The sequence below is a fragment of the Meles meles genome, chromosome 14 (assembly GCF_922984935.1).
Source record: "Meles meles chromosome 14, mMelMel3.1 paternal haplotype, whole genome shotgun sequence".
NCBI lineage: Eukaryota > Metazoa > Chordata > Mammalia > Carnivora > Mustelidae > Meles > Meles meles.
Window position 1 is genome coordinate 32,616,149 of NC_060079.1, and position 71,576 is coordinate 32,687,724.

Here is a 71,576-nt window from a genome sequence, read left to right on the forward strand (position 1 = left end):
GAATGTATTTACTTTTGTCATTTATTTGAGGTGGTGGTGGAAGGAGGTTTTGACATCAGAAGGATGAAGTTTTTTTTTGTTGTTGTTTTTTTTAAAGATTTTATTTATTTATTTGACAGAGAGAGAGAAATCACAAGTAGGCAGAGAGGCAGGCAGAGAGAGAGGAGGAAGCAGGCTCCCTGCGGAACAGAGAACCCGATGCGGGGCTCAATCCCAGGACCCTGAGATCATGACCTGAGCCGAAGGCAGCGGCTTAATCCACTGAGCCACCCAGGCGCCCCAAGGATGAAGTTTTGACAAGTTTTTAAAATTGCAGTGGACATATGTTGGCATATTTTGGTGAAATATGCTAATGTAACATAGAAGGAAACTACTGGAACCCAGCATGACCATTCCTCATTTTCTTTGTGCATATGTAGCAGCAGCTATTACATCTAAGGCCATAGTAGTCCTTTCAGTCTGAGTCAAATGAGGACTTTGAAAATTAACCTGTGATGTCCATAGGATTGGTTTACAACATTGCTGAAAATTAAATGAGTACCCGTAAAATAATAAAATATCACATATCATTTATATAATATATACATACACAGTGTACACACAGAGTTAAGATTCAGCACAGGAGGGGCGCCTGGGTGGCTCAGGTCATGACTCAGGGTGGTGGGATTGAGCCCCGCGTCAGGCTCTCTGCTCAGAAGGGAGCCTGCTTTCCCCTCTCTCTCTACGTACCTCTCTGCCTACTTGTCATCTCTCTCTCTGTCAAATAAATAAAATCTTAAAAAAAAAAAAAAAGATTCAGCACAGCAAACTAGGCTACATTTGCAACTTTTAGATTGGCCTGGTTAAAGGTAATCTGGGGATTAGTACCAGTGTGTGAAAAGTTTATATTCTGGTGTGTCTTCTTTTACTAACTGTTCTTCCTTTGTACACTTCATTCTCCTCCTTCGAAGTAGGCCTTTCATTTTCTTTGAGTCTGTCATTTCTACCCTTAATCAGCCTTGAATCTCCCCTGTGTCCTTAAAACATGAATATTTTTTTTCTATTAAGTTGACTTCCTTGGGTATTTTGTGATTTTTCATAAGACAACATAACTCTATTATTAATTATGAAGTAGACTATTCACTTCCCATATTTCTTCTGTTTAATTATGGTACTCTGAAAAGAAGGGAGTACCTTTCCAAGAGACAGCCTTCCTACGCAAGACATGCTTTTGCTCCTTACTAAGTCTGGCACCTGCTCCATTCTCAAGGAAAGCTACCAAGGTTGGTCCATCTCAAAATGGAGACCTAACCAGCTCCCTCTGTGCCAGCAACCTTTCTTCTATCTACATTTCCATCTTAATATGTTCTTCCTCAACCAGAATGCTTGTTTGCCTGATTATATCGTGCACCTTCATACCTCTGACTTTACTGAACTCCTTTCTCTGCCTAGAATGCCCTTCCTCTGTCACCTTTACCCAGCAACTCCTACTCATCCTTGAAGACCTAGCAAAGGCATTTTCTTCCTCCAAGAAGCCCAGTGCTCCCATCCTTGCCAAGGCTTTTTGTGACTGTGAGTCCTGCTTATCTCGGTCTCTCCTGAGACCACAAGATCTTGTGGCCTGGGATCACTGAGTCTGTGGTGGTTCGGTTTTTTTTTCACTTTTTGTTTAGTTCTAGAATCAAGTACCTGTTGCTGGACAGTGAGGTTGGAGATGATAGGCAGAACCATTGACACACATTTGCTTAGTTAATAAAGTAACAACCGTTTTTAAAGACTAAACATGTAAAATTCCCATCTATGCCAAAAGTCGCTGCTGCCTGAGAACGGTGTGACCATTGGACGTATAATTCTGCATGTGTCTTTCCTTCATATCTTTTTCATGTAGAGACCTAACTTAACTGTATATTCCATTAAATGCAGACATACGAATGATGATCTGATAACCAGGTTGAAGAAACTGTTAAGATTTTACCAACTTAAATTGGCAAACTAGACCTACAGTAATACGGTTTATTTAGAATATGGGACTGGAGTGAGTCATGGTATCAAGATCTTTCTGTCATCTCTCTAAGTCATTGTATTTAGAAAACTTTTATTTTCCTTAAGAAAGTTCTTTGTCTCTCAAACTGAGATTCAAAACTAAAATGTAAAAAATACAAAATACCTGCCCATTTACCTGATCTGAAATTTCAGTTTCTAAAGACAGTCTTTGTTCCTAAGAGCCTTTCTGTCACTATAAATAAATAAGCCATTCCTCTCGGCCAGATCTGCCAGGCAGCACTGTCAGCCCTATCATTATGAGAGTACATCACCAGCCTGATTTGTACTAAGAAGGTAGATACCACTCTGCTTCATGCCCAGTGAGCACTGAACAGATTGAAAAGGGTGTGAAGACCTGCTTTTCAGAATGTTAGTGAAAGTCCTTCTGCACAAGTCAGATTTATCTTCATTTTCCCTCTTTATCCTAATGCTCTTTTCCATGGGGTGACTTCTGACATAGGGCAGCCCCCTGTGAATCACATGCCTGTACGAACTATAAATTACAGATCTCCTGTGAGCTCCACCTTAAAATTGATACTGCTTGCTTTCAGGTAAATTCCATTATAAGTCCCGTTTTACTCTTGTTTGTATTTTTATGTGGGAACTTGGGAGCACATTTGCAAGACTGGGAAGAACAATAAAGGTTAAGAACAATGGAGGAATTCTGTATAAATAACAACCAAAAACAATTACTTCAGTGACTTGATTAAAAAGAACTCAAGGGTACAACTGAGATCTTTACGTTGTAAGTGATTTTTCATGTTTATTTCAAAGTAGCTTGGGAAGTTAGTCTTATTAAGTAGGCCTATTCGCAAAGCAAAGCAGATAAAAACAGCAAGTAATAAAAAAAATTGTTATGACATTTTAAACTACCCTTTCAGTACATTTGCACATTCTGGATAAAGTTCTGTAAAATAATTGAGAGCTTCTGGGAAAGGCATCTTGAGCAACATTGCTCAAATTGAGTATGAAATACTTTGTGGTCCCCTCAGCATCAAGATGCCTCATACTCTTGTCTCTTGAGTTTTTATGATACAAGCCCCAGGTACATGAAGTGATTTCACACCATGCCCAAGATGCGGGCCACCCACCAACTACATGGCATGACAACTCTGCAGGCCGAACGGCAACCTTGATAATTATAAGGCCATGGGTAGTAGCCCCCCAGGGGCTCACAGATCTTCTGACAATGAGTGTAGCTCCGTCTACATTCTATACAGCAGATTCCTTCATGATCCAGTCTAGGGTCAAATGTCATGCCTTCCTCCTCCTGCTGCTGTGAAATAAAAGGTAATTATTTGTTTCCTTCATAATAAAAATTTTGTAGCATGCACATTATTCTAAAATAAGATCCTGAATGTTTCATTGGTATAAGAAATCAGCATAATTTTCTGTAAGAGGTTTTCAATCTTATTAGACCCTTAAAATTCAGAATTCCTTCTAAAATATCAAGGAACCTCCATCTGTCACTGGCAAGAAGGTTGCTTTTTTTGTTTTTAATATTACAAAGTTTCTCCATGCCTTTAATGAGCCATGATTCCCACTCAGTAGTGACTCAGCTTGTTTTAAGTTAGCCAAACGAAAAGGAGACATTGAAAAGTAGCTTTTCTGGGGTGCCTGGGTGGCTCGGTGAGTTAAAGCCTCTGCTTTTGGCTCAGGTCATGATCTCAGGGTCCTGGGATCGAGCCCCACATCGGGCTCTCTGCTCAGCAGGGAGCCTGCTTCCTCCTCTCTCTTTGCCTGCCTCTCTCCCTACTTGTGATCTCTCTCTGTCAAATAAATAAATAAAATCTTAAAAAAAAAATAGCATTTCTGCAACTACTGACTAAGTTAGTGGAACACTGATGCCATTTTGTACTGATGGCTTCCAGGTCTCGGAGCACCTTTTGAAATTCATCGATGGAGGCTAATAGATTGCTGTTACAATTGCAGTGGCTGAGAATGCTGGCATCATTTAGATTCTGCCTTCATTTCAACCTTAAGGGTTCTATAACACTCAGAAAAGGCACCATATAATGTCTAAAAATTCAAGACCTTAAACTTTATTTTCTAGTTTCTATGTGCCATTATTATTACCTAAATAAAACTATGGATACAGTAAAAATCACCTACACAATCCCCATTTTCACTGCTGGAGATAGCACAGAACTGGAAGGAAGCTGACCTCTGCCAAATCTGTGTATCTGGTTTTCCTTTTCATAGGTTCCTAGGGGTTTAGATTCTGAATTCTCTGTTATTGAGTTACATTGCCAAGAAGCCCTTACTGTGTATTCTTAATTCACTTGAAATCTCTCCTTGAGGGACTCGAACCTGCAGCACCAAACGCAGATTAGTCTTGAGCAAAGTGAACCTTGGAACGCTATCGCCTTTTCTGGTATACCAACAAGTCTTACCTTGTTGGGGGGGGGGGCTTTTTATTATTGGGAATATCAAACATACTGGAAAGGGGAAAAAACTGTGAACTGAACATCTAGTTTTGACAGTTCCACTAACCTTTTGTCAAAATTGCTTGATCTTTTCTGAAGTATTTTAAATTTTGAAGTGACTTTAAAGAGAATTGAAGGTATTGTGACATTTCACACATACACACATTAGGGTGTGCCTCTAAAACAATATTTGCCTACATAACTACGATGCCATTATCACACCTAACAAAACTGACAATTCCTTAACACCATCTGATAGAACTTATGTTCAAATTTAATCGTCAAAATATTTGCCTTACTCTTAAACCATTTTTTTCTTTATTCTTCAGACTCTTTACATTTTCCCCCTCCTTATCTCTTGAACTAGGTTCATCTGGGACGGCAAAAAGAAAGCCACCTCATTAGTTGATTATAGCTGATTTTTCCAGGGTAGGGGAAGTCAAAAGCCTGTCAGTTGAGGCATTTCCTCATCTGAGGGTTCAACAAAGTTTTGTTAGGATTTGAAAGCTGGGAGGAAATCTCAGGTTGTTGCCCCAGGATATCTCCTGAAAAGAACATGTGAAGGACTGAGCTCCTAGGGAGATGTTTCTTCTTAAAGCTTAGCACGAAATAAAGGAAAAACTGATAAAGAATTGGAGTTTTTCAAGGAAAATGGATCACCCAAGTCTGGAAGCAAGACAGGCAAAGTCACATCCTGCGCCTGCAAAGGGGCTGATGCCCTCTCCCTTGAGCCAGATTTACCTAGCTCAGCTACCTGGAGATTAAACTATATTAAATTTTCTATTTGCCTATTCAGATATATTTCTCTCTTTTTACTATTTGAGCTTTAGGGAATCAAGTACTCTGGTGGTCCTGAATTTTCCAATAAGTTTGGGTCATTTAAGAAATACTTTTTGTTCTAAATCTTTCTAAAATATGCTAGTCTAAAACTAGAAAATAAATTTGCAACACATGAAACACTATAAAACTGAAGAAGCTACACAGGAAAAAATAGATGAATTGGCCTATGAAAAGATGCTCAACCTTACACATAATTAAAGACCGGCAAGATGAAACAATGGGAAGATGCAATTTTACATCCAAGAGACTGGTAAAGATATATTTTTTTTGAAGTTTGATAATAAATGAGCTCCGTTCATTACAATTGAAGACATGAAGCTGGTGTAATTCCTTAGGAGACAATTTGGCGTCCTCCATTAAATAATGTAAAATTACCATCTCCTTTGACTCAGTAGACCCATACATCTGTATCTATGCTAAAAAAAAAAAATTCCCACACATGTACAAGAAATACATATATAATAAGACTAATAATTAAACTGAGCAAGGTGATGCCTACGGTGTGCCAAGCACTGTCTAAGAGCTTTGCCTGCATTACCTCACTTACTCCTTCCCGTGACCATGTGGGGCATATACAATGTTGTGTACTGTTAACGGTATTTTCTAAGAGCAAAAGATAGGGTGATAATTTACATGTCCACGAAAGTAATACTAGTTAAATTTCTGTACATCTATCCACACAATGGAATATGATGTGGCCATTAAAATGAATGAGGTATATGTATGTAGGAGACAGCGCAATCTCCAAAATACTGTGACTGGAAAGAAAGCAAGGTATAGAAGTTTGTATGCTCTATGGTGTTAAAAATGTGTTAGTGTGGTACACTCTTGTGCAAAGAAAACTGGGCTGTGGGAAAGGTGTCTGAGATGGAATGGTAACACATTTTTTTTTTACTCTTTTATAAACTTTTTTAAAAAATGCATGTATTATTTTTTCATTTAAAATACTAATTACAAAAATTTACTATTCTTTTGCTCCCTTCACTTACGGCAAATAAATTTTTTTGAAGATTTGTGAAGTCTTTAGCACATTAGTGCCATCCTTATAAATAGCAGTGCCCAGCGTTTCAGTCTGAAGTGTTTTATCTGTGTGTATGAGTCTGTCCCCCACCTGGACTGAGAGCCCCTGAGGGCAGAAGTTAACTCCTCTCTGCATGCACAGGGCCTGGAAAAGAGCAGGTTCTCAGCAAATGTCTGCTGAGTGGATGAATAAAGTGGATATAAGGGGCGGGCGGGGAGAGAATACTTTCATTCCATGTGTTGTCCCCAAGGCACATTCTTGGAAATATTTTTTGAATAATCAAATTCCTGGTACGAATTTGTCTTTACGGATTTGCCTAGGACTCAATAAAGGGGAGAGCACAGAAAAAACTTTGAATCAGGGTTACAACAAAACTGGATTTCACACCAGAGAGACCATGCTTAAGTGTCTTACCCTCATTTTATAAACTCTGTGACAAATTCATATGTATTTTTTTAAATAATTGAATAAAAATCCAAGTTGAATATTAAGTGCTCATTTGAAACCTCAAGTAGAAATAACCACCACTTCAATGTTCTGTTCAAGGGATATGTCTGAGCAGTCATGAAAACAGCAGTACATACGTGGTAAGGGTTGTCTGGGTTGAAGAGTTCTGAATCCTCTTGAACACTAGGTCTGGTTCCGTTACTTGGCCCTCCAGGGCCTGGGTTGCCCTGTGGTCTGCTGTGTGGTCTTCTTGTAGTAGTTGTAACAATTTTTCGTACCAATTCTCTTCTTTCTCTCTGGATTTCTTAAAAAAAAAAACAACGTTTTTTCTGCTGAAAGTTAATTCATTTATTTGGATAACTGAGGAAGTATGTTTATCAAGGTAAAAACATAAAGGGGTATCAAAACACATTCTTGTCTCATTATTGAAATTTGTATTGAAGAATTTTTAATAGTTTCAGAGTCTTAGGTTAATACTTAACGATACAGATAACCAAGATGTGGTTTTATAGTCCTAACTGAGGGAGATATTGTGAGACAGCTGACAAAAATCCATTCTCAATTCTCTGATTCCTTACCTGCTTCTACTATAGGGACTGAGGAAGTAAAATACTACTTGTTTCCCCAGCCTCCCTTCCAATTAAGAGAGACCAGTTGGAACATTCTAGCCAGTGAGATGTAAGCAGAATATATTGGTGCAGTTTCTGAGAAAGCTTTTGATTTCTTGATAAAAGAGGACTGAAACAGCTTTCTCTGTCTTGTCTTCTTGAACATAGATATATCTCGGTTATGACAGCCAATCCGTGACCAGAAGAGGTAGGCGCAAGGATGATAAACCTATATGCTGTGGGTAGCAAACGGTAAGCTAGGAAAGAGCCTTGGTGATATCGCCGAGTAGCTGCTAATGTCAGAAACTGACCTCCAGACTTCTGACTAAACCCTGTATTTATCGAAACCACCAATGATCAGGTATTCTGTTACTTGCAGTCCTGAGCATTCTCTTTCACTGTTGTTTTTTAGTAGGCTCCACACCCAACATGGGGCTTGAACTCACAATCCTGAGATCAAGAGTCACATGTTTTACCAGCTGAGCCAATGAGGTACCCCAGCCCTGTGCATTCTTAGTAGATTGACTGTATGTGTATGAAGCTTTATGGTTTTCAGGAGATTTATCTTGGCTGATTTTTTTTTTTTAATCTTGCAGGAGGATAGAAAAAGCAGATACTTTTATACAAGAGGGTATCAAGGCTCAGAAAGACCAAGACACTTGGCCAAGATCACAGAATGGGTGACAGAAACAGGAGCCAAACGTGAACTTCTCTGGCTCCCAGCCCAGTGCTCTAGTTCCTCCCACCACCACAGGGGGCCTGCTGCGCGACCCATGGCTGACGAATGACACGTGGGAAGTCACGCACAGCTTTGGCCTTGGTGTCTGAGTCTTTCTTCATCTGTAGAATGGGGATAATGTATCCAGTTCACAGAGTAGTGATAGAGAATAGAGCTGTGTCTACGGGTTTTAGCAAAGCATTTGGCATATAAGTACTCAACTGTTAGGTGGTGATGACTACATAATGCTGTGTTATTTCTGAGAACTTGGATGGGCTTTATAGCCACGTGAGCTTCCACAGATAGCTTCTAGGTTTCTGAGTTCATGGTTGGAGAATCATCACGGAGCCCTGGATTCAAATCTCAACGCTACTTTTAACTAACTGAATGACTTCAGGCAGATTACTAAATCTCCGTGAACCTTGGTTTCTTCATCTATAAAATGGGGATATTTGTAATTACCTGGACAGTTGTTGGTAAAGAATGACGGAGGACAAAGCCTTGAGCCGTAGCACAGTGACTGGCAGTTGGCCCCCAGCCAGAGCTCAGCGGCCGCCAGTGCTCAGCCTTCCCCCTGAGCGTGTCCAGCCGCCACTGTCTCTGAAAACACAGCCGTGTGATGCTGATGACCTGCCTGCTTAAGGATCCAAGGCAGGGGTTGCTGGACCTTGGAGTTGGGGAGCTTTTATTAGAATTAGGTGTTAGGGACCAGGCATCCTCAGAGCGGGTTTCATTTCCTTGATTTTATTGTTAAATGTGACTGCATTTATGAAAGACTGGGAAAAAAATATCCTCCATCTTTAATGTGTGTAATATTCCGCCCTCTAGCGACCCCAACAGTTATTTACCCCTTTCCATTTAGGTGGTTTCCACTTTTCTGGTGTTGGACCTAACGTGTAGTTCTGGGGTGGGTGTTGTGAGGACTGAATGCTTTGGGCGGTGAGGGGCCAAGCTACATCTCAGAAGTACGGAGCTTGCTTTGCCGAAGGGTGAAGGTTCTCATCCCATCAGTCACACTAGCTCCGTAGTCACATCCCCACCCCCCAATACCCTGCTCTGTTATTTTTCCATAGTGCTGCATAGGCTGCCATATGATTTTCTTATTTTAATTTAGTGTTTGTTTACTGTCTCCCCTTGCTACAGCGTGAACTCCCTGAGGGCAGGGATTCTTGTCTGTTCTGCACCTGTGCCTCCAAACTACAACCTTGAGCTAGTAAATGGCGCAGAGTAAGCCTTCAGAAAAGTGTGTGCGGAGCAAATGAATGAGCTCCTGGGTAAGAGGCATGTCCTCAAACAGAAAGTGATTAGAGCTCTACATACTAGCAGAGTCGGAGGCTTTTGTCCTTGACTGGACAAGGGACAGGTATTGGAGTAGTTCCTGGGAGGTGGAAAGCAAGGCGGCCTGTTGCGTGTGGGGGCAGGTGAGGAATCAAAAGCCAGCACTTGGCAAAAGGCCATAGTATTGTGAGTTGTGAGCGCCCACCGGAGCAAGAGCAGGGACAGCAAAAGTGACTCGGTTTGGCAGCCCTCTCCAGTCCCTCCGGTGGGGACAGCCACTGCTCATGCCACTCCTGACTGAGCCTGCATGTGGCCTCAGGATCCTTCTCAACTCACTCTTCCAGGAAGCCACTGCTAGTGGCTTATAAATTGGATCCTGTTGGCTTTGCCTGGGCCAGAAAGTAACCATCTTATCTAAGCTTTAGGACATGAGACTTGTGACCTGTAGGAATAAATTAGGGGTGACAGAATCAGAAGCCTGGACTCTCTAAGCCTAGTTAGGGTTTTTTGTTTGTCTGGTTTTGCTTTTGGTTTTTTTTTTTTAAATTGGGGTAAAATAGAAAATAGAAAATTTACTATTTTAACCATTTTTAGTTGTACAGTTGAGGGGTGCTACGTTCATTCACATTACTGTGCAGCCGTCCATAACTTCTTTCACCTTGTGAAACTGTAACTGTTCCCTTTCAATAATCACTGCCCCTTGTCCCTTCTAAGCTTGGTGGTTTTAGTGCCTGTATTTTATTACCATGCTGCTCTCTCTGTATCCCATAAAATATTTCAGAAGACAGAGTATATCTCAGCTGTGCCGGGAGAAAGGCCTTTCTTCTACTCTTGAGCCACAGCTCCAAAATAGGCCTTTGGGGTGGGGTGGGGGGCAGTGGGGTGACTGGTGGTGAAGAGTGAAAGGACCCTGGGTACAGAGATATTCATGACAGAGTTGGCCCTCGGGGCTCACCTGGCCTTCACCACCCACAGAGAGCTCGAAGGTATGTTCCAAGCTAGCTCTGAACCCCAGGGGCCCTTCGTTACTTTTCAAGGGACTTGGAAGCTGATGCTCGAGCCTTGAACTTGAAGAATCTCAGACTATACCCACAGCAGCTTTTGGCTGTCCCATAATTCTAGGTTTGAACATAATAAAGATTCAGCAGTATGACGGCTTCTTAGTCCCTTGATTCCCTGCCATAGGAATAAAAAAATGTAAAATTGGAAAGCGCAAACAACTTAGATTAAGGGGCAGAGCAGAAAAAGGGGGGGAGTGTCATAAATAAAAATGGCAGATAATGCAGTGGTATTCTGTCTCCGTGAGCCTCTTCCTGTTAACCCTGCTGCTCAGTCCCTTCCCTAAAACATTCATGGCTGTCACCTTCCTTCTCTTTGATCTTCCTTGCCAATTACTGAGACACCCGTGGCTCGCATCCTGATGTATCTTCCTTGTTACAGGCTCAGGCCTGTGGAAGGCTCACAGGAAACTCACCCAAACAGGGAAATTCCCGGCAGCATTAAGAGAATTTAAAATGTTACCTTTTGGATATGTTGGCTTAAGCCAGAAAATAGGAAGGTCGCCACAGAGTTCTAAGACCTTAGAGCTCAAGAAGCTGTTGTCCTTCACAGGCTGGTCTACAGCCACCCATATAAGAGAATTTTCTTCATATTTAACTGGCATGATCTTGCCTTCCTGCAAGTAAGTAAAAATGAAATGCATTGAGCAAAAGGACAATGAAGGCTGCTGTGTATTTAGAGTCACGTGCTGGTAGATTATTTCACCTAATAAAAACTTAATGAGAAGTGCATGTGTGTGTGGGACGGCAGGGAGTTGTGTATGTGTATGGGGTATGTAGAGTGTGGTGGTGTGTATATGTAGGGGATATGTGTGGGGTTGGGTGTGTGTGTGTGTGTGGTCTGTAGTATGTGTGGGCATTTGTGTATGTGGGGGGATATGTAGGATTGTGTGGTGGGTTTGGGGGTATGTATGTGTACAGGGTGTATGTGGGATTGTGGGGTGTGTATGTGGTGTGTGTGTGTATGGTGTGGGGATGTGTGTGTGTGGTGTGTGGAGATTTGGGGTATGTGGTGTGAGGTGTGTGTGTGGTGTAAATGGGGGCATAGGGTTTGTGGGATGGGTGTGGGGGTGTGTATGTGTAGGGGTATGTGTGGGGTGGTGGGGTGTGTATGTGGTATGTGTGTGGTGAGTGTGGGGATTTGGGATGTGTGGTGTATATGGGGGATATGTAGGGTGTGTAGGGTGGCTGTAGGGGGTATGTGTGGGGTTGTGGGGGTATATATGTGGTGTGTAGGGGGTCGGGGTGTGGTGTGGTATGTGTCTTGTCTTTGTAACTCTCTGCACAATATTGTCTTTGCCCCTCTTGTCACCCTGCCTTTGGATAACTGAAATGTGTGAATACTGAGTGTCCTGAGTGGAAGTGAAAATTACTTGATACCAACTTTGAGACTTAGGTTAATCTGATGTTTTTGATCAAAGTTTTTTGAGGAAAAGCAATTGAATGAACTCTGAAATCCTATAAAGGATAGAGGAGCCCTTCATTTGAAGTGAAAATCCTTTGGGGTTTTGTTCTGCAGCTTCTGAACAACAATGGAAAAAAGCAAGTGATTGGTTCTTTAATGTCTTCAGTTCAAAGTATTATTTAACATAAACCATTTCTACATTTCCCAGCTATAACAAAACATATTTCAGGTGTCCCTCGCATCAACCACACCACTGAGATTTCAAAGCTAAACCCCAGATTTTCTTCTACAGCGAGTTGCTGAGAACCATCTGATAACCCAGAAGACAAATTTATTTTGCCAGGTTGTTCCTTTCATGTATTTATTAGTTTGCAATAGGTTGGAGAAATTAAAATGTTTTCTCCATATTTTTAGCTAAAAGCAGCACTTCATTTATACTTTCTCCCCTAGGCTTATGGTTGCATTAAAACAACTTAAAGTTATTGGAGGAGGCTAACACTCAGGTAATCCACTTATTCACCTTAAATTAAATGGCTGCATCCAGGAAATAAATGCTCTTTGGGTATAGCAGCCTTTTAAAGTTATACAAAACTGATGAAAAATTTATAAGACCAAGTGGTGCATAAATCTACCCCATCATAAGCTAAAGTGTGTGGGGAACGCGAGGGATGCTTGCAACCGTGCAGACCTAGGCATCTTACAAGCTGGCGATGTGCGATCAGCTTGCAGCACATAGTCTCAGCTGCCCACCTCGCCTCGCCTCTCCCTGCCCCCGCCACACAGCCCTGCTTTTGTGTGAGGCAGCAGTGTCCCCGCCCCCAGGAGAGACGCTGTCTGCTCCCTTGCTCAGATCCTCCAGTGGCTAGGGCTGCCCGTGTGACCAGTTCTAGACCCTGCAGTTCACACTGAAGTATGCTGGGGAGGGCTGAGAAGCCTTCTACTGTTCCTGATGAAAGGGAAGTCACGGTTGGCATTGCTCAACCTCTTCCTGACTTCCTTCCTTGATGCGCGGTTGATGGTTGGAGCCGGGAAGGAAAGCCCAAAAACATCAGCAATGCTGGCCCCCTCCGAACATTGCCTACTATGGAGAAAAACAAGTCCTTTTGTGTTTCAGTCACTCTGAGTGTAGTTTTTTTTTTTTTTTAAGATTTATTTATTTATTTATTTGACAGAGAGAGAGATCACGAGTAACCAGAGAGGCAGGCAGAGAGAGAGGAGGAAGCAGGCTCCCCGCTGAGCAGAGAGCCTGATGTGGGACTCGATCCCAGGGCCCTGAGATCATGACCTGAGCTGAAGGCAGAGGCTTAACCCACTGAGCCACCCAGGCGCCCTGAGTGTAGTTTTCTGCTACTGACAGCTGGACACATTCCCAATTCACACAAACATGTTGCCTGAATTTGGCTTTGTCCACCAGAGGACCCACCAAGCACAATAGAAACAACACAGGAAAAATAATTCGCCTCTATAGTCTAAAGAAAAGAATCAGATGCAGACAAAGCTTGAAAATGCCAAACTGTTCATCACCATGAATTATTTCTATATTCAAATAATTATTTTGAATTGCTATTTGAAATAGTGAAAAACTGAAGATGCTGAAGTATTCAAGAACAAAAGGCTTAAATTGTAACCATTTGATGACATATAATATATCCATTATAATCTGCATTTAGAACTAAAGAATGTAAGAACGCAGAGCAACATAACTTTAATCATGAAGAGTATCACACACACCCACACACACATGAAAATAATTCACCAAAACATTAACATTAGTATTAACACGAACATCTGTGGATTAAGCAATTGTGGGTGACTTTCTTCTCTATTCTTTTATGTATTTCCCAAATTTTCTGTAATGACCAAGTATTGTTTTTAAAAAATCAGAAAAAAGGGGGCACCTGGGTGGCTCGGTCAGTTAAGCGTCTGCCTGCATCTCAGGTCATGATCCCGGGGTCCTGGATCGAGCCGCACCTGGGGCTCCCTCCTCAGCCGGGAGCCTGCTTCTCCCTGTCTCTCTGCCCCTTCCCTGCTTGTGCTCTTCCTTTCTCTCAAAGAAATAAATGAAATCCTTAAAATATAAAAATTAAAGGGCGCCCGGGTGGCTCAATGGGTTAAAGCCTCTGCCTTCGGCTCAGGTCATGATCCCAGGGTGCTGGGATCGAGTCCCGCATCGGGCTCTCTGCTCAGCAGGGAGCCTGCTTCTCTCTCCCTCTCTCTGCCTGCCTCTCTATCTACTTGTGATCTCTCTCTGTCAAATAAATAAATAAAATCTTTAAAAATAAATAAATAAAAATTAAAATTAAAAAAATACTACTTGTTTTTAAAAAGCCCGGGAAATGTACTGCACACTTAGGATTAGATCTCGGTCGGCTGTGGCTGGAGAGCTGGCCCTTTTGGAAGCCAGGAGAGGAGAACTGCTTCAATGGCCGTTTACCGAGAACATGAAAGGGATTCCGTGCTACAGAAATGGAGTGCTAGGACTGTTAACAAAATGGTAATGTGATAAGAGAAGCTTAAGGCTCAGAACAAAGGAGGTCTGGGTGTCGTTTTTATAGTACTGTACTCTTCGGGCCAGCTTAAAAAACTCACGGTTTGTTGTAGCTTTTGTTTTGTTTGGAGACACCTGCCGCTGCTCCTATGACAGCAAACAATTAGGCAGTTTCCAGGCACCTCTGCTTACCCTTATTTTTCTTCCTTTGCCTTAAGGGAGCTGATGCTGGCTTTACCTCCCTCTCAGGGATATAGGGAGGCCCAAAGCTGATCATAATGGAATTAGTAATTTATAGCAGCAGCTGTGTAGTCATTATCCAGTAGGTTCTAAGGCCCTGGGGACAGGAGGCAGACCCTTAGTTTGTAGGTGACAAAACTGAGGTTCAAAGAATTGAAGCCACATCCATAGTGTCCGAGCTGGGACTTGAACCCACATTTTTCGATTTTCGGTTTTCTTCCCACCATACCCGGCCACAACTTAAATAGAGGGCGATGATGCGTGTGGCCACGTTGTAAGCCCTATAGCATCGAATAAATGTAAGGTAGTAGATGTGTCTTTAGAATTCTGTGCAATTCTTAAATTTTTATAAAATCAAGCTCAAACGCAAGTTGTTAATGATAAATGGGAGAATTATGCTTTAAAAATCTCACGAGTCTGACACATAGGAAAGGAATTAATGTTAAGGAGCTTCATTGGGCTGAACTCAAGCCAAGGAGAAGAAACTATAGGGGGAAGCAGCTCGGCTCAGAATACGTACAATGGTTTAATCACACCCTCCCCCCCAAAGTTGCCTGGTGCTGAGGGAAGGGAGCCCTGTCGCTGCTTTCTAGCACAGGCGTGGTGATTGGCTGCTAGAGATTTCCAGGAGGAATTCCCACACTGAGTGGAACTGAGGCTAGAAAGCTCCCAAGGCCCCTTTAATGAAGATTCTGTCATGAGAAGTCCTTTACATTGTTTTCATCACTAATCAGTTCCCTCCCCAACATTAGGCAAACAAGGGCCATGTGAAGACCAAGCCCCTTTGTCTGTCAAAGCCTGCCACCGGTACCCACCAGCTCAGAAGCGGTGCTCTGTTTGGTCGCGGTGCCCACCTCAGGAATGCGAGCCTTCACCTGTGCTTTGATGTAGCACTTTTCTCCTCCAGCAAAACGGATTCCCGTGAGGCCCTAGGAAAGAAAAGTTTGTCCATCCCGCTATGCATTCATTTGCTCATTCAATGTATTTACCGCGAGATGCGCCCTGTTCCAGGCACTGGGCATAGGGATGAACAGAACGGACAGAATGTCTGCACTCATGGAGCTTACCTTGTTGCGTTATTTACCAAAAATAAAAAGCAGAGGAGAAGTCAGGTGGCAGCAAGTACCACAGAGAGTACAGCCGAGGGTGAGGCAGACAGGACTGAGGATGGTACTTTGGACAGTGTGGTCAGGGAGACCCCTGCCGGGGGCTGAGACAGAGTGTGTTAGTTGCTCCGTCAACACTGGCAGGCTCAGAAGAAACACTGCCTTGTCCCGGCAGCTTTCTCTGGTCTTCCCAGGTGTGGCGGGCTCCTCCTCCTCTGCCTTCCACAAGCCTTCCTTCCCCTGCATGTGGCGCTTAGATCTCCGTGCCACTCCTTGTCAAGGTTCTGTCCCAACTCAGTTATAAGCCTCTTGACATTAGTATCTGAACTTTTTCTTTTTGGTGATCCCACAAAGGTTCTCCAAAGATGTGCGCCCAATTCATGAATTCCAGGAATTCAGATTTTGCTAAGTCACCGAGGCAGGGATATAGCAAAGCTCCCTACACCACCAGGAGCTGACCTTTGTTCCCAGACCTTACTGGAGGACTTGGATGCTTTGTTTCTGTCCCCTGTGAGACACAAGCAGTGTCTCCTGCTTGTCACACTAGGGACCAGCCTCCGGGGCCACATCAGCCGCAGGACTCCAGGTTCACCTCATGGCTCAGGCCCAATGCTACGGCAGGTGCACGAAGCCTGGCAGTACGTTCTGTCCCAAGGGTGTTTACTTCAACCCTGGTGGAGAACCTGTGGCTTTCATGATGAGTGAGTGGCCAAAAACAGAGGTAAACGCCTACACATTTTATGCCCTAACAACAGACATCCACAGAAAGCCAAACATCTCAACTTGTTAATCTTCTGTTCAGTTGAGATGAATGTCAAGAAGATCTAGGACTTGTTCCAGCATCAATGCTGCAGGGGGTGGAGGGGTGAGGACGAGGGGAAGAAAAGTACTCAGAAATCTCTCGGGGTTTTGACTCAGGACTCAGCCCTCTTCCACAAAGAACAGTGGACATTGACGGCCAGTTCTCCTGTATGTATTCTGAGAGCCAGCAGCCCTACGGCTGAGGGGCGACTTGCCGGAGCACAGAGAAAGAAAGGCTCCTCCTCCTAAAGTCCCTCGTGCTCCGCCTTGTGGCCTCATGGGCCCTGTTCTCACACATGACACTGAAGTCCTAGCATCAACTCTCACCCAGAGAGGGGGTAGCAATATCCTTGCCCTCTCCAGGAGGAGGGACTCCCTGCACCAAAACCACCTGGAGAGATTTAAAAACCGTCGATGCCTGGGGCTCTCCACAGAGATTCCCACTTAACTGGCCTGGACCAGTGCCCCTCAGCAAGCTCCAAGCTTCCAAGCTCGCCACATGGTTAGAAGGTGTAGCCAGGGTGGGCACCTGGGTGGCTCAGTGGGTTAAGCCACTGCCTTCAGCTCAGGTCATAATCTCAGGGTCCTGGGATCGAGTCCCGCATCCGGCTCTCTGCTTAGCGGGGAGCCTGCTTCCCTCTCTCTCTCTCTCTGCCTGCCTCTCTGCCTACTTGTGATCTCTCTCTGTCAAATAAATAAATAAAATCTTAAAAAAAAAAAAAAGAAGAAGAAGAAGGTGTAGCCAGGGTGACAGAGCACCAGTTCAGGGAGAAAAGAACTTACTCCGGATAACAAAGTTGGTAAAAGACTGAAATAGCCTACTATACACGGAATGTTTCTGTCCCCTCACCCAGATTCCTATGTTGAAACCTCCCCACAGTGGGATGGATTTGGAGGGAGGGCCTTTGGGTGGTGATGGTGTCCTCGAGGCAGCGCCCTTGAGAATGGGATCAGTGCCCTCCTGAAAGGGACCCCGGAGAGCTCCCTCATGCCTTCTGCCCTGCGAGGACACAGTAAGAAGATGAGCCAACTACGAACCAGCAAGCAGGCCCCCAAGAGATGCTCACCTGCCGGTGTCTTAATCTGGCATTGCCCGGCCTCCAGAACAGGGAGCAATTTCTGGGGTTCAGAAATCCCCCAGGCTCCGGGAGTTTGTTACAGCAGCTTGAACGGGCTAAGACACAGCCTTCGAATCCAAGTTTCTTCTATACCAGCGGCTCACAAATTGCCCCTCGCATCAAATTCACCCGGAAGACCGGATCAATAAAAACCGCGTTGGGCCCCACCCCCGGAGTCTCTGACCCGGTAGGTCTGAATGGGGGCCACGCTTTGCTCTTCGGTGCTGCTGCCGCTGGTGGCCTGGAGAACACCTTTGAGAACCACTGCTCCCTGCTCTCTCCTTGAAGGCCTGCTGCTCTTATTCTGTATGTGAATCTAGGGCTCACAGTTTGAAAAACAGAAGGCGGTGGTTGGGGGGGGTGTGGTGACTGCCGCCTTCATGCGATATGTTCCCTCCACCCGCAACCCCCACAGTCTCTGAAGGTGAGTCGTAAGGGAGGAAACACCATATCGCCACGACCATATCCCCAAAGGACGGGGCTGAGTCTATTTAAAGATTAGCAGCCCCGAATGTGAATCTAGTATTGAGCTAGTTCTGACAGTCTACACGCTGCAAAGAGAACTGAAACCTCACAGGGATGGGTCCTGTGGGAAGGAATTCACACATATCAACCAACTTGTCTGGCTACAAATCCATATCCAGCAGCCAGATATATTAAGAGATTAAACAGAGGGAATGGGAAAGCACAGGAAAGCCAAGCAAACCCCTGTTTCTGCAAACAAACAAGGCCTTAGAAGCTGGTGCTAATGAAGAAATTTGCTAGCAAAGATAATGAGGGCAGAGTCCAATGCTCTAGCCTTTTTTTAAAATAAGAGTCAGCGATCTCACTTTAGCTGTCCGTTTTTTTTGTTTGTTTGTCTGTTTGTTTTTCTGTCTAGAGGATCTTATGGATTTCTGTGGGTTAAACTAGAAGTTTCCAAGAAGGGGTCCTTCCCCCAAGAGGGCACTTTAGAAATCTTACAGGGAGTTTTTGGTTGTCACAAAGACAGGGTGGTGGGGGGCTCTCCTGGCCTCCCGTGGGTAGGGTCCAGGGGGGACGGGTCCCACAGAGCCCAGGGAAGTCCTGCAGAACTGAGCACCCCGGGGCCTGGCTGGAAAACCTGGTTGGAAGGATCTGTGCCTAGAATCTAACATGCTTTTACATATCAACACAACATGACTTCTGGCACAGTCTCAATGCGCGAGGACATTCTGAGGAATGCAATTACCACGAAAACGGACAGAAAATGGTGGTTTGTTCACTGTTTGAGAAAATAACCTGTATTTAATTTGCCAACACACACTTAAGTCAGTCTGTATTTTCGGCTGTGGCACAAGTGCGTGACATAATGATGTTTCTCAGTGCATCAGGCTGAGCGTTTGCATACGGAAGTTCCAGTTATAGTATGAATTGCTTTTGTCTTATGTTTCTTTGGTGTTATAGTTGGGGCCATATTGATTTTTGTAAACTTTTTTTTTCAATATAGTTGACAATGTTACCTTAGTGTCAGGCATGCAAGATAGTGATTCAACAAGTCTTTATGTGGTGCTGTGCTCACGAGTGTAGCTGCCATCCGTCACCGTACAACCTATTACGTGCACAATATATGCCCTGTGCTGTGCCTTTCACCTCTGCGATTTATTCATTCCATAACTGGAAGCCGGTATCTCCCTCTCTCCTTCAACCATTTTGCCCATCCCCTCATCCCTCTCCCCTTTGGCAACCATCAGTTTCTTCTTTGTATTTATAGGTCTGATTCTGCTTTTTGGGTTTTTGTTGTTGTTGTTGTTGTTTGTTTATTCATTTGTTTTTTAGATTCTACATGTAAGTGGAATCATATGGTATTTATCTTTCTCTGACTTATTTCACTTAGCATCAATCTGTCTAGGTCCATCTACATTGCTGCAAATAGCAATATCTCATCTTTTTTATGGCTGAGTAGTATTCCTATAGATAGATAGATAGATACCATATCTTCTTTATTCAACTATTTATGGACACTTGGGTTGCTTCCATATCTTGGCTATTGTAAAAAATGTTGCAATAAACATAGGGGTGTATATATCTTTTTGAATTAATGTTTTCATATTCTTTAGGTAAATACCTGGTACTAGAATTATTGCACCAAATGATATTTCCATTTTTAATTTTTTGAGGAAGGGTTATATTGATTTTTTAAATTACTAACCTACCCACCTACCAGGTAGGTTATGCTATTCTTTTTTCTTTCCTCCAGCTTTTTAAATTCAAATGTTCAAATATACACAAAGTTAAAAGAATTGGGGAGTGAACACGTGTATATACCCACTAGCTGATTCTATCTTAATTTCTAACCAGGGTTTACGTTATATAAATGAGTCATTAGGCCAGAAAGGGTTGGCTTAAGCCAACAGCAGTGACGCTTCTGAGGGTAAAATGCTTTAGAATGTAACTCATACACTCTGAACAAACCCCTCTTTGTATTCCTTGGGGGTACTGACAAAGACCCTCCTTGACTTACCTCGAGTCAGTTTATTCCAGTTTGAGCAAGAATCCAGCTGACTTGGCCTAGATCTGACCACCCTTGATAACTGATCACCCTGGCTTGCCTTTAGCAACAATCCTGTTGGTTCAGTTTAGTAAAAAACTACTCCATAGCTTAGTAAATTTCTATCCACCAATACTCGTACCCTACTCCTTGGCTATAAACCCTCACTTTTCCTTATCGTATTCAGAGTTGAACACAATCTCTCTCTCCCCTACTGTAAAACCCCACTGTAATAGCTTCCTTTGAATATGGCCTGCCTTCTCCTTTTTAACAAGTGGCCTGGATAATTTTTTCTTTCACAATATACAGCCTAGAGCCCTTTGTTCAGGGCTATTCTCTTTCGTGAGGCCTTTTCCCCCCACTGGCTCTACGAAAACCTAGGTGGGGTCCTAGCTTAGCAGGGGAGACTGTTCACTGTTCACAATTGGAGCCTTTCCTAATCTGGCCCTTCCCCTCTGCTCCCCTACCCCTCTGCTCCCCTTCCCCACCTTCCACCACACGGGGCTCCTTAGAACTCAAGAGTGGGCCTGTGCATTTGTATGCGGGACTCCTCCCTGGGTCTGGAAAGCCCTGCCCCTACTTCTTTGCTGGTGGAAATCCTCATCATTCTTCAAGACCTGATGCAGCTGTCATCACCCCTATAAAACCTCAGCTCCAAGTTGCCAACAAGTTGTCCCCCGCCCACCTCACCCCCCACCGCTGGTATGTTCCATTCTGTTCATAGCTCTGTCATAGCATATTTCCCAGGTGGCCTGAAGTCACTTCTGCGTGGCATGTCTGCCTCCTGGCCTAGACTGCAAGGTCCTTGAGGGAGGGACCAAGTGTCAGAGCATCCCTCATGCTTATCACTGTCCCTTGCACACAGTAGGCCTTGATAAACACCTTTTGAATCTGATGGATGGTTTAAAACAGAGGAGACAGTAGTAGTGCAGGTGCCATAGTGGCTAATTCCTGTGTTTTCAAAAGTCCAGGCTTGTTTAAACCCCTAACAGGTTCCATCCATCAAAAAAATGGACCTCACCAGTTCTGACTTAGAGAAATGTGGAAGCTATCAAAGAGAATTGATCAGTTTATAAAATATTTGTGGTCCTGTTGGCCTACGAGAACAAAACACAATCAATACCATTATTAGAACCGAAGGATTATAAAACAGAAATATAGGTTTGGGATTAAAATATTTTGAAAGTGTATTCCTGATTCAGGCACGTTTGAGAGACGTAGATCTTTTCTTATTCATCCGTGTAGCTCCCTTTGCGTATCTTGATCTTGTGACACACCATAGGTATTCAGTTCTGTTCTGGATTGAATGATGTGTGGGAGGGAGCTACATTTTGTCATCTTTCATTGAGCAGTACAAAGAAAAAATGCTTTTACCTTGTCCTGGGTCTAGCAGTAAAAGCCTTTAATACGTCCAGAGAAATTATCTTTGTGCACTGACCAGAACCATTCGCAAAGCTCTGACTAAATGGTCACATGCAGGGCTGCAAAGCCCACCCCTCCCTCCGACCCCCAGCCAGAGCCTACTCTGAACATAGCCAGTCCTTGTCACAGCAAGGACTACCTAACATCACCCATCCCCCGGGCTCCAAGGTTAGCATCTGTTTGGTATTCAACGGGACTTGTGAAATGCCTTTTGGCATCAGCAAGGGGAGTTCTTTCATTCAAATGAAAAGCATCTCTAGTTTTTCTCATCAATTGGAGCAAGGCAGGTCGATGAGATGTTCCTACGTAGACCAATAAACTATCAGAAGAGACATTATTTTCAAGTGCCTTTTTTCATTATCAAGTCTCACCTACTCCATCTACAGATTTAACAGGAGAACACAAACAGTGATGCCTTTTCCTCATCTTTGAACATGAAAAGAATAAAATATTTACGTGGGCCAAGAGGAGAGAGGGCCCCGAGGGCCGCTGTGTTGAGGTCCTACACTGAAGCACGGCCGCGGAGCTTGATGTCTCAAATTGCCTGTAAATTGAACTTATGAAAACAAACGTGTTTGCCCCTTTCAAAGGAGACTCGAATGTTTTATCTGTAATTGGCCATGGTCAGAAAACATAGGATTATGGTAGGGGAATTTCTCCATGCTAATTTTCTGGATTAAATGGGAAATCTGAAGAATGGAGAGAAGCATGTAAGTAGGTCCCACCTGTAGCTGATGAGATTGCCGGGTCATTACAATCTCCCTCCTCTCTGCAGGCTCCCATTTCAGGCCTCGGGACATTCTGGGGGTGCTCTGAGCATTTTATTCACTGTGTTACAGAAAGCTGCTCGGAAAGAAATAGCTCTTTCGAGTCCTTCTGCCAAGACTTTTATATAGTTCCAAGTACCTGTTCTTTTCAGTGCCAAGGTGTTGTTTTTTCATTTAGAAAATATAAAGGACAAAGAGCGGTCCTTTCTCTGAGAGAATATGCCGCCTAATGTATGTGAATTAGTGGCGCCACGACTGCCATAAAGAACAGTTACTGTTTGGTTGTGTGTGAGAGATGTTGCTTCTGCCTGGATTAGGAGAGCCTTGCAGGCTTGCCTGGTTAAACTCTCTAAATGCATGAAATATACTTACATTCTGGAAATCATTAACTTCAATTGCTTCTTCGGCTCCACTTCCCATTTTAAAGGTCTCCAGGTTGTTCCCAGTATCTATTTCCATTGACCCATCTTGTAATTTCCCATTGATACTCATGGTATAATGGACATTGTAAATCTGGAAGGGAACACAGAAGTCAGTGATGCTTCCTTTTTAGAGCAATTCAGGGCTTATCTTTAGACCTGCAGTATAGGAGGTGGCTTTCCCATCTGTTAAAGATATACCGAATCATCATTAATATAGTTACATATAAGGGCTTCATCTGTACACCCAACCACTTAATACAATGATTTCTTTAAAAATGCCTTAAAGCCGAAAGCTCTGGTAGTCTCGGATACTTATTCAAATAGCGCAGTCATCTGCGATCTTGCTGCGCCCTACAGGTATCCGGGTAGAAGTTCCAGCTACCGCGCATGCGTGTCCTGCCTGGACGAGTCGAATCAGACCCTGTGGGGATGGGGCTTGGACGTAGATCTTTCTTTTTTTAGGTCAGATCTACTTTGCAGTCAAAGTTGAGAGCCATCGATGATAAATGGCTAACTGGGCTGTTAACTGAAGAAGTCTGCAGTGGCACCTCAGTTTGAAAGGTTTTTACAACATCCTCTGGTATAGAGTGAGGAGTACAGGCAGGGCAGGGACACGCCGGATGTAGAGCCGCGCTTGTGGAGATCAAGGTCAATGTGCACATCTGTTTCAGCTCAAAGTGGGAGTTAGTCATTTTAATGACTATGGGACAGGCATATGGTGTTGTAGGGCATCGGAGAAGAGCAGCGGTCCACGAATCAGAAAAACGAGGGGCCGCACCACTTATCCCTGGGTCTCGGGAGGTGCCTTGGCTGTAAAACGAAGAAGCTGGGCCTCGTAGATGGTGTTCATTTCTGTCCTTCGAGCTGGGAGGCTTCACAGAGATGGTCCAGAGGTGACGGTGGCAGACCAGATGGGGCTGTGACGGTCGTCCTTTCTCTCCTGTCCACCTACAATTTAGCTAGAGTAGCTCTGCTTGCTATCTGTGTTATGTATTGGATTTCTGAGTAAAATCTTAAGAAAAGTAACTCCATGAAATATTTTTTCGTTTACCACTAAATTAAATCACCCAAAGGGCTCTCTTAGTTCAGACATCGTGTAAGTACACTAACAAAGTAACTCACACATTGCTCCTACTCAGTGTGTGGCTACCCTGCGTGAACTTTCTCTGTGTTGTGGGGTAATAGGTGCGTCTTACCTTCCCTCTCTTCCCTCGCCTTCCCTCTTTCTTTTTCTGACTTAGAAGCAAATGTATGTGTGTGTATCTCTATATATCTTATATAACATAGAAGATAAAATCTTTAGAGAGGAAGGATCAAGAACTGATAAGAGGCACTTGCTACTTAGTGTCAGGTCAGGAGGTCAGAACTGCAAATAGCTCAGATTCAATTCAAGTCTGATTTTCTCCCTCATTATGAAGAAAGACTGCTACAGACCCTGGAAGAAGTATCTGTTATTACCAGATCATTACTCGTAGAAAACTCATTATCACGAGACCCACAGAGCACAGTTTTATTTCACCAGCAGAGATGTAGAAATGGCTTTGTAAAGCAGTCCCCTTCTGGGCAACGGCCTTTATTCCGCAGCACAGAAAATCCTGGCACGCAATTTCAGCCGAACGTCTCTCCTGTGCCCTTCCTTCCGCCCTACACTGGGATCCCTGCGGTATGCTGTCCCCCACGCTTGCCCAGTCACAAGAACCACTTCCAGTGGTTCTGATTTACCAGAATCTAGAGCAGAGCCCACCAGTCTGTTTGCCTTTGCATCTCAGGGGGTCCTCATGATCAGCCCAGTTTGGGAAACCTGTTTTCTTTGGCTGAGCCGGTGCTTTCTGCATGTTAAGCTTTAGAAAGCAGGCTCTGTTCTGTCCCTGGGCTCTCTGAGCAGCCACCACTCACACGGGCTAAGCATAACCATCAGAGGGAGTATGGCAGACCACGTGTGTGTGAGTTCTTGCTGCAACAAGTGTCCTTCACTTATACAATAAGAGACTGTGTGTGTGTGTGTGTGTGTGTGTGTGTGTGTGTTTGAGAAAACATTGCACATAAGCTTTTACTTGTAAGACAATGCAAAATTTCACAAATGAACCATTTCCAAGTTCTTAGCAGGTCTTAAGGAGACAAAATTAGAATACTAGAAGAGTGGTTTGTGGTCCTAATTTTCCTTTCCCCCACTCCCACCTCCTTTGCCCAGAAAGAAGCTCCCTGACCGGGCAGAGGACCCTCATCATTTGTAACGTAGCTTAGCCGGTCCTACAGAAGGAGCGCACTGTGCACGGGTCCCTGTGGGAGGCCTGTGCCCTGGTGAAGTGAATGGTGGGAGGGTCCACAGTCCAAAGCTCTTTCCAAAGTCCTGGGCCCTGAGCTCAGGAGGCTGGGCTGGTGGGGCAGTGGTCACATTGTCTGCGGAGCCCACAGAGCCGCTGGCACCTCAGGAGATTCTCTGAATGCAAGGGAGTTTATTATTTGCCCGAATTCTGCTCCATACAGTGCTTTTTGCGGCCAGGAATATTTGCTAATGAGTTTCTTTCTTTCTTTCTTTCTTTCTTTTTTTTAAGAATTTATTTATTTATTTATTTGACACAGGGAGAGAGATCACAAGTAGGCAGAGAGAAAGGGGGAAGCAGGCTCCCCGTCGAGCAGAGTTCCCCACGTGGGGCTCAATCCCAGGACCCTGAGACCACGACCCGAACCAAAGGCAGGGGCTCAGCCCACCGAGCCACCAAGGCACCCCTGCTAATGAGTTTCTAATGAAGCCTGGGTTCTATAAGATTCATGACATCATGTTTGGGACACTCTCTAGAAACATCAGTCTAAGACTAAAGGTCTCAAGCACTGATCTCATCCCCTCCTCCCACAGAGCAGGGTTGCTGGCTCTCTCTTCTTGGTGGGAGTTTCCTCATATTTCAATGCCTGTTCCATGTATAGTCACATGGATGAGACGTGGCCTCAATATTTGAGCCCAGGCACTTGTCCCCTAATTGTGAGCACTCTCATGCTTCCTAGTCCTCCAGCTGACTTCCCATAAACCTGTCCTGAGGGTATTTGCCCATATGAAAGGGAGAGGAGGGGAATGACAGCTGGTTCTCCTCTGTAAACTAATATAGAGGGGCGCCTGTGTGGCTCAGTGGGTTAAAGCCTCTGCCTTCCGCTCCGGTCATGATCCCGGCATCCTGGGATCGAGCCCCACATTGAGCCCCACATTGAGCCCCACATTGAGCCCCACATTGAGCCCCACATCGGGCTCCCTGCTCCGTGGGGAGCCTGCTTCCTCCTCTCTCTCTGCCTGCCTCTTTGTCTACTTGTGATCTCTGTCTGTCAAATAAATAAATAAAGTCTTAAAAAAAAACTAATATAGAAAAGCAGAGCGTGGATCCTTCCTGAAGAGTGAGGAAGTCCATTTAGTGGGGGATGTCTTTTGTCTGATGGAGACTTACCTTTTTGGATTTATGTTTTGTTTGGGCTATTTATACTTGTCTTCAAGGAAAGCACACCTGAGCGCATGCTCCACAGAGAGGGTGCCAAAAGGACCCTATTTCATGTTTTGTGATTTGTTTTTCAGACTTAAGTAATCTAGAGCAGCACCAAATATTTTGGGAGTAAAACAAAACAAAACATGATTTTCTGCATTCTTCTGCCTGTACAGGAAATAGAAATAACTTTGATTGTTGGCAATAAAATGTGATTCACTATTCCTCTGTAGTCTTAGAATTTAATACCGCTCTCTTGAACCAGACTCTTGTGGTAAAGTACGAGATGAAAAGACGGAGCCTCACTTAGGATGATCATTCAGTCTCTCTTTTTAGAAGCTTGTCAGTTAGTTGTATTTGCCTTGAATAATTAAATGCCAAATAGTATTCATCTGAATATACAGCATGTCTAAAATCCTATCCCCCCCCCCCAAAAGCAAAGCTATTTTTATCTCCAAATGACCTATACCACTGAGGCTTTGTCATCTAAAAGATAGCATTTATAGTGGAATACCATACAATTTCCCAAGGGATGAAAATCTCAACCCTGCTATTAATGGAGATGGAGATCTTGAAATCGTTCTCCTGTTTGGATTTGCTGCTTTCAAACATGAGAATCTGGCCTAAGTTCTATATTTAAAATACAAATACATTAAGGCACTTTTCAAATATACACAAAATACTGTGCAGTTCTGATCTTACAAATCGATGCTCGTAAATTTGATATAGTCTCTCAAACAGACTCAGTGCTAAATGGCATGATTATCTACAGTAGGCATCTGAGTTAAAAATACAAATTATGCAGTGACTGCAGAAGATGTGATGTGTAAAATTGTTGAATTGCTTTCAGCACCATTTTCTCTAAGTACTGGAATTCGTTCATGCTTTGAATTTCATGGTGGGAGAGAGGGGTGGGGTGACAAACAGCAGTCACAGATCCTCTGAGGGTAGTGATTAAGAAAAAGCCCTTTGTGTGCATCCTGGAGATGGAATTCTTTTCCATTAGTGGAAATAAGCTTATACCAGGCCTGGCAATGGTCATCAAGATAAAATGCCCCTCCCCCCTTTAGAGCGGTGAACAAAATTCAGAGTACTTTGAGAACACCCTGGAATTCTGCCCAGTCATGTTAGAAGCGCTTTGTATATGCTTTGAGAGCCAATGGAGCTTTAAAATAAATAGTTACATTCAAAGAAAGTAGGACAGCAGTTAGTGAAACATTTACCATTAAATCACACGTGACTAGGCCAGAATGGATTTTTAAAGAGATTTGCCACCTTTAACGAAGTTAGCCCATTTCTCTTCCTCAGGGCAAGAGAGAAGGGAGCATTCATGGACAGGTCACAGGCAGTGAAAGAAACAAAAACTCTTGAAAGGTCAAGTTCATCCCTGCTACTGGGTCTGACTATTCTCCAGGCCCATCTTTGTCCTAGGCTCTTAAATTCGTAGCCTTTCTCTGCTGGGAAGGGCCTTGGAGATGATTTAGCTCCATTTCTTCCCCAAGGCCGAGGCCAGACAGGTGAGGGGCCTCACCGACAGTCTCGGGGCCGCTGGCGGCAAGCGCCAGGCTGAGATCGGCAGGAAAGGGCCTTCCTGCAACTGTCCCCTGCGTTCTCCCGCTACTCTATGTTTTAATATTCCCCCTTAAAACTCCGACTTGCTTCTCAACGAAGTTGCCGAGAGCGGAAAACAGCGTGGTGGAATTGGATGAAGAAGGGAGAAGGTGCCCAGGGGGACCTGGAGAAAAGCGCGGGCAGGGGCGAGAGGGCCCGCGGGCAGCGGCGGGCGGCCCCCCGCGGCCCAGCGCTCTGGCTCCACCTAGGGGGGGACATGCGGGTGACAGTGAGGACGCCGCCGCCCCGCGCGCCTCCCCGCCCCGCGCACCCAGACTCGGGTCCGCACCCCGCGCGCCGCCCTCAGGACTTACGTGATTGTCGCTCCCCTTCCAGAAGTAGAAGGCCCCGATGGCCCCGAAGAGCAGCAGCACCGCCCCCGAAATGAGGACCACAGCTCCGACCTTGAGCAGCCGCGCGGGTCTGGAGGGCTTCACGGTCACCGTGGCGTATGCCTGCGGGCCGGGGCAGGGGAGGTCGGGGAGGGGGGACCGGTCACGTCGGCGCCGCCCGCACCCCCGCACCCCGCACCTCCCGTGGAGGTGGGAAACGGCGAGTCCCCTTTCGCCGCGCTCCGTCCCGAAGGTCCCTTGTACTCAGGCGTGGATGTGCGATCAGCAAACTTTTGCCCGACGAGGGCCAGGGCCCCTCGGCTGTGCACGCTCCGCCCGCCACAGGACGCCCGCTCCTGCGTCCGGTCCCACCCTCCCCTTCACCGCCGTCTGGGGTCCCGAGAACCCTGCACACGCGCGGGTTTGGGCACCAGCCTCCCAGATTCGGTGGCGCAAATCCCTGACTCCGGGCAGTGGATCCGGACCCCCGTGCAAAAGCCGGGCCCTGCGTGTCCACTGACCCGGCAGTGGGACTGGGAATCCCGAGCCCTACTCACCGGGGGACTGCAAAACTCGACGTCGTCAGGCCCCACCAGGGCGATGGGAACTTTGTCAGAGTTTTCTGTCATGGCTGTGGCCGGAGGAGCGAGACCCTGGCAGCCTCCGCGCGCGCCCTGGGCTCTGTCCCGCTGCCCCGACGTGCCGGGCATTTCAACGGGGCGCACACACAGTGCCCTATCCCGCCCCGGCCAGCCCAGCGGTCCCCACCCCTTCCAGAGCCTCACCTCTCTTCTCTCTCCTCCCTTCCCTCTCCCGCCCCAGCCTCTGTGTGAGCTCCTTCTGCATTCCGGACCCTCTCCTGTCTCCTACTTCCCACCCTACCCCGCCCGCCCCAGCGCCCTGAGTGTGTCACGGTGAGGATGGAGATGGGGAGGGTTGGGTAGACCGAGGATGCCGAGTCCTGCGATCCCCAAAATGTGACAATGCCAGGACTCTTTCTACCACCCAAAGATCTCTTTCAATGTCAGAGGACCCTGCAGTGGCAGGGTGCGGGAGGCGCTTTTCCTGACTTTGTGTGTGGGTTGGAAGCTGGTAGAACAGGACAGAGTGGAGAGGAGAGTCTGGCCCTGCTGGAGGGCCCCTGGGGCTAGAGCACGGAGCAGGGTTGGGACATGGCCCTGGTCACCTGTGTCTCTAGAAGGTCTAGGAGGAGGGTAGAGCGCTAGCAAAAGCGAAAGCCAAGCAGAGGGGGCTGGAGGGAAGGAGCTGGGGAGACCAGAATGACAGTGCATTGTTTGGTCGACTTCGTGAGTTAAACAAACAAATCAGCAATAGCAACACATGCACCTCGAAAACATTATGTCCAAAGGAATACCTAAAACATATTTTTTTTAAAAGCAGAACAGTGAAAGTAATTTTCCCTTTTGGAAATGCCATCTGCCAGTATTAGGATGACAGAGCACCTCATTTCGGAGCCAAGCTTCATTAATTCATACTGAGTTCTAGCTTCCTGCGGAAGCCTCTGCTGGCTGAGTCACCAGGTGCAAGGGTCCAGGAGAGGAACCCAGGTGTCCTGACCGAAGGGAGATTGGACGGGCAGGGCAGCAGCAGGAGGAAGTGTTCCATTCTGGGATGCTGCAGAGGGAGGACCTGTGACAAGCAGAGTGCCGTGGGGCCAGGAAAGGAGGCAAGAATGGAACAGGCGCCCACAGACGATATCTGCAGGACTTGGCAGCTGTTGGGCTGGAGAGACGGAGGGCTCCCATCTATTGTTGTGGGTGGGTGAACTGGTACGACCCTTATGGAAAATAATTTAATTCCAAATGCAAAATACAAATCTCATTTCTGTGGATTCATCCCACAGACACACTCACAAGGGTGGAAAAATCCTATATATGCAAAGATATTCATTGCCGCGTCTTCATTAGAACAAAGGATTGGAAACATCTTGGGTGTCCACGGTGGAGAATTTATGGTACATCCTTACAGAGGGTTCTTGGCAGCAATTTGAAAGAAGGGAGCAGTTTTGGACTTCCTGATGTAGAACACTTCCTAACATATTTTACGTGAAAAAAGACAAGGGTTGGAAATGTGCATGAATTCCTTTTTTCGTATCAAAAAAATGCAAACAAGATTACATGTACGTATATGTTCTCTGAAAAGATACACACGATACTGACAGCAGGGGTTGCCCCTGAGGACAGCTGGGTGGCTTGGGGACACCATGGAAGGAAGCTACTTCACCGTGTGTCTTCTGGAATGTTCACATTTTGTATTAAGAACCCTTACGAACTTCAAAAAATGAGTGAATAAAATAATAAATAACGGCGAGGTGGGGAGGAAGTGCACGCAACACACGAAGACAGTTCTTTCTAGAACTTTGGCATTGAGGGGAAAAAAAAGTAAGGAGGCTAGCTCGAGGGAGTTGGAGGATAGGGGTGCCTGGGTGACTCAGTTGTTAAGCATCTGCCTTCAGCTCAGGTCATGATCCCAGGGTCCTGGGATCAAGCCTCTTGTGGGGCTCCCTGCTCAGCGAGAAGCCTGCTTCTTCTCCCTCTCCCACTCCCCCAGCTTGTGTTCCCTCTCTCTCTCTGTCAAATAAGTAAATAAATAAATCTTTAAAAAAAGGGGGAGTTGGAGGATCAAGAAAGTTCTCCCTGACCCACTCCCACACCCCCACTGGTCCCCCGAAGCTGGAAAGACCTTTGAAGGCCACAGGGAAAGAGATGACAAAAAGGGAAGGAGGGGGTGAAGCCAAAGCAACAGGAAGATAAAGCTTGAGGAGAGAGGGCCTGGTAGGAGTAAGCGATGGCAGGGATGTTCTGGGGACACATGGGCTCTTTACAGAGGCACACTGAGGGAAGGGTGAGGGGTGGGGGAGAAATGCAGGTATCTTTTTTTTTAATGAGCCCCCCCTTTTGTATTAACTATAATGTATTATTTGCTTCAGGGGTACAGATCTGTGAGTCGTCAGTCTCACATAATTCACAGCACGTACCATAGCATATACCCTCCCCAATGTCCATCACCCAGCCACCCTATCCCTACCCCCAAACACCCCAGCAATCCTCAGTTTGCTTCCAGAGATTAAGAGTCTCTTATGGTTTGTCTCCCTCCTGATCCCATCTTGTTTCATTTTTTTCCCTCCCTTCCCTCTACAACCCACCTACCCTCCCCCGCTCTGCCTCTCAAATTCCTCATATCAGAGAGATCATATGATGATTGTCTTTCTCTGATTAACTTATTTTGCTTAGCATAATACCCTCTAGTTCCATCCACGTCATTGCAAATGGCAAGATTTTGTTTTTTTTGAAATCTAACTTGATTAGATTTTAGTCCTTTTATTTCTCCAGGAAAGGATTTTATTTCTCCAGAAAAAGACTTTTGGTATCTTCCACGCTTTTTTCAAGCCCAGCTAGCACCTTAATAATTGTCATTCTGAACTCTAGTTCTGACGTTCTACCAATGTCCGGATTGGTGAGGTCCCCGGCCGTCGGTACTGCTCTTGTTCTCTTTTTGTGTGGTGAATTTTTCCACCTTGTTATTTTGTCCAGATAAGAATAGATGAATGAGAGAAAATACTAAAAGTGTAGCAACGACCCCAGAAAAATAGACACTAACCAAATCTGAAGAGACTGAAACTGGGGGACAAGAAAGGAGGGGGGGGGAAATATATGTGTGTGTGTGTGTGTGTGTGTGTGTGTATTAGAATGGTGAATAGAACAGAGCCACACACTTGATTTTGGGTGTATTTTGGTCTATTAGTAGAAACTACCTCCCAAAATTTTAAAAGAAAGAAAAACATCATATATATATATATATATATATATATATATGCACCCACACACACAAAATAAAGGTAAACATGATGAATGGTTGGAATATGACTGAAAAGATGAAAATTAAAAAGGATTTCAGAAAAGAAATTGGTAAGGTAAGAAGTTGGTTGAAAAAAGACAGGAAAAAAAAAAGGAGGGAAGAATGTGATCGGGCTGGAGACTAGAACAAAACCATCCACTAGATTTAGGGTATATTTTGATCTATTAGAAGAAACTGTATCCCAACACTTTGAAGAAAGAAAAACCTATCTGTATACAAAAAATAAAGTTAAATACAATGAAGGGATAGAATATGACTATAACAATGAAAATTTTAAAAGATTTCTAAAAACGTATTGATAAGATAAAATAGTTTAAAAAACATTAAAATAGGAATGAGGAAAGACTAAAAAAGAATAGGATAAGAAAAGAATAAAATTTTAAAAATTTAACTTTGAAAGTCTAAAGAACCATGGGGAAAAAGTCATGAATTCTACGTGTTGTTTTCCCTTAACACTGGCGTTCTGCAGTTCTTGTTCATCGGTGAGCTTGGTCTTGGCTGGATGGTCTTGCTGATCTTCTGGGGGAGGGGCCTGTTGCCTCGATTCTCAAATGTCTTTCCTCAGGGAGGAATTGCACCGTCCTTGCCAGGGGCCGGGCTAAGTAACCTGCTCAGCTTCCCTCTTGGAGCTTTTGTTCCCTGATTGCTTTCCGTAGAGGTCTGGAGGATGGGAATGAAGATGGCGGCCTCCCAATTTCCCACTCGGAGGAGCTGAGTGCTTGGGGCCCCACTCCTCAGTGCGCCCTCAGAGAAAAGCAGTCAATCCCTCCTGCCTCTGTGGTCTCTGGCCCGTGCTCCATGCTCACCTGGCCTGTGACTGAGCATTTCTATCACAGGCACACAGCCCTGTTTGGAGTCTCCAAACCCTGCAGGTTCCTGCAGCCTGCTCCTGCGCCACCCCCCTGGAGGAGAAAGGTGAGTCTCCCTGGATCTGCCGCTTGTTGGGTCCCTGCCCAAAGAGCAGTGGTCTGACTGTGCCTTGGATCACAGTTTAAGGTAACCCCGAGCTGAAAGCTCATTTCTCGGCTCCGTCTCTGCAGCTGGCTTCCCCGCTCCGATACCTGGGAGCTCTGCCGCACGTAGACATCCCTGGTCTTTCTGTGACCCAAGGGGACCTGAGGCCACACTGTCCCCACAAGGGGTCCAACCCTACTTAGCCCCTGGAGCAACATCCCTCAGTAGAGCAGACTTCTAAAAGTTCTGATTCTGTGCTCTGGGTCTCCACCACTTGCTGGGAGCTGGTCCCTCCCCTCAACCCCCCACCGTGGTCTATCTTCTCATGTCACCTCAGGTTCACTTCTCTGCACATCCTACCTTCCAGGAAGTGGTCGCTTTTCTGTCCCTAGAATTGCTGCTATTCTTCTCTTCAATCTCCTGTTGGGTTTGTAGGTGTTCAGAATCGTTTGATAACTAGCTAGCTGAACTCCTGGGACCCGATGATGTTTAGGTCTCCTACTCCTCTGCCATCGTGCTCCTCCCCGAAATGCAGGTTTCTGTCTCATTCATACAACAAATGGGGGTGAGCGGTGGGTGGGAAGACCACTGGCACCCTCTGAGCACATTCTGTTGAAGTGGCATATTTTCAACAATTTTAAAGGAATATGTTTACATGAAGATGGTCAACAGTGATGAGAAGATGGGAGGAGCAGCACAGCGGGAGTCCCGTGGAGGAGGGGATCAAAGGGTGCCCATTTCGTAGACTTGCTCCCCTCCCCCACCTCCTGGTGGACCTGATTCATATGCTCTTGCCTTGCAGTTGACAGCCCAACTCTGCCCTGTGTCAGGCACTGTGTCAGGTCTGGGGAACAGCAACAAGCAAATGAGACAGGGTCCCAGCTCTTGAGCTGCCTCTAGGGGAGTGGAAAAGACAGTCATTAAGCAGGTAATCACAAAATAATGGTGTCATTACATTTGTGATAAACAATGTGAGAGAAAAGCCCAGTGTACTGAAGACAAAATAACATCTAACTACACTGGGTGAGGAAGGCAGGCGGCACCTGAGGAAGTGACATTTAAGAGAACTAAACGACAAACAGGAATTTTCCAGGGGGAGATGAGTGTAGGTGTGGGAAGTGTGGAGAGACAGAGTGTTACCATGTGGTGGTGAAGAGTTTGCCACTGGAAAGAAGGAAAGAAGTGTGTGTGGCAGAGAAGGAAAGAATGGCAGGCTCCAGAGAGCAAATGGGGTCTGCTAGGGCATGTTAAGGATGCTGAATGTTTTCCTCCTAATAATGGGAAATAATTTTTTTAATAAGATTCATTTATTCATTTTGAGAGGGGTGGAGGGAAAGGGAGAGAGTTTTGTTTTGTTTTGTTTTTAAGATTTTATTTATTTACTTGACAGAGAGAGACAGAGGGAGAGGGAGAAGCAGGCTCCCCAATGAGTAGGGAGTCTGATGCTGTGGGACTCGATCCCAGAACCCTGGGACCATGACCTGAGCTGAAGGGAGATGCTTCACTGACTGAGCCACCAGGTGCCCCAAGGAGAGAGACTCTTTTTTTTTTTTTTTTTTAAAGATTTTATTTATTGGGTGCCTGGGTGGCTCAGTGGGTTAAAGCCTCTGCCTTCGGCTCAGGTCATGATCCCAGGGTCCTGGGATCGAGCCCCGCATCAGCTCTCTGCTCGGCAGGGAGCCTGCTTCCTCCTCTCTCTCTGCCTGCCTCTCTGCCTAGTTGTGATTTCTCTCTGTCAAATAAATAAAATATAAAAAAAAAAGATTTTATTTATTTATTTGACAGACAGAGATCACAAGTAGGCAGAGAGGCAGGCAGAGAGAGAGGGGGAAGCAGGCTCCCTGCCGAGCAGAGAGCCCGATGCAGGGCTTGATCCCAGGACCCTGAGACCATGACCTGAGCCGAAGGCAGAGGCTTAACCCACTGAGCCACCCAGGCGCCCCAAGGAGAGAGACTCTTAAGCAGACTTGGTGCTGGGTGTGGAGCCCCTGCGGAGCTTGATCTCACGACCCTGAGCTCATGACCTAAGCTGAAACCAAGAGTCAGATGCTCAACTGACTGTGCCACCCAGGCGCCCCAGATTTGCTTTTAAAAAACATCATTTGGGCATCCAAGTGGGATGATGGCGGCTAAAACAATCATGAATGATGGAGGCGGGAAGAACAGACTTGAGATGTGTTTAATAGGTAGAATCAACAAACTCTGGAGATTGAGGAGTGTGAGATGCATGGGAGAGGGAGATGTCAAGATGACCCTCACATTTCAAGCACAAACAACTAGGTAGATATAGGAAGCATTGGCTAAGTTTGGGGCCCATTAAGTTTGAGAACTATGAAAATTCAAGGGGAGATGTCATACTTAGTATCAGTAAAGAGGCAGAGAAGGCCATCTTCTGAGATGGAAAGGTGGGGGACCAAGCAGGGCTTACAAGTATGGGAGAAATTGATAGCAGATGAAAGCTACAATATGGAGTTTACAAAAGCAATGATCATTTGCGGCTGGAGAACAAGACATTGGCACCAATTGGCTATTGGCCAACTGGCACTGAACAAACTCAGAGCAAGAGAGAGGATGACGGATGATGCTGGGGGAAATTGGGTGTATTAGCCAGGGTTCTCCAGAGAAATAGAACCAATAAAATACCTATAGGAATACAGAAAGAGAGATCCTTATGAGGATTTGGTTCACACAATGATTACTCAGTCTACCCATTCAAATGCTAATCTCTTATGTAAATGTCCTCACAGACACAGGCAGAAATGTTTATCAACCCCTTGGGCATCCCTAAGCTCAGTCAAGTTGACACATAAAATTATCCATCACAGTGTGCTAATGAACTCAGTGGGGGTGGGGCGATCCTTTCACAATGCGTATGTGTATCAAATCACCACAATGTACACTTTAATTTTTATTTATTTAATTTTCACATTGTATACTTTAAATATTCTATGGTTTTATATGTCCATTGTACCTCTGTAAAGCTGAGAAAAAAAATTAACCATCACCTTGGGTGTTGAAGATGGTCTTAGGAAGGGCAGAAGGTCAGGGGGCCCGGTGATTGCAGGGTGTGGTCTGGGAGGGGAGGATGTGAAGTAGGGACAGGCTGGTGAACTGGGAGGAGAGGGGAGAGTTGGCCTGATGGTGGTGGCCTGAGGGGCAAGAGAAGGAAGAGCTCTAGAGATAACCAGAGAGGGAGAACTTAGTCTTCCAGATCTTACAGGTAGACCGGTTCTGTGTGGGAACATGGTCTAACGTGTAGGCCCGGTGACGAAGCAGGGTGGGGTTGATGGCTTCCAGGATCTGAGGCTACTGAAGTCTGGGCTTCAGGGTCACTGTGGGTTTTTTTTTTTTTTTAAGATTTTATTTATTTATTTGACAGAGAGAGAAAGATCACAAGTAGGCAGAGAGGCAGGCAGAGAGAGAGGGAGAAGCAGGCTCCCTGCTGAGCAGACAGCCCAGTGCAGGGCTCGATCCCAGGACCCTGAGACCATGACCTGAGCCGAAGGCAGAGGCTTAACCCTGAGCCACCCAGGTGCCCCTCACTGTGGGTTTTGAAGTTGCAAGTAGGCCCAGTAGGGACGTGGCAAAGGAAAACCATGAAGGAATTGCAGAGGTAGTTAAGGAAAATAGGAGAATGTTCCCCATGGACTCCCCAGCCAGAGATGGGGGCATGACAAAGGCCGTATGAATGGATATGGGAACTTCAGGAGAAAAGACTGTGGCAAGAACATGGTGAGACGAAGTTCTGGAATGGACAGGGGGAATCAGAAACTGCTCTCGTCTTTGGGGAATGGAGGCCTCAGAGCCTCCCTCTTCCAGGAGAGGCATGGAAAAGGGCACAGAGCTCTGACATCAGGATTTTACACACAGCTTTCTGCCACAACTTCTTTTTTTTTAATTTAAATTCAATCAATTAACATATAGTGTATTATTCGTTTCAGAGGCAGAGTTAGTGATCCATCAGTCTTACATAATGCCCAGTGCGCATCTCATCACGTGCCCTCCTTACTGCCCATCACCCAGTTACCCCATCCCCCCACTCCCCCTCAGTTTGTTTCCTATGATTAAGAGTCTCTCATGGTTTGTCTCCCTCTCTGATTTCATCTTGTTTTATCTTTCCCTCCTTTCCCCTACACTCCTCTGTTTTGTTTCTTAAATTCCACATATGAGTGAGATCATATGATAATTGTCTTTCTCTGGCGGATTTATTCTGCTTGGCATCATACCCGCTAGTTCTGCCACGACTTCCTTCTGTACACTCGGGCATTTAGGAGGAGAAGGCGGGCAGTTTAGGGACAAGTCATCGAAGACAGAAGGGGGGTTCCACAGAGCCACTAACACAGAATTACTCCACACAGGTGGCAGGAGTCTCCCTAGAAGTTTCTGATGGTGACACTCCCCTACTTAGAGAGACGAAGAGGACATTGACGTAAAGCTATCATGGACAATTAACTTTAGTGCATTATTCTAGAGTCCCTGTATCCCTGCACTCATGAACTAATTGGCTCACGGGTCCTATTTGCTTCTCCTTTCCCATTTTCTGCTACCTGGCCAGTCTGGAGTTACTATAGCAAGTACTCCTGTATCAGCATAATAAAAAGCATTTTTATTGATGGTAGGTGCACTGGAGGAAAAAAAGCGTCCTCTTCCAATGCGAAGTACCAGGGATTGTTTGCCTTTGGGGGTTATCAAAGCAGGGTTCCCTCCCTTCAATTTAGCCAATGTTGAGGCTTTCAAATTTGTGTCCATCCACATAGATCGGTTAATGTTCAAGTTATCTTTAACTACTCATCCCTCTGCTGCTGCTTCCTTCTCCTCAGCTAAATGCCAAAGTGTAGGGAAAGTGCTCAGAGCACAGTGATACCGAACTGTGGGTGAGTAACTGGGGGGATAGCTGCTCCTGCCCCCCCGCCCCCCGCCCAGGGGCTGTTTCATGGCTGGTTGGCTCCACCTCGGCCTTCCACTCTCATGAGCTGTCATCCCTCTCAATGGAGCTCTCTGCGGCAGTCATCCCCGGGAGGACACCAGACCATCCTCCTCGTCCTCCCACCTCCCTCTGACCCTGCCCGCTTCTCTCTCTTGGTACCCTCTGAAGATCCACTCTTCTAAAGTACAACTCATACCCCTTCACACCTCAGCTTAGGAGGAGCCCACAGTGGCTGGCGGTGCCATCGGAGTCAAGTCTAAACTCTTTGAATGAGGGGCATCCAGGTGGTTCTGTCAGTTAAATGTCTGCCTGGGCTCTGGTCAGGGTCCTGGGGTCCCGGGATCAAGATCCCCATCAGGCTCCTTCTGTCTTTCCCTCCACTTTCATGTCCTCTCTCTCTCTCTCAAATAAACAAATAGATAAAATCTGTAAAAAAAAAAAATAAATAAATAAAGTCCTTGAATGCATGGGAGACGCTCTCACCATTTCCCCAGGAACATCATTTCCTATTTTTTGGGCGGAGGGGGGGTTGGAGTCTGTTTTCTTCACTAGACTGTCACCTAAGCTTCTGCGAGGTCAAGACTGTGTCTGATTCACTATTGTTCATTTGCAGATGCATAGTTAATTAATAAATGGTAAGAAAAGCAGTGCAAGGGCCATCGAAAACATTTGCCAAGTCATGGTTCAGGAAACCTTGCTGAAAGGGCTCATGCTCCTCATTAAGTGCTTGTTGCGAATTAGGAACGGTCATCGCCTTATGGTATAAGCTACTCATGTGTTCAGTGACCACCATTTTTAGCTAAGAATCAGAGGATTTTTGCCTTGCTTCCAGATCGAAGAGGCAGTCTGAGAATTAGAGGCTGGGTTCTGACTTTGGGAGTACCTCCAAGATTTAGAGGGGAAAATGACATAGATCATGAACTATCAGAACTAGCCCAGAAAACCTAGGACCTATCATCACAGGTCCCAAGAATCACAGAAAAGTTGTCATGCAAACTGTATGACTTTGTGCGGTGGTCATTTTGTGAATTCCTAATCGCTCTTCTAAGATGGCAGGTTTCTGGCTTGCTAGGGACTGCCTCCTATGTCTTTGGATCCTTCCAATGTTTAGTATGGCGTGTTGGACACAGCAGGTCATTGATAAAAGTTTATTGAATGGCTAAATAAGGACTAAGTCAGTCATCTCCCCTGTGTCACACATGATTGTTCAGGGGAATCGAGACAAAATATTCAGGGACTTCTAGACTGTTCACAACAGAGCAATTACCACTTGAGCCCACTGGGATTAGCCCTGGAGACCCCTAGAGAATGGCTCCTCCAGTTAACAGTGTATTCAACATGACCGTAACTTTGATGTATCTTGCCTTAGAATCACTGGGAATATGGGCCACGCGGATAATTTTCAAGTCCCATCTGTATGGATCTTTATGGGTTTTCTTTATTCCATCCATGCTCATCCAGACACCTTTTTCTGTCAATTGTGGGAAATTCTTTCTAAGAACAGGGGCTGAGAAAATAGATAGGGAAAGCCAATTGCATTCCCTTTGCTAGAAGTCCTAAAAATAGGAATGGAGAGAAATGAAGATGGGGGCATTCTGAAGGGTCGTTAGGTCTGCCTCCTCTTTATCACTGTTGGATCGCCACCGCGTGTCAACCCAAAGCGTGCGCAGTAAGTGCGTAGGATCCCTGCACAGCAAGTTAATCCATATGCAAACACGGTGACCCCAATTGCTTTGCAATAGAGAGCCACATGGCCCGTGCCCTTAAAATACATCATTTGGGCAGCTGCCAGTGGGCTGATTTATCCCAGCTGGCCAGAAGCAGCCCCGAGATCATCAGCGCCTTTGTTAATTGGGAGAGAGGGGCAGAGGAATCAAGATATTCCTGGGCACCAAGCATTCATTAGCCACCTGGCCTTCCTAAATTATGATCCTGCCATGATTTTCCCAGTGCTTCCACTGAAATTTTAATATTTGGAATGTATTAATAACTCAGAACATGTCATTTTCTAAATAAGCAATGCCCTTCTGGACTCAGTGGAGAAGGAAGCCCAGAGAATGGATGGTTAAGCAGTGTAGATATTGGCTCCTCAGTGGAAGGAGCGGTGTGGGGGTGACCTGCAAGTTCTATCCATGACAGCAAATACAAACAGAGGGGAATGTATGAATGGACCTTGGGGTTAATGCCCCTGATTTCTATTCATTTGTTCTATTCATGTAATGTCTTCACAGGACCAACCCCGGAAAAATGATGACACATGATAATAGAAGCTAACAGTTCTAGAACACTTATTCTGACAAACGCCATGCCATGTAGTTTACACCAGGAACTCCTCAGAGTACCCCCACGGGATCCCCACAGGACCTCAGAGCACCCCCATCCCCCACGGTCATGGGCACCTTGCAAGGGCCCGGACGTGGTCAGTCTCGTTCACCTTTTCATCCTTTGCACCTAGAGCATTGTCAGGCACATAGTAGCTACTCAATAAAATATTTGGTGAAGGAACCAGGCTTCGTTTTAGATGAGGCAGTCGAGGTGTGACAAAGTTAGTAACTTGTCCATGTCATGGAGCTCTAGAAAGGGACAGAGCTGGGACTCACGTTCTCACTCACTGTCCTTAGGCATCCTCTTATCCTGGGTACTCCGAGTTGCATCAGCCTCCTGTGTGGGTCTGTTCCTGTCAGTGCTCTGTTCTCCCTTGTTATGGACTGAATGTTGTGTTCCCCTCACAATCAGAGTGAATGTGACCCCCATTTCCCCCCCACCTAGTGTGATGACATTTGGAAGTAGGGGCTTGGGGAGGTAATTAGGTTTGGATAAAGTCTCAAGGGTGCTGCTCCCATGTTAGGATTAGTGCCCTTATAAGAAGAGGAAGAGACATCGAAGCTCGCTCTCTCTACCTTATGAGGACACAGCAAGAGGTGTTTGTTGGCAAGGAAGAGAACAGGGCCTTCACCAGGAACTGAATCTGCCAGCAAGCTGATCTTGCATTTTCCAGCCTCTAGAGCTTTCAGAAATAAATGTGTTGTTTAAACCACCTAGTCTGTGATATTTTGTGATGGCAGCCCAAGCAGACGGAGACAACCCTTCAGGCACACTCACCAAAATTTACTTGCCCCATGTCCCATCATTTAAGGCCTTGCTTTCTACCAGTCAGCAACAAGCAGTGATGTGATCAACTTCCTGCCTCTTTCTACTCCCCAGGCCATCCGACATCAGAGTTTACAAAGAGATTCACACAGGTGATTTCACATGATACTCAATAACAGCTTGTGAAACAGGTGGGACAGTCCTCGTTATCCCCACTTTACGGCTAAGTAAACTGAGGCCTGGCAAGATCAAGTGACTCACCATGACCACACAGGAAGGACTAGGACTCAGTTCTCTGACTCCCCAGCCTGGTGCTTTATCCTCACCACATTGGGAAAAATGTCACAGTGTGTCATTCATTCAGGAGCAGGTTGCCTTATAATTGAAGGCCAATGGAGAGGCAGGATGTCACCTTCAATGAATGACTCTCTCTAGAGACATTTTGGGCAAGTGAGCTCAGAGATTCTGGAGTGCTTCAAATGATTCTGACTTGGCAGGGATCTAGCTTTCCTAACCTGAGCCCGGGACAGGATCATTCTTCTGAAAATCTCCAGAGAGCTGGCCAACAGGTACACTTGTCTAATGCACACACCGAATTGATCTTTAAGTCCTGGCCGTTCTAAGAAGTGTCGCCTGCATTTACCCCTTTCTGGCCATCCCCACTCCACCTGCCATGCCTACCTCGGAGCCTCACGCCATCCTGACTGACCTACTGTTGGGATCTCCCAACAGGACCCCAGCTATGCCTCTACTCTAAGCCACCTCCCATGTTGGGGACCAAGTGATCTCCTTGAATAACAAATCCAATGACCCCAAGCTCCTGCTTAAAAACTCATGTTTGAAGAGTATAGGAGGTGAATGTAGCAGATTTTAAAAAGGGAAAGATAAAAAAAAGTTTTTTTTTTTAAAGATTTCATTAATTTATTTGACACAGAAACAGCGAGAGAGGGAATACAAGCAGGGGAGTGAGAGAGGGAGAAGCAGGCTTCCCAACGAGCAGGCAGCCCGATGCGGGGCTCCATCCCAGGACCCTGGGACCATGCCCTGAGCAGAAGGCAGATGCTTAATGACTGAGCCGTCCAGGCTCCCCAAGATAACAATTTTTGGAAAAACTTTCTTTTGGAGAGGACGTGAAAATGATTTTACTCTTCTTTAAAAAGTTCTCTTTTTATTTTCTTTTAGAAAGTACACTCATGGAGTGCAAAGTTTTATCTCTTTATGACACAAAGTTGTGGGACACCTGAATATTAATACATAAAAGAACAGCTACACCTCATTTCAATTCTGCTAAGGATGGGGATCTTTACCATGTCACAAAATTCAAAACAGAGGCCATTTGCACTGAGTTTGTTTTTCAAAGAGTATGCTAATTTTTGACTCCAAGGAGATAATCCAAAAGAAGGGGGAAAAGTCAATAAAAATCAAGATGATCATCGTGGAGTAATTTATAATAAAGAAAAACTAAAACAAGAGTAGTTAAGGAAATTGTGTTGTGCCAATTTGATGGACTCTTGTACAGTCCCTGAAAATGATAATTACGCAGACTGTAGCAACAGAAAGTGGCTATGATATAATGTCAAGCACGCAAAGCAGAAGAGCAAATTGCACGCATACTTGATTACAACTCTCAACATCGTGTTTACATGTGGGTAAGGACGAGCAGGAAGCAAGGAGAATGAAAACAGATTAGTTCGGCTGGTAGGATGGTGAGGGATTCCTCATCTTTCGGAATTGGTGTTTATCACGTCGTTTGTGCCGTTTTGAAAGGATGCTGTTTAGCTCTTTCAGGGCCCACTTTCGAGAGTGTCAGTCCCTGGAAGGCACATGAACAGAGACATGTGTTGCTGTCCACTCACTTGCCAGGTCTCTCCTGGGTGCCTGGTTCTGCTGGTGGGAATATTTTGATCCAACCTGAGCAGGGCCATTTGCACAATTGTTCCCTAGTGCAACGTTGCTGCGGAAACTCAACACTGGATGGATATTGATACATAAATGCGATCCTATCCACAGCAATTCTCCACTTTTTTTCTTTTTAATTTAAAAACAGCTCAAGCACAGGCTGGAAAACCATATACCTGCTTGTTGCAGAGGGAATTGCTGATGGAGTGCTGATCAGAAGTCTGAACTTGATGATCTCAAAGACCTGCTGAGTCTATGAGTCTCATCCATGATCGGTGTGACCTTTCTATACACAGTGTTGAGGTTCTTAGATGTTCATGTGCTGTTTCCTGCTCCTGGAATGACGTGGCACATCATTTAACATAGAGCACATTGGAATGGATGGGCCAGGCTCTGTGGTCTGTAGCCCCCCATTTTCCCCACCAATGACCTCTGTGACTGTAGATGAGTTACTTGTCTTCTCTTGGGACCTCAGTTTGGTCATCTGTAAAATCAGGACATCAGAACCTACCAGTGAAGGTTGTGGAGAGCTGGGCGATAAGCAAGCATGTAGTAGGTGCTGAATTAAATGGGAAGGAACTGGAGACACACGATAGTGATAGACCGAAGCAGGCTGGTGGTCCTTAACACAGGGAAGTACAGGAAAAGTGAGTTTTAAGTAGGGATTTAAAGGACCAGATCCAGTGCAGGCGAAACAGAAAACTGTTGATAACATATGCTGTGACATAAAGAAAAGCTGGGAGTTACTGCCAATTTACAGATGGCGAAAATACCGTTTCCCCAGGGAGCAGCTGTAACAGAAGCAAACATGAGCAATCAAGAGGTTCCTACATTTTTATTTAATTGCAAAAAAAAAAAAAAAATCAAATGCATAATCTGAGAATCACCATAGGCACCGACTCTACCTTCTCTCTTCGAAGTCAAGATCTCTCTCTTAACTAGATCAGTCTTTCATGCTGCAATTCAAAGAGAAGCTTCCCTAATAAGCTGCCTTCTCAGATTTATGGTGGTTACATGTATCATGTGAACTATTTTCTGTTTTAAAACCCCAGCAATTCTCTTGGGACCAAGATTTCCACTGACATTGAGACTCAGTATTAATTCAAAGACTACTTTCTTAGTGACATCAGAATTCGATAAACTAAAACAGAAAAACTTTGGACTTTTGCAAAGCAGTATTCAGTTCTTTTCTTTCTTTTTACCTTCACTTTGTTTACGAAAAGTAAAAATGTTGAAAGGAGAAGTAGTAGTTAGTATTTACACAAAACTTAAAAAGCAATAAGCCATTTCGATTTCTCAAAAGTGTACTCTAAGCACATGAGAAACTTCTGGTATTTCAGGAATGTGGAAACTAAACTAATGAGCACGTCGTGTGGAAAGATTAAATACAGCGGATGGCATTTCCAGAGTCAACACAAAACCCATGGGGCATTTATGGCTTCTGAAGACTGGTTTTATGAACTCCACCAAGCCAAGTTTTGTGCTGAAGCTGGAGCTGGACAGACATACTATTCACAGCACTCGGGGATTTCTGTGGAAACAGCTTACAGATTTTCTGACAACCCTGTCTTTCAAGTCAGATGAATGAAGCACCATTGTTGGGTCATGAGGAACTTTCATAAAAAAGTTGTCACTGAAGCTGCTTCTTACTGGGGGCAAGGGGTGTGGAAATGGGAGTCTTTAATTTTGCTTGAGGGGCGCCTGGGTGGCTCAGTGGGTTAAGCCTCTGCCTTCTGCTCAGGTCATGATCTCAGGGTCCTGGGATCGAGCCTCGCAACGGGCGCTCTGCGAAGCGGGGATCCTCCTTCCCCCTCTCTCTCTGCCTGCCTCTCTGCCTACTTGTGATCTCTCTCTCTCTCTCTCTGTCAAATAAATAAATAAAATATTAAAAATAAATAAATTTTACTTGAAAAATGAAAATGTGTTAGACACCCAAATCAGTGCTGAATTAAGGTTAGCTTTGAATGGAAAAAGAAGAGAAGTAACCAAATGAACCAAACGCCAAGTGAAGACTAATAACCTTTGGGCTTTGTTAGTAGATACCCTCCCCCCTGCCGCCTTGTCTCCCACAGGGACCTTGACTGAGATTACCGTGAAGGGGGAGGGTGTCTGGGGCACACAGACAACTCAGCATTTTGCAGGTGGACACTTAATATAACCTGGTTTTACTATTATTACCTCTCCTACGCTTTTCCAAGGACGTTGGCTTGGTTCAGGGCTTAGCGATGGCCGCCAAGACACACCTAGCTCTTCTAAAGCCACAGCCCTTCTTGGCTGGATCTAAAATGCCAAATATTGTGCTATCCATGGACATGTTAAGACTTCTACAAGTTCTGGGACGCCTGGGTGGCTCAGTGGGTTAAAGCCTCTGCCTTCTGCTCAGGTCATGATCCCAGGGTCCTGGGATCGAGCCCCGCATCGGGCTCTCTGCTCAGCAGGGAGCCTGCTTCCTCCTCTCTCTCTCCCTGCCTCTCTGCCTGCTTGTGATCTCTATCTATCAAGTAAATAAATAAAATCTTAAAAAAAAAAAAGACTTCTACAAGTTCTCAGGAATCCTCTATTTGTAAATCACTTTACATGGACTGTCGGGTGGACTGTTGCTGAAAGAGTCAACGTAGTGCCCAAGGACGCTAAGGCTTTCAAAGCATTTGGCTCAACTATTGCCAGTCAAGGAGGAAAAGGATTTATTTCTTTATCTTCTTCAAGGGCAAACGACTTACCAGAAAGGGCAATTGCCTTGTGGGCAGCAGACCTGGGTTTGAGTACAAGTGGGAAGAGGGTGAGATTGGGATTTGGGACCTGGGTCTTTGTGGACAGTGTTGGCCCCGTGAACATTCTCACCTCTCAGAGCCTCTGTTTGCTTGAGAAATGAACCTACTAGTAACATTTTTCTCACAGGACTATTGGGAGGCTTCCAGGGGCTCTGATGTTTTCGAAGGTGCTTCGCGTCTTACAAAGTACTGTACCGAGTTAGGTATTATTCCTGCTAATTGCGGGACCTTTGACAACCTCCTAGCTTTCCTAAGCCTTATTTTCCTTCGTAAATTGGGGAGCGTAATGGCAGGCCTTATTCATTCCCTAAAAGTATTGTAAGGCTCAAAATGAAATGATGGGGGAAAAACTAGGCATACAGCAAAAGACTTTGTTATTTTAGCAATTGAGAACAATTTTAAAATAGTCAAGTGAAACGCCTTGAATATTATCCACTTTGAGATGATTTAATGATTTCTACTGCTTGTTGAATGTTGCCATTTGTTTCTTTTGATCCACAGGTGGTTTCTGATATTCTAATAATCTATAAGGTAGTTTCGGCATAAATACAATTTAGTGGCTGAAGAAAATAATATTCTCATGTTACCACAGAGTCGTTTTTAACTACTTCCCAGGACAACCGCCTCAGGAACGCTGGCCCATCTCTGTACCCATCATTTCTCCTTTGGGTAGTTATGTCTCCCTGCTTCCTGATCTCTCTATTGTCTGCTTCAGCGACATACAGGTGGCCACATCAGGCCGGAGCCAGTCCTAATTCCGTCATCGCTCCTCTGGCAGAGGTGATCTCTGCTAGAAACTGGGCATTAGCTGCTCAGGACCTCTGCAGAGTGGGAGGGGAACCTCTGAGACACTGTGGAAACCAACATGTTGAGATCATGTAGATGGACAGATAGAACTTAAGAAATCGCATATATCTGCATTTTTGAAGAAAATCCTCTTCTTGCTGTGCAGCAACATTGTACCCTTTGAGGGGCGTTTTATGGGTGATCTATGAGCTTTTCAGTGCCTAAGAGTCAACGCATCTTGAAAGTTTCTGTCATTGCCTTTATGAGGAGAAAGTTGGCTCAGCCCAGCTGAATATATACCATTTCTTCAGAATAAGCCCAAAGACAGGCACTGTTGGCATTATCTTCATACTTTCCAATGAAACATTCCTTGGTGAAAGGCAGTCTTGTTCCCATCCCAAGATCTATCAATATCGGCTCCCAAGCTGGTGTCCGCATTTCACAGAGGAGGTGAGGTACCGGCGTTTGTGCTTGTCTGTGTCCCCGCGGAGCCCTCCCGAGCAGGTCCTTACCTAGTCAAACAGACAAAAGACAGTATTTCTCTTCTGGGGGTTTTGACTTCCAAAGATGACGGGAGGTTAAAGGGCCATAAGAGTGGGTATGGCAGACTCCAGGACTGACATTTTCTGTGTGCCAAGCTCCCAAATGAAAAACAGAAAATGGCCAATTTATTTGAAAACTGAGACTGTGAAGCGGCAGAAAGGACGAAGTCTTTCTGAAAAGTAAAATAACAACCCCAAAAAAGTAGATAGTAAAACCCGTTAGCAGCTACCGAAGAAGTGAGAGGAAGGGACGATCCCTGTGTGTGTGCGTGCGTACGTGTGTGCCTGTGTGCACACGCATGCTTGTAAATACTACAGAAGCTTTCTTCTAGTCTCGGCATCGTCTTTATTTCTTCCAGGTTTCCTTGTCTGGTATATTGCTTCTGGTCTCTCTTCCCCTGCAGTGGTTTTCCTCACTTGTCTGACTGTCACCGATACTGGAGTGTGAGGCCCCCACAAGCTAAGTGATAGCTCTGTGTGCGTGGGCAGGACTGCGAACTGGTATGGTCAACAGATGGGGACTTGGCTGTTTGTTGGGGATATAAAAACGTTTTCTTCTGTGCGTCCTTCCCTGGATCCTAGCAGTTTTCTCAGAAAGGAACGCTGTTTCTACTCTTGCCTTCAGAGTTTCAGTTAAGCTCGAGGAGCAAGAATAGAAGGGGGCAGAAGGTTCTCCATTCAGCCTGTAGTATTGTCTTTATTTTTAATTTAATGAATTAATGAATTAATATTATTAATTTTTTTTTTTTTTTTGAGAGAGAGAATGTGCCAGGGGGTTGGGGGATGGTGGGGGGCTTCAGAGGAAGAGAGGGAGAGAAAATCTGGAGCAGACTCATGCTGAGTGTGGAACAGAGCTGGGGCTCGATCCCATGGCCCTGAGATCGTGACCCAAATGGAAACCAAGAATGGAACATCCAGCCAACTGAGCCCCCAGGCCTCCTATTTTAATTTTTACTGCAGTGTAATTGACATACGGTATTATTTTAGTTTCATGTGTCCAACGTAGAAATGGTCACCCTGGTAAGTCCAGTTAACATCTGTCACCAGAAATAGTTTTTACAGTGTTATTGACTCTATTCCCCATGTTGTGCATTACACCCTCATGTCCTGTTTATATTATAACCGGAAGACTGTACTCCTTAATCCCCGTCACCTTCTTTGCCCCTCCCTGGGTCCCCCTCCCCTCTGGAAACCAGCTGGTTCTCTGCATCTAGGAGTCTGTGTGGTCTTTTCTTTCATTCTTCTTTTCTTGGATGAAGCTCTTCTTGCCCTCACGTGTGCCTAAGCCCCAGACTCCAGCACCTGGCTCCTTGATCCTCTCTGAATGAACCTCATCTTCTGCCTGGCAAAGGGTAAGGGCTCCTGCCTGGCTATATAGGTGGGGCAGGCACCTGGGACACAGGCCTCCTCACGGGGACCTGCTTTGTGCCTCTCTGCCTTTAGGAGAACCTAGTATTATGAATTCCTGAGCTTTCCGGGGTCCTGGGGGTATAAATAGGTTTGCCTCTGGTTGCCTTCCCCTGCAGGCCCTTGGATTCGGCTTTCTTTGCTGCCTTTCCCATGCAATTTCCACGGTACAAAATGTTATTGACATTTCTCATCTGTTTAGTCTTCTCCTGTTTGTTGTTTGTTTGCATATTTTTAGCTCTTTAATTCTTTTGCTGTCATTTTATCAGGTTTGGGGAGGAAGTAGAGATAAACACCTGTGTTTATATAATCAGAAGTCCAATAATGGAATTTTAACAAGATATAGACACCGAGGCCCCATCCCTAAAGATTCTCATTAAGGGGTGTAAGACGGGATCTGGGCATTCCTATACTTTACAGGCTCCCAGTAGGGGGATGAGGTGAGCTGACTTCATGGGCCACTGAGACCCAGTGGGGTGCGGCTTTGAATACATTCCTCATACATAGTTGACTTCTACCCTTCTTGCTAGAAGCACAGCAATGGACAACAACTACGTGTGAAAAGCATTTATTGGGGCTTTCTGTGTCCCTGGAATGTTGTTAAACATTCTTTTGGTTGCAGATGATTGAGCTAAACAGCTTTGGCAGTGAATTTTTGGTCAGCATAAAAAACGGTGGAAAAGCAGGTACTCAAACCCCAGCTGGGCTTCCCTGGTCTTGTACCAGTTCTCTTCTCTGAGTGCTGGCGTCATTTTTCATGAAGCTAGAACCTCTTCCACGGTCAGATTTGATCTTCTGTCTTTATAGATTCGAGTCTAGAGAGGAAGGGTCTTTCCCTCTGCCCCACTAGTCTCATCCTGGTTCAAGTATGAACAACGGCCGGGAAGGCCCTGGGATGGCTCGCGGGGGGCCAGGTTTGTATCTCCTGATCAGTCATGGTAGTGACGCCCTTGGCTATTCGGTACCTGGGTGTGTGTGCACCATCTGTGCAAAACCACAAACATGCTTTTTTCCTTCAGGTTCTGAAATGTTTCAAAGTTATGTCCACTCCTATACATCATTCCTTTTCATTAGTTCTAGATGTAGCTGCTGCTGCTGCTGCTGCTTCTTCTTCTTCTTCTTTTAGATTTATTTACGGAGTGAGTCAGAGAGAAAGAGTGAGCATGAGCAGGAGGAGGGGCAGAAAGGGGAGGGAGACAAACAGACTCCCTGCGGAGCAGGCAGCCCTCTGCGGGTCTCGATCTCAGGACCCTGAGATCATGACCTGAGCTGAAATCAAGAGTCAGATGTTCAACCAACTGAGCCACCCGGATGCCCCAGGTGTAGCTTCTTGTGATTCTGAAACTTACAGGCAGTATGAACAATTACTCTTTCTCAACTGGCCCAAGCCCCTAGAGCTCTGGTCTCAGTGGGCTGAGTCCCCAGACCTGGCAGATAATCTGGTAACAAATAGCGTACCTGCCTCTTCAGGTAAGATCTCTAGCAGAGTGAGGGGATGCTGACTGCCTTCCATTTGCTATTCTGGCCATCCGTTGCTGCACAGTAAAACACCTCAGTTTTCAATGGTGACAGCAATAACAGTTATTTATTTTGCTCCTGGTTCTGGAGGTTGAGCTCAGCTGGGTCATTCTCGACCACGGCCTCAGACAGCACTTGGGCCTGGGGTTGTCTCAAAGGCTTCTTCATCCCACAATCTTGCCTGGCTGGGAAGACTCCAATGGCTGGGCTCCTCAGACAACTCTCTCTCCTCGAGCCGTCTCCATCTGGTGGCCTTAGGGCTCTGGGCTCCGTACGTGGCAGCTGAAGTCTCCCAGGCTGAGTGTCCCAAGATAAACCTGCAGGAGCTCCGTGGCTTTTTCTGTCCCAAACTCAGAAATCAAAGTGTCATCTCCGTTCCACTCGCTTCGTGGAGACAGTTACCAAGTCCGGCCCAGTTTCAAGGGAATGTCAAAACCACTCTCCTGACCTTCACCCACCCAGTGCCCCTTTTTAGGTCTTACCACTTTCAACATCTCATTTCTGGCTTTTATAGGATTCTTTGGTTGCTCGTGACATGATTTGGATTAGATGAGCACTGGTTGTTACATGCAACTAATGAAAACTGAACACTGCATCAAAAACTAATGATGTATTATATAGTGGCTAACTGGAAATAATAATAATAAAAATAAAGAATTAGCATAGAGCTAAACCACAGAGGGCAGGGGACTAGAGCCAAGGACTTGAACATCTGTACTCCCTGTTCCTTTTTGAAGAGTTCCGATGACTTGCTTAGGGACACACACCCTCTCTGGACCAATGACTGTAGTTGTAGGGTGTCTACTAGCTTTGGCACGGCTGAAAAAGGGGGATTGCCTCTCCGTCAGTTACTGCGGTCCAGGTTGTGTTAAGGGTAGCAACTCCCACATGGCTACCTGAGTGAAGGAGTCAGCAAAGGCACTTTCCTGAAAGAGGAAGGGTGCTTTTCAGGGGAGGAGGGGGTGATGGGCTGACTGGGCAGTGAAATCCTGCTCAGTTTTTACATACAGAATATCTCACTGAATTCCAGCACCAACCTGCCCCTGAGGTAGGCATTAACATTATTCCCTTTTAACAAATGAAAACACTGAGGCTTCGAGATACTCAATATCCTGTTCAAGGTCCCTCAGCCAACCCTGGCAGAGTGAGCTGCTGAGCCCCTTCTGTCCAAATGCAAGTCCCTGATCTAAACACCTCTCTTTCCCCAGTCCCCAGCCACACTCTCCAGCATAGCCAATGGAGGAGGTAAAGGGGGAATGGGGGCTGTCCCCAAGAGGACCCCAGCCCCCACATTTCACTTTTCTCCCCTGCCCACCTGCCTGGCCTCCACCTGGGTGCCTGCCCTGGCCACCACTCCTCCAAGTGGCCTAGCAGTGGCCCGATCGCCCATGGGTACATTGGTCCAGCAGCCTACACCCTCTCCTCCCTTTGTTCAGCTGCAGTGAGGATGAACCGTCCCCCAAAGAATTTTATGAGGAAATGCATGGACGATGAATCCAAAGTGAACAACACAGAAATACAAGAGTTGAGGCGATGTGTGTGACCACAGACTGTTGATTCTTTGTCTTAGCTTCAGGAAAGGTCTGCCCTCCACCAGTATACCTGCTGCTGCTTGCCAGGCCCCCAAACCTTTTGTTTCTTTCCCAGCCTGTGGCTGAAAGTGCTTGCCGGAGGTGCTTTCACCAGCTCGTCCTTGAGGCAGGTCTCACCTCTGCGGTCTTCATTTCACTGGCCACTAAAGGCTGAGGCTCACCAAGCCATGTGATCTCTGGGAAGGGCATCCTTGGTGAAGGCCCCTGTCCCCTGAAGAAGACTGTCAGGCCCCTGACCTTCCACACTCCAAGATAATTGCTTCAGCAGTTCCTGAGTAGCTCCCATTGAGCTCATCTGTAGGACCAAGATCATGGACATGACTGCCGCACGGTAGAGGTCGAGGCTTTTTGCCTGAAGACGCGTGTGGTTGTGTGTGGGGGGCGGGAACAGAATTCTGATCATTATAACTTCTCTATTTCAAAATGCCTCACACATATGTAATGACGACCCACATAGAGTCAGCAGTGAGGAGGGGAACCATGGGGGATTTCTCTCTCTAGACCTCTGTAGACCCCCATTAGTACACAAGACACCCCCCCCCCCCCCGTTTGTGCAAGGCAGAAGCAGAAGGACCTGAAACCCATACTGTTTCCAAGCTGAGGGCTCCAGGGCCGGGGAGGGAACAGTTTGTTGTTTCTTTCTTTTTTTTTTTTTTTAACAGCTGAGAGCAAGATAAAAGAAAATTACAACAGTTTGACAGCATAATTTTAATAGGTTTTATTTTTTTCCTGGCACAGAGATTCATCAAATCGTGGCTGGAAGCAATAGAGAGATAAGAGGGGGGAACAAGTGTTGAGACAAGCAGTCGCCGCGGTGTCCGCCTGGAATGTTATTGGGTTGTGAGGGTTGTTCACACTGTTGCTATTCCCAAATGCTTTACCGACTCAAATTAAAAAATGATTATTTAATATATTCAGTTGTTCTGTCTGCTCCTGAGAGAGCGACTGTTATGGCCTTCCCAGCTGACGGGGGTGGGGCATTGGGTTCCTGTCTCTGCAAGCTGGTCCTCTCCCACCCCTCTCTCCTGCTCCCGCTTCTGCGCTCCCCTGAGGTGGGGGTCGTGCTCTGGCCCCTCTCAGCTTGCAGCTGAAGCCATAGGAAGCTCAGTTTTTCTGGGGTGCTTCAGGAGAGGAGCGGGGGCAGACAGGATGCTAGCAGAAGGAGAGGGGTGGCAGCTGGGGGGGTGGCTCCATTGTAGGGTTGTTACATTAGGAAATACTAATGCCCTCAGTTACTGGGCATCTCTATGTACACTGGCTGTGTGCTGGGTGCTTGGGATGCCAGTGAGAGACAGGCAGCCTCACTCACTGTCCTCTAACACTTACCTAAACTCTGTCCCTGTCCTGAGTCCTGGGTCTGCTCCCAGGGGCACCGTGAAGCAGGCTGGTCTCTGAGTGCAGTGCAGCCCAACAGGATCCCCAGCCAACTCATGAACGCAGTGATAATTCGGCTGCCTATGGGCTGTTTCGCTTCTGGAGGTGCTAGGGCCTAGGAGCCTGATGTGATCCCTGGCATCACACTGAGTCAGTGGCTGGCCCTGGAAATGCCCTGCCCTGTGGTATTTTCCAGCTGCACCCCCTGTAAGCACAGGCCCCTGAGTGTCCAACGGCCTGCTTTTGATGGGGATAAAATCTGTCTCACTTCTTAGTATCGATAACAGATGGTCTACAATCTCGACTCCCTAAGTAACACCAAATAAGAACGATACACACTTTGGTGAAAGATTTCATGCATACATTTGTCAAAACCTGTCAGTTGCTACTTCTGCCGTATGCCTTCCGTCCGTCAACCCCCTCCTTCCCATTCTCACTGTCCTAATTCAATCCCTCATTATCTGCCACCTAAGATGATTTCCTCGGCTTTCTTACTCCTTTCTCTGCCTGCCTTCTCTCTGCCTTTGAGATCATCCCACATAATGCCACTGGATTAATCTTCTTAAAGTGTAGCTCAGATTGCATCATTCTTTGGCTCAGAAACATTTTGTGACTTCTTCCGGTTGTTTATTAAATTAAGAGAATGCTGTTTTGGCTTCGCACAAGGCAGGCACAGCATGGCTGCTTCCCTACCTGCCTTTAGTTGCTCTTCTGCTTCTGTGTCTAGTTCTCTGACTGGAATATTTCTTTCTGGGATCTTGACCGGCTGGAACTCTCACTGTCCTTCAGTGCACAGCAAAGATGGCGTCTCTTTCACAAAGGCTTTCCCTTGTCCCCAACTGGGGTATTACTCTTCCTGTCCTGAACCATAATGGCAAGAGTTTGGCCCTTCTCCTATGACAGTTGTCAAAATTAGTGATGAGTGCCCTCTTTGGATAGCAAATTCATGGGGGCAGTGACTTCTATCTGGAACTCAAAACGTCTCTTGATTCTGGTCAATGGACATGGTATCCATCTGTGCGTTCCTGGTGTGTGCTGCCTATCAGAGCAGCCTCATTGTTTTGTGGAAAAATAGAACTCCGGCCCCTTGTTCTACCAATGTGATGATAAAGAATAAGAAATTTCTATATTTGTATGCATGTTCATTGATGAATGTGTGTGTGAAAAGAAATGCAATACAAGCCAGCTTAGACAGAAAAAGGTTTGTTGGAAGCACACACGTTTGCAGAACTGTGGAGGAAGACGAATTATCCGGGGTAGTCCCAAGGACCTCAGGGACAGAGATCGACAGCTCTGTGTGTTGTGTAGACATTATTTGAATCTCATTTGGTTTCTGTCTGGGAGTTAACTTTAAGGTAAGATGGAAGGAGGACTTGCTACAGCAGCACATATAAGGTGAGGGGGGAGGATAAGGAGCGAGAGGGATGAGGGGGTAGAATCATCTGGGTCACCTATGATCACTGAGGATGATTAAGTAGATGACAGAGCTCTATCCTATTACTTTTGACCCAAGCCATAAGATTTACAGGACAATCCCTAATTTCTCCTCTGTTTCCTACAGAGGAAGCAGACCTACAGGGAGAGCCTGCACCTTTCTTTTCCAGATGGTGGGGGCAGGGGAAGTAGGCGCTTCAGAGGGGGCCAGGAATGAACAGGTGAGGGATGGGGCTGGAGGTGCTGCGGGTGGTCATGGTAGTAGGTCCTTGGCCAAGGACCAAGCTGAAGAATTCCAGGCGAGTTCTGGCTCTAGGCACAGAGCACTGGAAGTTAAGCCTTTTAATTAACAGGGGTTGATAAAAATGTCCTGGCTGCTGGAGCAATTAGGTGACTTGAAAGGGCTTAAAAGAATAACGAAAGAAGTAGGTAATGAGAGAGACACGCATCTGTGAGGCCGTGACTGATGCCAGGGAGCATCTGCCTACCAGAGGTAACCTGAATATTTAACATTGTGAATCTATAAATATTTAACTACGTTCAAATATTTAGCTACTGCAATTGCTTCTCTTAAAAAATGAGATTTTTTTTTTCTGAACATAGGGTCATTTTTCTCAAAGCGCAATGTCGTCTAAGCAATTCATTGAAAAAATCGTTTTTGACGATTTCCCATCGGTTACAAAATACAGCCCGCCGTGTGTCAGGATCCCTTCTGATACATGGATTGGACTGAGTGTAATGAGAGCTCTGATCTGGCTATCTTTCACCACACACAAGGGGTTAGGACACCTCTCCCAGTTTCCTGATGTTGACTGATCATATCTTTTTCTTGATCTCCCCATGAGAATCTTACAAGACTCCCCTCTGGGCAAAATCATGCCCCAATATAGAAAACCTATGCATTTAGGGAATAGTTAACCACCACAACAAAATAATAGCTAAAAATGGGGAATGGGTGTTTGTTAAAGGAGAGGTGGGGAAGGAAAATCTCTAGGACATTTGGCCACAGACATGTTCTTGGGAATATTCATTCTAGGAGAGACTTTGCAAGGAAACGGAGCATGTGGAACTTAATTTCCTCTGAGCCATTTGTGCCCACATATGCTTTGGAAAGCTTTTATATACTCCTGGGCTCAGGTTCTCTCATTTAAACATTGCTCGTCTCCACATATGCTTTGTCTCTGAAATTCTCCACTTCTGAGGGCATTCCCTTCTTCCTCAACACCTTCTCTCCCTTTGGATTTAAGGGAAGACCCTTTCCACAGCCTCCAAGCAAAAGGAAGGTAAGCTTCCATCTGTCTCTCTTAATTCTATCATTATTGCCTACCACTCTTGTATTAGTCAGGATTCTCTGGAGAAACAACACCAGTATGGTAAAGATATAGATACAGGCAGATAGATATAAAATGATATTTACTATAAGAACAGGCTCATGAAATTATGGAGGCTGTGAAGTCCCACAATCTGCCTTGTGCGAGCTGGAGAACCAGGAAAGCTGATGGTGTAAGTCCAAGTCCAAGAATCATGGTCTGAGTCCAAGGGTCTGATGAACCAGAAGCACCAATGTCCAGTGTCCAAAGGCAGGAGCAGATGGATATCTCAGCTCAAGCAGAGAGAACAAAATCATCTCTCTTCCATCTTGTCTTTCTGGTCAAGCTCTGGGATTGGATGGTACCAACCTGCATTGGAGGAGGTGATCTCTTTACTCTGTGTACAAATTCAAATGCGAATCTCTCCTGGAGATACCTTACAGACACACCCAGAAACAGCTCTCTTGTTTTCCCAGCTATCTGAATATTCCTTGGCCGAGTCAAGCTGACACATAAAATTAACCATCACGGAATACGGCCCATGGCTTCTGTTCCAATCATTGCCTCCGTGATTTCCAAATGGCTCTTGTCCACCTTAAACACTTCCTGCTCTATTGCTTGATCGATGTCATCACATATGGACTTTGGTTCTGTCCACCACCTTGGAGAGGCTCAGGGAATTAATAACTCCTTGAAGATGAAGGAGACACGTATACATCAGTGTATTGGCACTTCTGATAACATCAGTAGGAATAATATTTCCACCTAGGCACTACTGAGTTCCAGCTGGGTGCAAGGTCCCTCACGTAGCTCATCTGGATTCTTGCAACAAGCCTGAAGGTAGAAGTAGACAGTGTTTTCTCTCTTTTACATCTGTTTACAGTGTTTTCTCTCTTACTGGCTGCTAAAACCCCTGCTCTTCCCTTCCCCGCACACTGAGAGGGGTTGGATCACTGTCATTGGAGAGGAGAGGGGCTGAAGAGGACCTGTCCCTGAATCATCACCCCAGGAACCCACAGTCCAGGAGCTATTGTATGTGCCAGGCCCTCTTCTGATGGTTTTGTAGGTAAAACCTCATGCTGTCCTCCTGGCGACACCACACCGTGTAAGGCTGATATTATCTTCACTTATCAGTCGAGACACAGGGGAGGTGGCGGGTTGACCTGAGGTCCTACTGGGAGTGAGCCTCCGGCGCTGGATTCAAGCCCTGGCCATCTGGTTCCCGATGGGCAGCCAAGGGCCAGAGCTCAGGTGGCTCAGAATTGGGTGGAGGGATGGGGAAGTCCCCCTCCTACTGACTTGCCTATAAGTAGAGAGACACTACTTCACACAGGGCCATAGCCACAGTCACTATCCTCAGCACCCTCACAGCTCGGTCACCGACAACAAAGATGGGTGGGAGTTTGAGGAAAAAAAATCACAGGGACAGAAACTAAGACCTAATGAGGTGCTGTGGCTGCCTGGTCCTTCCAAGCACAATTAGCCCCCAAGCTACATTTTGGCCTCATCTGCCAGTGCCCTAAATCATAGTTTCCAGGAATCAGGATGCTGCTTACTCTTAGAGCTCTGCGCCCTTTCCCAGGCAGCGACTTCAGTCTGGAAACCCTAGCCCCCTTTCCTCCTGATCTCCAAGGTCAATTTAAAATCTATTTCCTCTAATCTGACAATGTTCATTAGATGTAAAAGGTTTGTATCTTTCGATTTAATGATTCCACTTTTAGGGTTTTAAGCTAGAAAACACTGATTTTAAGGATTCAAAGATCTAAGTTCATGGATATTCACTGCAACCATGTTTGAAATGTCAAAAAGTGAAAGCAACCTGATTGTCCATTCATGAGGGAGAGTGAAATAAATTCCAGTGCCTCACAATGGAATACCGTGCAGCAGTTTGGAAAGAATGAGATGGATCCAACACAGAAAGATGTTCCAGATATATACTTAAGTGAAAAAAAACCCAGGTTGTAAAACAATATGTAAAACAAGAACAAATTTTCTTTTTTCTTTTCTTTTTTTTTTTTTAAAGATTTTATTTTATTTATTTGACAGAGAGAGAGATCACAAGTAAGCAGAGAGGCAGGCAGAGAGAGAGAGGAGGAAGCAGGCTCCCCGCGGAGCAGAGAGCCCGATGCGGGGCTCGATCCCAGGACCCTGAGATCATGACCTGAGCCGAAGGCAGCGGCTTAATCCACTGAGCCACCCAGGCGCCCCTGAACAAATTTTCTTAAAAAACAAGTAGAAGAAATGGAAACATACACGTTGGAAAAGTCTAGAAATATACTAAACTATTGATAAAGTAAATTATCCTTGGAGGGTCGCACTATGAGGGATCTTTTCATTTTTCTGATACTTGTGAAATATTTCATTTATTTTTTTAAAGATTTTATTTCTTTATTTGAGGGAGAGCATGAGCCCGGGGAGAGGGGCAGAGGGAGAAGGAGAAGCAGACATCCCGCTAAGCATGGAGCCCAACGTAGGCCTCAACCCCAAGACCCTGGGATCATGACGTGAGCCCAAGTCAGACATTTAACTTATTGAGAGGCCCCTATTTTATTTTATTTTATTTTCTATAAAAGGCTGGAACTCTACTTCCTTGGGACATCTCTTTGCTTCCCCCATCAGCTGCTTAGCACATTGCTTGTACTTTTTAAGTCCTTGTTTCAATCTTGGGTGTTTAACATCTTAATCGTTTCTCCTTGACCCCTAAACCCCTTGAACCCAGGGTTTGTGTCTTCCATTTTTGTATGAGGTTGAATCATAGTCAAATGCCAGTATCTGACCCTATTTTGCCTGCGGAACTGGCGGATCCATTGGGTTGGGTCTAATTGTCCTCAGCATGGAGCCTGGCTCATGGCTGGACTGACTTGAATTGATTTCATGTTGGCATTTGGTATTTGTAAATCGGTTGATTTGCTGCTTCACATGAACACATATTCATACTACAAATTATATTTATATATTTTCCACATATATTTATACACTTATTCACCCTGCAAATATCATTTGCCAAAACTAATTATTAATGTATTAATGGTATTACTATTTGCATTTTGTAAATATGGTTCAGACAACTATTGATTTGTTTGTGTGGGGGTGAAAAGATCAAAAGTAGAACTTCAGGATGAATGTTAGAAGCAGTAAAGCCTCTGAATGGGGAAAAATGGGCAATCCTTTCATTCTTTCTGGTTCTTGATTTCTTTTTAAGACTTGTCAGCGAGAGAGAGCAAAGAGACTTGAACCAAGGCCAAGGCAATTTTTTCCATCCAAAGCAAGCCTTCAAACTGCCTGGCTATGAGCGAGAACGCTGACAGCAGCACTGGGTTGGGGGATGGCTCTTCAGAGCACTTCTTTATAGACGACCCATCTGTCTAGAGGGGTTGGCTGAGTTTCTTGGTTAAAGATTTGTTCTTTCTTTTCTTTGTCACAAACTGGTATGATATTATACCTGAATGATTAATCTCGACCTCAAATTTTCCACAGGTTCAGATAAGATTTCATCTTTTGAACACAAGAAAGTACTTTATTTTTTAAAAGATTTTATTTACTTTGGAGAGAGAGTGCGCACAAGTAGGGGGGAGGGGCAGAAAGGAGAGGGAGAAGACTCCCCACTAAGCAGGGAGCCCAACATAGGGCTCTATCCCAGGACCCTGAGATCATGACTTGAGTCAAAGGCAGATGCTTAACTGACTGAGCTACTCACGTGCCCAAGAAAACATTTTAGGTGGTCAGGTTAGTATTGGAAAAAAAAAAATTCAAATGTGCGAACTTGAGAATCTAGACTAGAACTCTGTGTTTCCATGGCATGGTTGTGTTTTAAGGTAAGATTGCCAACTCTCCATTCAGTTTTTTGGGAAGAAACTTAAGAAACAGATACCTATGGCTCTGAGAGATGGCAGTCTCTGGGATTTCCACCTGCCAGGCCTGGACAGAGTCTGCCCCCACAAACCCCCTCCCCCCAGCCTATCTCCCCACTCCCCACAGGAGGCCAGCCTTGCCTAGCCGCAGAAACAGAATGGCCATTCAGCTCTGAATAGGCATCATAAGTAATTTTTAAGTAATTCAAAATCAGAGTGCATTAGATCATTAGAACCAGAAGGGACCTTAGCAATTGTCTTGCTTCCCAAAGTTCTGCGGGATATTTTTAGGTGTTCAGAAATAAGGGAGGAGGCGTTCCATGGCCACATGAGATTAAGAAATGTTGGATGGAGCAGATGCTGTTGGCGTCTGCTTCAGCACAAGACACTGATTCCCAGCAACTCTTGTCTGAATGTCTAAGGTCCTTCCTGAAGCCCATCTGCCCTCACATAATGAGCCATGAGTTCCAGGAACTTGACACCCACCCAAAGCAGCCCTTAAACTCCCACTAGTGAGAGTTGGCATACAAACATCCCAGCAGTCTTGCCCCTCAGGTGGGACTACTTAGGCACTGAGGTATGTGCTCCACACTGGCTCCTGCAATTTCCCCATTGGGACTCAGTTCCAGCTGCCCCCGCCCCCGCCCCCCGCCCCCACCCCCGCCCCCAAGGCTGCCTTAATAATGCATTCTTCAAGGCTGCCTTCCTGTCTCTGTCTTGCTGCCCGATTTCCTTGCTGTATCTCCCTTCATTTCCCAAATCAATTACTTGTACTCAAATCCCTGTCTCAGTTCCTGCTTCAGGAGCCCAAAGTAAGATAACTGGGTAAAGACAAAAAAAATGAACGCATTTCTTTACAATAGAACTTTCCAGAGCCTTTGCTATGCTAATGTGCTTTGTGACTACTTAAGAGGGACATTCTGTCTGCAACAGTTCCCAAATAATTGCCTACAAATCCGTATCCCCTGCTCCCACAGATCTCTCTTGAGACTAGTATTGCAAGTAAAATATTTGGGGAGTCAATTTCTGTATTTTCCTGGTGAGACTGTTGTCAGTCTCAGCATTTTACCGACAAGAGGTCTAACCCTAGGGAAGTTAAGTATTCATCTAAAGTGTCACAGCCACAAGCCCAGGTCATGCTTAGCACCTGTTTCTTCTTCTCTCTTCTCCACAACATTTGGCATCTGTACCTCATTCCAGATCAGCCCAGTGTCAGAATTGAAAGGTCACGGAACATGGAATGGGGAGTTCAGTTTCAGGGGTTCCTTCTGGTCTCCATCACCAACCAGCTGTGCCCTTCTGCTCTTCCCTCGCAGTAGTCCTTTGTCTTACCATCTTCATCTAGGAAACCAGATGGTGAAATTAGCTGACTTTAGAAAAGCATTGAGGTAAAATACATCCAACATAAAACTTCACCATTCTGACTACTTTTAGTTGTATGGTTCAGTGGCATCAAGAATATTCACAGTGTTGTGCGACCATCATTGTCCTCCAACTCCAGAACTTTCCCATCTTCGGAAACTAAAACTCCACACCCATAAAACACAAACTCCCTATTCCCCCACTCCTCTGGTCCCAGGCAACCATTGTCTTATTTTTTGATTCTGTGATTTTGACTACTCCAGGTACTTCATATGAGTAGAATTATGCAGCTTTTGTCTTTTAGTGACTGGCTTATTTCACTTAGCATAATGACCTCAATGTTCACCCGTGTTGTAACATATTGCAGAATTCCCTTCCCTGATAAGGCCGAATCATATTTCATTATATGTATAAACCACATTTTGCTTGTCCATTCATTGGGCTTGTGCCCACGTTTTAGCCCCTATGAATAACGCTGCTATGAACATGAGGGTACAAATAGCTCTTTGAGACCCTGATTTCAGTTCTTTTGGGTCTATACCCATAAGTGGAATTGCTGGATTATATGGTAATTCCATAAATTTTCTCCAAATTTTTAAAAGTCTGACTCCCAAAAGGGGAAAAAGAGAAAAATAAAGGTCAGGGGGAGGGGAGGGGGGAGGATGGCAGCATCCTTTGAAATCCCTGGAAAGTCACTGTAGTTGGAGGGGAGGGACTTAGAGCAAATGAGGACAGGTGCACCAGCAATGGCTGCCTGCCCCTCTGTGGGCCTCTCTGATCAGAAGTAGCAATCAGTGATCAGAAAACAGGTCCTTGATATTTGAAGGACAGTGTTCTTGTTGCCCACCCTGACTCCAGCAAGCTGTGTGTAAGTTACTCCAGGAACACATGCAAAACTTCTTGGCACATGGGGGGAGTGGGGAATGGGTAGCTGCTAGGCTCTAAGAGATGAAATTGACTGAAATTCATCCATTTGTTATCTAAATCTAAAGTTGCCAACCTTCAATAGACTCCAGAGTTTCCAAAACAGTTGCGTCAGATAGATTCTGCCACTGCAATTGTTGTCTACCTGGGGAAATCAATTCCGGGTCCCTCCTACCCTGCCATCTTCCCAGAATCCTCTCTTTAGGTTTAATTTCTTGAGGAACTGCCGTACTGTTTTTCATAGAGGCCGTATCATTTGACATTCCCAACAGCAATGCACAAGAGTTCCAATCTCTACATCCTTGTCAACATTTTTTATTTATTTCTTTTTTATAATATCCATCCTGATAGATGTGAAGTGGTGTCTCACCGTGGTTTTAATTTACATTTCCTTAATCATTAGTGATGTTGAACATTTTTTGTAGGCTTATTTGCCATCTATATATCTTCTTTGGAGAAATGTCTACTCATGTTTTGCCCCTTTTAAAATGTCTTTTTGGGGGTCCCTGGGTGGCTCAGCGGGTTAAAGCCTCTGCCTTCAGTTTAGGTCATGGTCCCAGGGTCCTGGGATCGAGCCCTACATCGGGTTCTCTGCTCAGCGGGGAGCCTGCTTCCTCCTCTCTCTCTGCCTGCCTCTCTGCCTACTTATGATCTCTGTCTGCCACATAAATAAATAAAATCTTTAAAAAATAAAATAAAGTGGGTTTTGTTGTTGTTGTTGTTGAGTTGTAGGAAATCTTCATATGCTCTGGATATTAACCCTTGTTATCTTTTTTTTTTTTACAATTTTATTTATTTATTAGACGGAAAGAGAGAGCACAAGTTAATGGAATGGGAGAGGGAGAAGCAGTCTCCCTGCTGAACAGGGAGCCCGATGTGGGGCTCCATCCCAGGACCCTGGGATCATGACCTGAGTCAAAGGCAGAGGCTTAACCAACTGAGCCATCCAGGTACCCCAATCCTTGTTATCTTTTTAAGGTTCCTTTCTGTCTTAACATTTATGCATCTTTTTTTTTTTTTTGGCTCCTTTAAAAAAAAAAGTTTTACTTATTTCAATCATCTTGACACCCAATGTGGGGCTCAAACTCACAACCCTGAGATCAAGAGTCACACGCTCCTCTGACTCCAACAGTTGTACATCTTAAAACCACATTAAAACCATACCAACCATGAACTCAGATGAATGCTATGCTCTGTCATAGATAGCTTAGAAAGTGGCTACTCAAAGTGTGGTCCCCAGACTGCCAGTATGGGCACCATCAGGGAGCCTGATAGAAGTACAGAATCTTAGACCTCACCCCAGAGCTTCTGAGCGGGAATCTGCATTTGAACACGGGCCGCAGGTGACTCAGGAAGCTGGTGTCACACTGCCATAGAGTATAGTGCGGCTGTGTCAGCTGTAAGATGAATCAGGAGTTTGCTTTTTTCAATTTTTGACTCTAGAATGATCCCATCCTGGCATTCTTGCCCTTTCTGCTATTAAACTGTGCATTTCTGATGGCAATGTCACAAGTGTATGGCCCTTCTTAACCCTGACATGCTGAGATGGATGTTTTCTCCAGGGCTGAATCAGATCAGTCCATATGTCTACATCTTTTTCTATCTACTTATCTTTTTTTCCCTTCTCCCTGCTCCAAAAATAAATGTAGCCAGTGGCTGTACCTTCTGTCTCTTTCCAGAAAAAAAAAAAAAAAAAAAAAAAGGAACAGATTCCCACGCTGGTTTTCAGTGGCCCATCTGACACTGTTTTATTTCTTAGCAGCTCTGTGTAAATTGCTTGTAGGCAATTCTCCTCTTAACCTCCAGCTGGGGCTTTGTGCAGCCGAGGTGGTTATTATCTCAGCAAGTTAGTGACATCAATCCATCCTTTCTCCTGTGGGTTTGTATACCTTTAATGAGAATACTCCCTGAGTGTCCACTTCTGAGCTGCTAGGGCAGGTGCAGTAGCCAAGGGTAAGACCTCAGCACAAGGAACATTTGAGTCAATGAGACTCTTCCCTGACACCTGTATCCTACATACTTCATCTGATCATTAGCCTTGAAAAATACCTTTGGCTCACGTAGATTTCTGGGAAGGACAGTAATGAACACGATACCCATGCTAACAGACACATTCACCTTGAACATGGGCTGGCTGCTTATTATTACGGTGTTCCCTCATGGTGAATCTTGCTTTTAATGGCTTACTGAACTCCCACTTACTCAGTCTAAGTTGTCTTTTAGTGATGTGAGCATTATCTTTGTTTAAACTTATTTCTAACACATAGAGCACACAGGTAGAAGAAACCTGAAACTAAAATACATAGTTTCTCACCACTTTGCAGCAGGAGTAAATCTGAAAGGAAGGCGGTGAGAATCAGGCATCTCTATGTAAACAGAGGCTCACCATTAGTCAAAACCCTCAGTCCATTCTCTTGTGAAGCTTCTCACCGAGTGACTGTAGGGAGGGGCTTCTTGGGAGAAGGACGATGGATGTAGTGGAGGTTGTGTTTGGCCAACAATCATTCTCCTCCCCTTGATTATCCTCCCCCGCCCCCGGGCTAATGATTGGTTCTGGAATGGCAGGTGATGAAGTAAGGCAGGCAGTGATGTCTGGGGGTGGGGTAGCAGTGGGAGAATTCTGAGAGGCTCCCTTGTTCTAAGAAAACAAAATGGCTCCTCTTTTTTTGCTTGAATCTGTCATGTCTGGAGACAGTGTCTGGAGCCCTGCTGCCATATTGCCGAGGGTGAAGCCACTACTGAGAACACACAGCACAGAGGGTTGGAAGGACCTGGGACCCTGACAGCGTTGCTGAGGTGCTAGATCAACAGACCCTGAGACCCGGACTTGTGGTCCGTCCGTTTTGTGCGGCAGTAAATTCCCTTATTGTCTAAGTCAGTTTCAGCCAGCATTTTGGTTTCCTGTAGCCAAAAGCATTCTAACAGATACGGAGCGAAAATATGGACAGTTTCCCAATATTTCAGTGTTTTGGGTTTCTTTAGTTTACAGTGTTGTAAGTACATGGAATAACACAGATCCATATTCCAAAGTGTGCAAACACATTCGAATGTGAACTATAAATTAGATGCAACTTTAAATCTTTACTCACATTTTAAAGTACCTACCCCATGACTTTCCTTCACCAAAGAGATCATTGCCAGCTGGCTATTTTATTTCCACTGAACGATGCAGCTTCGGGCACAGAGGGGTGACTGCGGCCAGCATCTCTCATCTAAGTCTCTTGCCTGTGAACCTGGCTGTGGGCCCACCCAGGTGTGGCTCTCACAAGACTTAAGGGTCACAGTATTCACAAGGTGTGTTTCAACTCCATTAATTTGGGGGTAAGAGAACATTGATTTATAATAGGAAATTTAAAATTACATTTGAATTTTAAGTTACATCTAAACTAACATTTCAAATTAATTGTTAATTATTTTCTGGGTCATTGGGTCACATATATGGTACACGATCCAAAGGCACAGAGGGGTATACTGTGAAAGGAAAATCTTCCCCTCACCTATGGCTTCAGCTACCTTGCTCTCCTTCCTAGTGGCAATCACGCTTACTGGTTAGGAAAGAAAACTTAACTCTCTAATCCACTCAAGCCTGGGTTCAACCCAGGACACGAGCCTGCTGGTACATCTGAGATTCTGGAAAGTTGGACAGAGCCCTAGATCTAGACTTGCTAAGATTGTGCTCTGGTGTTGACCTTGAGGGAAAGGCTGAGCCTGTCACCTTGGGTTAGGTCATCCGGGCTTGTTTTATAAAATGGGGGTTAATAATGCCTGTTCTCTTTTCATGTGCTTAGTTGAACTTCAGATGAGATATAATGATAAACGTCCTCCGGAAAGATGAAAACGTCAACAGCAGCTGAAAGCAGACAAATGAAAGTAGTTTACTGAACTGGGATCCAAAAATGAGATAAAGCTTTTCTTGCACCTATTTAGAATTCTGTTTAATGTTTCAATAATTCTTGCATGACTGAAATATAAATGGAAACATCAAGCATATGGAACCTGTTGTCGAATGGTTCTCACTAATTGGCTCTACTATTTTTGACCCCTTCCTAGGTACAGGAAACTTTGGGACTCAGGCAAGGTTTTTTATGTGTATGTTTTTGTTTTTTCCCATTCTAGGCATCTTTAAGAACTTTTGTTGGCTCCTTGGTGCAGGGATAAAAGATGGAAAAAGCAGGTCTGGTTCATACAATGGCCTGGAACAGCATGGCGATGGTGGTGGGTCCACCCAACGGGGAAGGGGAGCTCCTGAGGTTGGGCTCCTGGTCCTAGGACTTGGGGGTGCCCTGCCAGGCATGTGCATGGTATACAGATGCCTGCCTGGTGGTGGAGGTGGGGCAGTGAACAAATACCCCCGGGGACAGGGTGGTGGCATCTGCATTCCTCCACCCGACCGGGAATTCTCAGAATGGGTGAGCCAGCACTGGAGAGGAAGGACAAACCTAGGCTCTGTTTAAACGGGAGGTTTTTAGGAATCTGTGGGGTTGCAGGCAGAGCTGAGTGAGGCTGAGTAGGAAAGCAGCCACAGTTGCCAGGGCTGACTCTGGTCCCGTCAACGAGGGTTGACGGGTCGGGAAAAAGCCAGCATTGTGAGGGCCCAACCGCAGGCTGCTGCAGGAAGCCCACAAGGGGCACAAGGCTCCTGTCCCAGAGGTGTCGTATTTATTCTGGCAGCTTCCTTGGTAAGTCGGCCCTGAGCCCCAGCTGGGACACTGTCCACTGTGAAAGGACGCCTCACCTCCTGCATGGGGCTTTCCATCGGCCCCTGGGCGTTTGTGGTGTACCTGTTTAGATTTTGAGCCCCACAGAAACACTGTCCCTTTGTGCAAGGCTGCTGTGGTAGAGAGACACTCTGATTCTTTTTTAATTCGATTTCATTCCCCCTCACCCCCACCCCAGAAAAACAAGCCTCTCTGAATTAGGAGTCAAGCTACTGGCCTAGGATTGGGCCAAGATTTTTGCGGTCGCTATGGTAACAGCACCTTCTGTACCTAAGAATGATTCCTTTCTCTCAGAAGTAAGGCAGCATCTGCCACCCCCGCCGCCACCCAGCCCAGAGCTCGGTGGGTGGGGTCCCTGTGGGTACCCGGGGTCATTTCTGGAATGTGAGCAGAGGGCGCCACTAGCCCCAGGGGGGAAGTGTCATTCCTGGTGCTTCCTACTGTCCCCCCACCCCATCCCCCAGGTCCAGCGGCAGCATGCTATTTGTGAGTTTGACCAAACTGGGGTTTGACCATTTACCCCCTGCCTTTACATCGCTCCTTTTCCAGTTCCAGTCAAGCCCCAAAACTTTTACTGGAGCAGCCCAGCCCCACCTATTATGCGGGAGGCTCTGGATTGAAGTTTTGGAGTTTGAAATACAGCTTTGATATTTCCTAAGTACAAGTCCTCAGGTGAGGTTCCCAGGCTCTCGGTTTTCTTATCTATGCAATGGGGCTAATCATAGTACTTTCCTCATCCGGCTTCCGGGAGGACTAGATTGGGAATATGTGTGGAAAGTTCTTGGCACTGCTCCCCCTCCGGAGAGAACTCACAAATCAGCGGGGGATTGTTAGGAGGGTGCGTGGGAAACTGCACATAGCTCTTTGGGGATGAAGCCAGAGGACAGGCAGCCAGCAGGGACGGATGAGCACCCCAATCCTCCTCACCTCAGGCAGGCACACCCAGGCCCTTCCGCACTCAGGCTGGTTCCTAACCTCGTTCTCCTGGCTGGGTCTGCAGTCGCTCTCAGCCTGTTCCTGCAGTCCACGATCAGCACGCATCCATCCTGGCTTGCCCTGACCTTGGCGACTGCCCTCTTTCTAGAATCCAGCCTCACATCTATTTTTGCCTGCTTCAGATTCACCATTGGCAAGATTCGGTCTCCAGAGCCGGGTGTCTATTGCTCCTGCTTGTTGGGCATGCCTGGAAGTAAGGTTCTGGTTCTAGGCTGATGTTGCCAGCTCGGGAGCTCTGCAAAGAAGTCCCACTGACTCTCTTCTGTCAGCCTCCCCTTCGCTGTGGGCACGACCCAGGAGCTCATGCCAGCCTGTCTGCTGTCTCAGCAGAGAGCTACATGGGTCGGCACCTGAGTACGTCCCAGCACATGGCAGACCATGCCTAGCACCCGAGACCTGGCCCCTTCTTGCCTATTGGGATTTTATGTAGTTTGGGGGTGCCTACACAGCTTCTGTTCTTTCCCATTGGAGAGGCTGCCTTTTATCCCACGTGGGGAGAAAGAGGTCTCACCCGACAGACACCTAATGGACCATATAGAGAGATGAGCCAACCACAGTAGCAGAAACAAGGTCCCCTGCCAAACCCCAGAGTTCATTTAAATAGTGACACAATAATCTGCCATCATATGGCACAGGACGTATCAGAGCCACTAGTCCCGTGTAGCCATTAAGTGCATGAAATGCGGCCAGTCTGCATTGAGAAATGATTTGGTGATAAAATACACCCTATCTCTTGAAGACAGTATCAAAAGTAAATGCTCTGATTAAGATTTTGATATTGATTATATATTAGAATGATAATATTTTTCATATATTGGGTTAAATAAAACATTAATTTCACCTGATTATTTTTATTTTTATTTATTCATTTTTTAAAGGTTTTATTTATTTGAGAAGGAAAGACTGAGCTAGAGAGAGCACAAGCAGGAGGAAGGGGAGTGGAAGAGGCAGACAGAGGGGAGGAAGCAGACTCCCTATTGAGTATGGAGCCCCATGCCATTTGGGGCTCGATCCCAGGAGCCTGGGATTGTGACCTGAGGTGAAGGCAGCTGCTTAACTGACTGAGCCACCCAGGTGCCCCTGATTATTTTTATTTTTAAACTATGGCTACTAAAAAATTTAAATTACCCATGTGCCTCACATGTGTGACTTGCATTATTTTTCTACTGGACAGGACTGCTCCAGATTATTATCTTTTTGCAATATGTTAGGGATCAAGGAAAATAAATATTACTCTAGGAATCTTGATCAGAGAGGGATTTAACACAGGGAATTAGGTGCTTACAAAACCAAGGGTGGAGGAATGAAAATTAGCAGCAGGGGTGAGGATGGGGAGTAGGTCTCCTTAACTTTCAGGTTCAAGACTGACTTTCAGAGAATTAGGAAGTACTGCAGAAAGCAGAGGTCAGAAAGCAGGAAAATGCTGCTAATGGTCCCAGATGCCCCCCAGCACCCACGTGGGTGGTTGGCAAGAGTTTTGCTGGTTTCTGCAAAGAGCCACACATGATGAGGCTTATGCGGCCACCATGGGTGCTGGAGGAGAGAATAATACGTCCTTTTGCCTCCCTTCTGCCTTCCAAATCTCATGCAAACACATCTTGTTGGCAGAATGCAAATCATAGTCAGGATCCAGGTTTTTATATAGTTTCCAATCTTCCAGCCTCGTGATACACAGGAAAGCCAGAAGTCCAGTTGTGAATACCAACTGTGAACACCAGTTGTCGAAAATAAATAGACCAAACCAAACCAAAACAAAATAACCTCAATATTAGGCAACTCATCAAGGACTCACATTCATCTTGGGGTCTAACCTAGTGCCTGGCACATAATAGGTGTTCAATGAATACTGAAAGACTGTGTGTGTGTGTGTGTGTGTATGTGTGTGTGTGTGTGTGTGTATTTATGTTGGTCCCAATATTTTGCCATTGTAGACAATGCTGCAATGGACAATTTCCATGTATGACTTGTCTTTATTGATATGTTTTCTAGGGGTAGATGATCAGGAGTGGGGTTGCTGAGTTTTATTGTTAGGTTTTGTCATGTTGCCTCATGAAAGTTTTGTACCAATCTGTAGTCATGTCTATTGCTCTATATATAAATTCTATATCTTTATCTGTATCTACATAAATATATATATATTCTGTATGAAGGATGGCTTTTCACTGTAATGTCACCAACTCCGTGCATCATCATCATTTACTTTTCTTTGTTCTAATTTAGTGTGCATTGGGTAAGCCCAGTTTTCTTTGGGTTGGGTACTGGTGAGAGACTTAGTAAAAGGGTAATGGATGGGGCTGATTGACTCAGTCGCAGAAGTCACAACTTCTCTGAGGAATGCCATCCTCTAGCTGCCGTGCTTTGTCCAGTGTGAGCCCTCCTCACTGTTTGATGCGTTCTGCTGTAAGACTGATGAAAAAGAGTGACAAACTTCAAATCACCTAACTCTCCCCAGCTTCCAGTGAGAGTTAAGGATCATTACATAGATATTTGACAGCTGTCTCAGAGAAGGAAGCCTCACATGGTAATAGCTAAGTGAACATTTTATTCTCTTCCCTGAATCTTGCTGTGTTTCATGATGGGGACCCATAGGATGATGGCATATGTGTGTATGAATTCTGTCCTAAGAATAAATACATTCCTCCTTTCTCTGCAAGGGGAAGGTGATCTAAAGGGTAGAAGATAATGCAGAGAAAGGTTTGCGTTTCCTTGCCTGTAAAAGGGGAAGAGTAACAAGATAGCTTATAGGATTATCGTGAGCATCAACTGATTTAAGAGCCCAAACGTGCTTCTCCCATGTGCCTGACATAGTGAGTTCTGGATGATTGGTGGCTGCTGCTCAGAGAGGAGAGGCTCTGTGGGCTCCTCCACCCGAGCCTGGATGCTATCAGCCACTTGTACCCTGAGCTGCATTTTGTTTTATGATCAGTAGCCAGGAGAGGCTGTTGGCACTTAGCCGGGAAATCCAATTGTCTGTAAGAGGCCTGTGGCCATCCTGCAGTTTATGAACACGAAGATGTGTGCAAGGTGCCTATAATCACAATGTGTTGAGTCCAAGAATGGCTAAGCTGCCAAGGGTCTTTGACATCGTTTAGTAATACTGTTTTATAGATGAAGGAGGAGAGGCCCAAGAAAATGAAGATTTTCCAAGATTTCCCAGCAAGCTATGTCATATGGAGTAGAAGGTGAGTCTTCAGACTCACAGAGCAATAGCTTGCCTCCTTCACAAGGGCAGCATACCCACCAGCTGGCCAAGTCATGGGCATAAGCCAGTAGCAGTGGCGGAGGAACCCACCATCTCTGATAACATCCATTCCCTAGGCCAAAGGGAGGAGATGCTGTGTTGCTAAGATCTGGTTTCCCTGGTGCAGGGATGCCCAGTCTTTTTGAGGATGAGGAATACTTTCTAACTTTCAGTAAATGTCACAGGCCTTCTCTGCTTCCAGCATGATCCAGAAGCTGTAGACTCCCTATCTAATATTAGTAAAAATGTCCCATAATCCGGCAATGGTGAAAAGACTAGCACCAAACCATAGGGATGTGCGTGCGTTTGAAAGTAGTTGTGCACATGTTATTTATTCAGACTACATATGATTGGATGGCATTAGATTCCTAATCACCTTGCAAAAACTCCATCACCTCACTAGATGACGTTCATATGCATTGCCAGGAAGGGCTGTTGTTTTCCTTTATTTTCTGAGCATTCCAAAAGGAGATATTAATGTAGGAGTAATGCAGCAAGAATAAACAGGAGAGTAGGCTAAAACATTCTCAGCTCTCAGCTACAAGGAATGAGGCTTGCGTAGGAATAAAGCCACACACACACACACACACACACACACACACACACAGAGCTCCTTCTTGTTCTTTCATAGAAATGCAATGGTAAATTAATACGCAGTCAAGAATGTTGGCCCCACTAGTCTGAAAGACAAAGTATTTGGGGGCAGTTATGGTTCGTTAACTGCAGTGAAAAACAGAATGATAGTCGAAGCCGGAGCTCGGGCCCCCAGACTTGTATGTTTTCTGTTACTGGATAATATGCATAGGGCAGAAATAGATTCAAGCTGCAAAATCCTCCATTTTGCCTATGCTGAGCCAGAGCTGGGAAATGTGGAAAGAGACAGGAGAAGCTGGGA

At 45.5% G+C, this 71,576-nt stretch overlaps 1 protein-coding gene across 2 annotated transcripts; it reads right to left on the reverse strand.

Moving 5' to 3' along the window:
• Nucleotides 1–1,168: 1,168 nt before the first annotated feature.
• Nucleotides 1,169–28,857, reverse strand: CNMD (chondromodulin). Of its 2 annotated transcripts, none has more exons than XM_046028117.1 (7): nucleotides 28,664–28,857; nucleotides 28,089–28,229; nucleotides 22,647–22,787; nucleotides 15,367–15,480; nucleotides 10,882–11,035; nucleotides 6,894–7,060; nucleotides 1,169–3,295 (listed from the first exon to the last, which is right to left on the reverse strand). In XM_046028117.1, exons 1-7 carry the CDS (start codon nucleotides 28,814–28,816, stop codon nucleotides 3,083–3,085), a joined length of 1,083 nt encoding a protein of 360 aa, XP_045884073.1. In that variant the 5' UTR covers nucleotides 28,817–28,857; the 3' UTR covers nucleotides 1,169–3,082. The 2 variants fall into 2 exon arrangements, with proteins under 2 accessions (XP_045884073.1, XP_045884072.1); XM_046028116.1 differs by having other exon boundaries at nucleotides 1,169–3,298; nucleotides 28,664–28,855.
• Nucleotides 28,858–71,576: the final 42,719 nt, after the last annotated feature.

What these genes read in the sequence shown, in the direction of transcription:
- CNMD (XM_046028116.1), bottom strand. Translation starts at nt 28,816, where the DNA reads ATGCCCGGCACGTCGGGGCAGCGGGACAGAGCCCAGGGCGCGCGCGGA. An exon ending in AGAGCACCGCTTCTGAGCTG is followed by an intron (nt 11,036 to 15,366) that starts GTGGGTACCGGT and finishes ACTTACTTGCAG; the next exon opens with GAAGGCAAGATCATGCCAGT. An exon ending in TAAGCCAACATATCCAAAAG is followed by an intron (nt 7,061 to 10,881) that starts GTAACATTTTAA and finishes TTTTTTTTTAAG; the next exon opens with AAATCCAGAGAGAAAGAAGA.